Source organism: Nothobranchius furzeri, chromosome 17 (assembly GCF_043380555.1).
Source record: "Nothobranchius furzeri strain GRZ-AD chromosome 17, NfurGRZ-RIMD1, whole genome shotgun sequence".
Classification (NCBI taxonomy): Eukaryota; Metazoa; Chordata; class Actinopteri; order Cyprinodontiformes; family Nothobranchiidae; genus Nothobranchius; species Nothobranchius furzeri.
Window position 1 is genome coordinate 26,575,286 of NC_091757.1, and position 71,926 is coordinate 26,647,211.

The window sequence follows — 71,926 nt, forward strand, 5'->3', positions numbered from 1 at the left end:
CGGCAACACAAAACTATTTACTGATAAAACTATTTAGAACATATTATGAACACTTTATGCAAAATGAAAATAGCGTATTAAAATCCAGACCTTTCCAAGGCCTCCCACACCAACCCGCCCGAGCTTACCGAAATGCTACAGAAACCAACATCTTAGTCAAATAACCTGCCCTCTGGCCCCTCAGGGTTCTGGGAGGTTCTCCTGAACACACTGCTGCACTGAACTCACCACTGCTTGGTTATATCAAACATCATGATCACTCCATTGCAGTTCTTGTACACATCCAGGAACTCTGCATCCAGGGCCACCTCATCAGACTGCAACACAAACACAGAGTCATCAGGAGACTCCTCCACCTCCTAGACCTGAACACAGGATCAGAGGACCAGCACCTCTTGGGGCTCGTTCTCCAGCTTCAGATTTTCCCCACGCCGTTTCCCTTTCCCTGAAACAACAACAGGAGCGCCTGTCAGACCAGCTTTCTGTCACTGGTTCACCGCAGCTAAAGCTAGCACCACACACACACACACACACACACACACACGCACGCACGCACACACGCACGCGCACACACACACACACCACCGTCAGCAGGGGGTGGGGACATCTACAACCTACAGGTGAGCTCACCTCCACCTTCAGGAAGAGGGTGTTTCTGGCCTGAGATGAGCGTGAGAAACACAACATGAACACTGAGGACGGATGACAAACACACACACACATTCCTGCAGCAGGACAGCAAAACACCTGGTATGACAGGAGGAACACCCCCGACATGAAGATCAACACTCACCTTTGTCCACCACGTCCCACACCTCCACCTTCACCACGTCATCGGTAGCTGAGACGAAGACAGATGACGTTAGAGTCCGTCACAAGCTGTTAGGACACTACTGGATCTAAACAGAACACAGCTGTCCTCCTGGCGAGGGACACTAACACACTAGTCAGCTAGTCTAGAGATCAGTCAGCTCAAGCTACCGAGTCCATCATTACCTTGATATGGAGCCACTGGAACGAACAACAGCAGTTTTTTAATATTCGGTGAATCAAAGATCTTACTGAGCTGGAAACAATCAGGCCTGGATGGTCTTACTTTTATAATTCCAATGAATACTCGTGACTTGGATCTCCTGGGTGGGAATGTACTCCTCCACAAACTTCTTCCCCTGCAGTCGATGCCACAGAGTGCTTTTACCGGTGTTTCGGTCTCCACGGATGACTATTTTCACTGTAGAAGTAAAAACCATCACAGCTGTCACAGAAGTTCAGAGGACTCGTATTGGACTTGGACCAGAGGTGTGTCTTACTGTTATACTGGACCCCTTTGGCAAAGCGCCTCTGCAGACTCTGATTCATGGACTGCAGTCCTGCAGGTATGGTCTTCTCCCTGAGCTGTCCTGGCTCAGATCCAACCAGCTTCTTCAGAGCCGAGAACATGGTGAAGCTTCAGAGAGGTAAGATCCAGACACTAGCTGATGCTCCACACGTAGACAGGAAAAGCAGAAAAAGCAGCAGGGGGTCCTGATGGACCAGAACTTTAGGACTCCATGCTTGAGAGCAAAGGTTCTGTCAAGGAGACCAAAGTGGACCGAGCTGAAACCTAACTCAATGCTCCTTCCTGCCCGTCAGAGGTGAGAAGAACTTTCATGTTAAGAGCACCACCTGGAAAAGACAAACAAGAGTTAGCTCGATCTGGTTGGTCAGACTCACATGAAGATGAACAGAATTATAAAGAAATCCTCTGGTTTGTTTTGAAAAGTTCTGCAGCATCCCCTAAACCAAACAAGAGGGGGATCCGATCTTTAAACACCAGGAACCATGTGTCCGAATGGTCTGAAAGTCCTGGCATCACCTTTGTTCACCTAAAACTCATCACTAACCAACGGACCGTGGAAACGTTCCCACCTTCAGGTCTGACACGCCGCTCTGCAGCCACGGCTCCACTGGAGACACGCATGCTGGAAAACTGGTGAGGATGTGGAAATGTTCCCACCATGACACAAGATGAGGTTTCATGAGAGGATATTAAACATGAAGCCTGAACCTGGACCCAGAGGATGTTCTGGACCAAGATGACGAGGACTCATTAGCTGAAGAGCCGTGAGAACCCACAGATAAATATCACAGTGGTTCCTAACACCAGGGACAAATCAGAGGGAGCTGGCGGAACCACCGGGGCGGTCCCAGCTGATCATCATGTGACGAGCCTTCCTGCTCTGAGGAAAGGAATTCTTGATGGAACCTTAAAGTATGATTTACAGCTAGAGGTGAAGAGAAAGACTTCCTGGTTTTCCAACATTCCACAAGACTAGGGCTGCACAATATTAGGAAAACCTGTGATATTCCAGAACAGTGATTAATATTGAGATGACGATATTACTTGCGATAAATAAAAACTCAACTCAGGAACAAAAATAATCAAAAACAAAGAAATAAAAAAAAATCGTAAAAATGACAAAAAATGTGAGGAAAGGGGAAAAGAAAATGAACAGGAAAAGGGAATCAGTGGATCCCGGGAAAAGCAGAATCAGCAGAAAGAGCAGAACAAAGCTAACGCAGGTGTTTGCTAACCATGAAAAGTGATGTCCGCCTCGGGGGCGGGCATCTAACCTATGAGAACCCACCTAATTGGCCAAACGGGTGAAGAGCTCGATTTGACTTGTTAAAAAAACATCATGCTTCCGTTTGAAGGACAGAACGCATCAAGTGTAGCAAACATTTGAGCTGACCATTCATTACGATATTTATCTGTTCTTTATGATATGCATATTGAGCATGCTGATATCACGATAACGATATATTTACGATATATTGTGCAGCCCTACACATGACCATTACTCCCGCTCAATGCCGCGGCCTCACCGTGGTCCTCGCACCTCTCTGTTAGTTTACTGTAACTGTGTGTATGGGCTCGTCCATGCAAGTGGACGGAAAACGACAAGGCAAGCAGAATATCCAGTTCAAAGAATAAATAGATAAATGACAATTTAAAAGTGAAAATGAAAATATAAACTAAACAACCAGGGAAACAGAAATATAATATTATTTATAACATAATAAATAGAAGAGAAATACAGTAAATATATTTTAATCATTTTGCAGTGGCCTCTAGTATAAATTAATGTCTTGTGAGTTGATCTCTGTGGGGTACGGAAAATTTCTGGCACTCCTGTTTCAGGAAGTAAAAGTTAGCCAGTAGGGGTGTTTCTTAGGCCTAGTCCACACGTAGCCGTTTTTTTTTTTAAAAAGCGAATAGCTGCCCCTCCAAAAACTTGCATCCACACCACCTCGTTTAAAAACAAACTCTGTCCACACGTACCCGGATAAATACGTTGTTAAGGACATGCCAGACCTGTAGGCAGCAGTATTTCCCCCGTTCTTAACCTCGTCCTTCGTCTGTGGTCTTCCGCAAGGGGCAGTAATTCCGCTTGCAAAAACAAACAAGCAGAAAGCGCTTGGACAATTGATGGATCGGGTAGTGACAGAGCGCAGCTCTGAGGGCTTCCATGATGTCGGGTAGTGTAAACACAGGTCGCACACGTGATGTCAGCATTTTTCTGTCGCGCAAAGTGACGTTGCGGACCTTAAAACTCCGGTTTTGTCTGTCCACACGCAGACCCCCAAAACGGAGAAAACACAGATCTTCACTTTGGCCGGAGTTTTTAAAAAGATCTGTTTTCGTGTGAAAAAACTCCGTTTTCGTGTGGATGACAGGCCAAAACGTAGAAATCTACGTTTTGTAAGATCCCCGGCTACGTGTGGACAGGGCCTTAATGTCAAAGAACCTCGCCTTGATGTCTTGGCCCCGCCCCGGTTGCCTAGGAGATACGTCATCAGGACCCACCAAGACGTGTTCCAATGTTCATGTTCTACCAAAGTGTGTGTTCTATGTTTATTAGCTGTTTAGCTAGCTGAGCAAGAATACATGGGAGGTGTCTTGTAGCCTAGCCTTGGTCAAAAATTTCCCAGAATACACCACAGTATTTTCAAAAGGATGGTGGATCAGAAGCCGGCAGCTACTTCAGAGGCAAATTTAAAGTTTAAATGTAGGTTATATTTATATTGAAACTAATACGTATAAAATATAACGTTATCTCCCGTGTCACGTGACGTTACGTGATCACTGTGGAAGCTGTGGTCATGTGATGCAAGTCTGTTCCATTTAACCGTTTTCTTTGACCAAAGGTCAGTGTCCTCGTAAGCAAGGTGCCTTGCGAGGCCAGACGCCTTGAAACACCTCAGGATCTGAAGTCTTATTTCCTGATATCTAAACATCTCGTCTCTGATTGGCTAACAGCAATGTGACTCTACCACTGACTCTGCTCTGCAAAGCTGATGTTTTATCTCCACAAATAACACAAGCCTGAAGGAGTTCTGCTGTGTGGTGGAGCTGCTAATGCTAATGTTAGCTTCTACTAACCAAGACGTGCTCACCTCTCTACTGGACACTAAACAAACAACAGCATTCCCTGTCTCGAACCAAGATGGGTGGGTCCATGTATGCAAATTTTCAGTGTGACATACATCAGAGTGAAGGAGTGGTCACTTCAGTTGTTAAAGGATTGTTGGCTAGCAGAACCTACGTTCATTCCTGATGTCAGAAAGCCTCTCCTACCCCGTAGACCTCTTCTCCAACTGCAGTTAGCGCACTCCCCCTCAATGCTTGCACTGCTTCTACACCATCACCTCTGACACAGCCTGACTAGTGACTCCCTCTTACGGGGGTTTTCCAACAGCACTACTCAGCGTAACTTGGATGGGTGTGGTTTGGTTTAACAGTTGTTTCCAACAGCGCAGTTCTGTATTCCCTCCCCCCTACGATTTTCCTGTACCTGCTTCGTTGTGGTTCCTAGCATTCTGACCTGGCCTCAAAATCAGACGTTCAGCAACTGTCAGCCATTGACTGGCTAGTGGGTGGAGCCACTGGTTGCTCTAGAGCAGGGGTCTCCAATATGTCGCTCGCGAGCTACTGACGCACTTGAAAGTTGCTCGCCTGGAAACATAGTAGCCATCGAGCCATCCCGCCTGACTTCAAAATGATGGCCTAATTAATCAGGGACGGCTTTTAAATTTGATGGAAAGTTGTCCCCGTCTCTGTCTTGCACTCGGCCATCAGACAGAGAGGCAGAGAGGAAGGATAAACCTCTAAACTTATTTTTATTTTGTCAACAAAAATGCAGCATGAATCATTTTACCTGCAGTTATTCACTTGTGAGGCAAAACTTCACTTTCATGAGCAAAAAACCCCAAAAAGTGATTCAATGAATCAGAAAAGGGCCTGTATTTAATAAAGCACCTTCTAGAGTCCTGGAACCCCTCAAGGTGCTTTACAACACAATCAAGTCATTCACCCATTCACACACACATTAACACAATGGTGAGGATGAGCTATGATGTCGCCATCGCTGCCCTGGGGCGTACTGACAGAAAAGCAGGAAGAATGTTATTTCTGTTTTTACTTCAGTTCAAACTACTTAGTTTTGTGTTTTCATCACATTTCGCTCGTATTTTATTTAAAATAACTTCCCCTTTATTCATTTTATGAGAATTTTTGTGTTGCATTGGAAAATAATCATAACAATGACTTCAAAGGTTTGGTATTAAATATCATTTAAATTACATTTAACGTTTTGAAATGGCATTCTGTAGTTATTGGAAGTATTTGTTCATTGATGAAAAAAAGCTGAACGCTATAAAAACTAGAGGCGCTGAAAAAAAATCGATTCAAGTCTGAATCGGGATTCTTATTTATAAAGATTCAGAATCGATTCACAAAGGTTCAGAATCGATTCCAAGAACTCAAATATTTGGCGCGTTACAGGTCTGAGATGCACTTTTTTGATCTTTGTTAGGAGAGTCAGTACTCTGTTTACTTTTGTGGTCCCATAAATTGAGATGATTTATGTTTGAATCTGCTGATAAGAGGGCACTTGAATGTAATTTTTTCCTTACTCAGAAATTTGAGACATTCTCATATTTATTTTCTAAGTTGATAAATGAGTACTCAGGATTACTCATGTAACTTGTTTCTACACATACTTGAAAAGTATTTGACCATATTACTTTCAAAGCTACCGTTAGGTAACTACAGATTTGTTAAATTTTACAAGGTCAGCAAAAATAAATGTTGCCTTTTGGTCAAAAGATTGTTTCTGTTTACAGTTTTAGAATCACTTTATTTTACCTTGTAAATTTGCATTTTTGGAGCATGACCAGTTTAAAGTCAAATAAAAATGTCCCATAGCTTTAACTAACTTGTACAACAAAGTAGTTCATCCTGGAGCTGATACTTTGTTAATACTGATTGTGAATCGATTTAAATTGAGAATCAATTCTGAATCGAATCGGCACCCCAAGAATCGGAATCGAATCAAATCGTGAGTTGCTCTGAGATTCACATCCCTAATAAAAACTGACATTGCTGCTTAGTGCAGGGGCCAGGGTCAGGTTAGCTGTACAGTGATGTTACTGATCCATTCTAAAATAAATGTGTCATCATTCACACAGTAGATTTGTATTTGATCATCTGAAAGTATCTGACTAGTTAAAAAACAAAGTATGTTTTGTTTAGTTTGAGTTCCTAAACAAGAATGTTGTTATTTTCCTTTTACTCCTTTTTACAACACTGATGCATTAAAATGCAGAGAAATAAACTTGTGAATACAGTACATGTTTATAGTAAGCATAGTATCTTTTAACACAGCAAGTGTGTTTTTGTGTGGCATACAGATCACCCCGCACAATTTTTCAGTCGGGTAGAGATCGCAAATGCCCTCACCAACTACACTGACGTGAGTTATGTTAACCCAGAGTGTACAGAGTTATTTTTTGGCAAGAAGTGCTGATGGAAAACCCCATAAGTAGTTGATTTGCTTTGTCAGTAACTGCATTGTTACATCTTCCTTTGTAATTTGCGTTCGCCCACAGCATCTGGCAAATTCATAAACATAATGGCACTTTCACATCTGGCCCGGTTGGGTCGGTCCGCCCCCGTACGACCAGGTTTTGTTCACACCGCCTTGTCAGGAGCATGGACGTCCCTGAACACGTGGATGGGGCAAAAGGCGTGCGGAGAATTCCGTGTTGTACTACTTCGGGAGACTGATATGAAGCACACAGCTTCCTCCTGACTCACTCAGACTGCTGTCCTCATGCTGCTGCAGCTGGAGCAGGTCTGAGCTGGAGTCAGAGAAGATGTTCACTCCACTGAATCCAGAACCATAATGAATCGTGCATGCGGGAAGGTGTGGATGGCTGATTCTATCCGCCAATCAGAGGCTCACTCTACAGGTAGGTATGAACTTTAGCCAGCAAATCAGTGAGTAGTGTTGTGTCGGTTTGCACAAAGTTGGCCGTCGGGCAGCAGCTCCGACAGAACGGTCGGCTAAGCACAGAACACATACAGACTACCCAGATGTGATCTCGTTTAACCTAGAGGGCCTAGGCTGGGCCGATCCAGATGTGAAATTTCCACAAGAGTCTATTGTGATCAGGGGTGTGCTGTTCCAGCAGCAACGTCCAGAGGACGGTCTGTTCAACACACTGTTAAACTCTACCTCAGCTACAAATGTCTACAGCTGAAGTTCTATAATGTTTTACTTCATTCTTGTGCTTATAGACACCATTTCCTCGTCATACAGAGAGGAGAAGCACACCTGTAGGACACGATAGCATCTGTCACCTCGTGTAAACACAGGTGTGTCCAAGGGAGGAGTCTGCTATTCCCTCCTGAACATAAATCCTACTGCTCCTGCTTCCTACACCATGGACAGCAAGTCCACTGATGGGACAGGTGTCCTCATCGGAGTGACATATTACATCTATGTTCCCAGTGTCACCAGATGTTTGAAAACAGAAACCTGTGGAAATCTCAAATGATTGTCTGAGGAGGAGGAGAAGGAGGAGATGTAGTTGCAGAGGGCGACAAGAAGGAGGGATTGGAGGAGGAAAGAGACGGAGAGAGGGAGGAGACAGAAGGAGGCGGTGGAAAAGGAGGTCAGCTGACTCCTCAGCGTATCACTTTAATAATATATACAGTAAAACCGTTGTTAGAGCATATTAATGAATCAACCCTTAAGCAGACATAGTTAATTATTGAGCACCGGAGGCCAGGGACGAACTGCAGCTCCGTTAAATCACCGAATTGTTTTGTGTTGTTTTGTTACTGTTGCTGTAATAACGTGGTTCCGGTAGCATTAGCTGCCAATGCTACCTGATCCGTTATGTTTTAATGTGTCGGCACACATAGCTGCTGATGACAAAGTGCGTTTAGTTCGGTAAAAGCTTTAACGGCTGATGAAGCAGCCGGATCTCCCGTTACCAAGCCAGTGTAACCGGAACAGGTAGCGTTACCCGGCTCAGTCAAATAGCGTCCAGCCGCTGTTAGCTTAGCAGCGCTAACAGAACCTCCACACGGCGGGTGGTCAGAACGACTTCCGCGGATCCACCGTAACGTACTCACGGTTAGCTAACGGGTAGACTAGCAGCAGATGCGACATCATCTTCTCAGAACATCTGTCCCACATCCATCCCCACCGACACGCAGCAGACACATTCCTTTGCAACGGCAGCAGCGGGTACGCGACGTGACGCGAAGCGCTACGTCACTACGTACGACTTCTGTCCAATCCTCCAAAATAAAACTCCATTTATCAGATAATTGAAACAGCCGAGTCAGGTTGTTGGTTCTTCAGTGTTACCTGATTTTAACATTAGTGGTAAATCGCAGAGGTGTGACCAAGTCACTGCTTTGCAAGTCACAAGTAAGTCACAAGTCTTTCCAGTAAAGTCTCGAGTCAAGTCCAAGTCAAAGACAAGCAAGTCCAAGTCGAGTCCAAAGTCAATGATGTGGAAGTCCAAGTACTTGACTTTGAATTTTCAAGTCATCTGTCCAACTTTTATTTAATGACAATGATAATAAATAAATTCCAGAATTAAAGCTACTTAAAGCGTCATTTATTTACTCAAACAAGCACAAAGTGCAACTGAAACTCATCATAAACAAAGTGCTGCTGCGTTTAGCAGAACAAGATCAAACCCAGCACAAAGAATGATTTATGATTTTTGTCCATGTCATGCCACTTTTGTGCTAAAATATCAAATATGCTTAAGTCATCATCAAATAAACAGCTGCAAGTCAATTCAAGTTGCAAGTCACTGGTGTCCAAGTCCGAGTCAAGTCGTAAGTCTTTATAGATTTTATCAAGTCAAGTCAAAAGTCATTAAAATAATGACTCGAGTCTGACTCGAGTCCAAGTCACGTGTCTCGAGTCCACACCTCTGTTAAATCGTTACAATATCATTAAGCACAAACTAATAATAACAATCCATCCCATTCATTTACAGCCAAACTTCCTTTTTCACTCTTTAAGTGAACATTAAGGATAGTTTTTATTCGTCAGCCCTACCCCCACTTGGTAATTCTGACCACAGTCTTGTATTATTGAGGTCCAGGTATACACCCGTTGTACAGTAACAGCCGGTTACATTTAGGACGATGCGCATGTGGACGGAGGAGGCGTGTGAAACCCTGAGGGGATGCTTCGAATGTACAGACTGGTCTGTTTTTACTGAAGGATGTGACTGTGATGATGTTGATGACATTGCAGACAAAGTGACTTGCTATGTTAATTTCTGTACTGATTTGTTGCTGCCATGTAAACAAGTTAAGGCTTTTGCTAATAATAAACCGTTGCGGCTACCAGCCTGGCCATTGGGATGCAGGAGCCAGGATCACCCAGGTCTAGTGATCAGCCTGACACCGCCCCTCCTCCTCCTCTCTTCCAGGCTGCTGAGGAGCACAGCTGAGCCGAATCCTGCTGATGACCCACACCTGGATAAAAACGCTGTGCCTTCAGCAGTTGAGGAGGCAGCAGTGCAGGGGTTCGGCTGGCCTCCAGGCCTCAGTTTGGTTTCAACGCCTTTGATTTAGAAGAGTTTTAACTCTGTGTGATCCACATGTATCTTTAGTTAATGTCAACTTGGTTGACTCAGTTTTAAGGTTAACTCGGTTTAAGTTTAGACTTATCAACTTTGTTGTGGTTTTAAACACCTTCAGTTTTGGTAAAACTTTGAAGAAAGTTTTAACCAGGTGTTTTATATAGTTGATAATTTGTCTTTTAATTGTTAACCTTATAGTGACATTTTTGTTTTGCATTATTTTAATAATGCTCGCCATCTGTTTGCACTTGTTTTACAACCTTTTATCACAATTAAACCCATTTTAAATCCACTGTCGCAATTCTTATGTTACCCCCTCCTTCACATTTTAACACCTCCTGTCGGGGACGACGGGACGTAATATAAACCATGGGTGACCAGAGAAGTTAAGGCAGCAATTAACAGAAGAAGCTTGCTTTTTATATTTGGGACCCAATGCAAATTAAGGTGGCACAAAGGGAGCTTTAGGCCCTGTCCACACGTAGCCGGGGATCTGCCAAAACGTAGATATTTTTCTACGTTTTGGCCTGTCATCCACATGAAAACGGAGTTTTTTCACACGAAAACGGAGTTTTTTTAAAAACTCCGGCCAAAGTGAAGATCTGCGTTTTCTCCGTTTTGGGTGTCTGCGTGTGGACAGACAAAACCGGAGTTTTAAGGTCCGCAACGTCACTTTCCGCGACAAAAAAATGCTGACATCACGTGTGCGACCTGTGTTTACACTAGCCGACATCATGGATGCCCTCAGAGCTGCGCTCGCTTTATCAATTGTCCAAGCGCTTTTTGCTTGTTTGTTTTTGCAAGCGGAATTACTGCTCCTTGCGGAAGACCACAGATGAAGGACGAGGTTAAGTACGGGGAAGTACTGCCGCCTACAGGTCTGGCATGTCCTAAACAATGTATTTATCCGGGTACACGTGGACAGAGTTTTGTTTTAAAACGAGGTGGTGTGGATGCAAGTTTTTGGAGGGGCGGATATTCGTTTAAAAAAAAACCCGGCTACGTGTGGACTAGGCCTAAAACACTGATCCGACGAAGTAAACAGCAACATAAAGATAAGATTGAAACCTCTATTGATGGTTCTTCTTATTCTAAGTGTCTTTGGGACAGGATGAAAGCCATGACTGGCTATGGGGGTAAGACAGGTTTACACAGCACCAGGATGGATGTGAATGAGATGAACCAGTTTTTTGCCAGATATCATGATGGTGATTTTACATATGAACACAACAAACTTAAATCGGTACTTGCCTCTGATCAGGTTGAGAATGCATGCCCAGAGATTAGCTTTAATGTTGAAGACGTCCAGCAGCAGTTTAGTCAGCTAAAGCCTATCAAGGCAGCAGGCCCTGATGGTGTCCATCCACGCACCCTTAAAGTTTGTGCAGAGCAGCTTGCAGCTGTCTTCCACTACATTTTCATGTTGTCCTTGTCTGCTGCTAAAATACCTGTAATGTGGAAAACCTCTTGTCTTGTGCCGATCCCTAAGAAAACAGGCGTCAGCTGTACGTTGTCCAATCTTAGACCTATTGCGCTGACATCACACTTAATGAAACGTTTTGAGAGCATCGTCCTTAAATGCCTAAGAGAACAGGTTGTTTCCTTCCAAGACCGCCTTCAGTTTGCATATAGGAAGGGTGTGAGTGTGGATGATGCCCTTCTGTATCTGCTGGACATTATTTATAAACACCTTGAAAAAGCCAGCAGTTCAGTGCGACTCATGTTCTTTGATTTTTCTAGTGCTTTTAATACCATTCAGCCCCATATTCTAGGAAATAAGTTATTGGACTTTAAGCTGCACAATTCCACCACTGCCTGGATTTTAGACTATCTCTTAACAGGCCTCAGTTTGTGAGAGCTGGGGGTAAGTGCTCGGACTTGATTTTTACAAACTCTGGTGCACCACAGGGGACAGTTTTATCTCCTTTTTTATTTACACTGTACACAGCTGACTATAGGCACAGTTCACCATCTTGTCACGTACAGAAGTTCTCTGATGACACGGCCCTACTGGGCCTGATCTCCCGGGGTGACGACCTGGTTTTTAGGGAGGAAGTTGACTCCTTTGTTAGATGGTGTGATGTAAATTTTCTTCAACTCAATGTTGGCAAAACACCAGAACTAGTTATTGATTTTAGAAAGAAAAAACAAACATTCTCTCCAGTGGTCATCAAAGGCCAACCCGTAGAAACTGTGGGGACATAAATATCTTGGGGTGTACCTCGACGATAAGTTAAACTGGAAAAGGAACAGTGATGCTGTTGTTAAAAAGGCCCAGTCCAGATTTTTTTTTCTTAGGAAGCTAAGATCCTTTGATATAAGTAGGAGGCTCTTGAATGTGTTTTATCGGGAGATTATGGCCAGTGTGTTGTTTTATGCTGTGTTGTGTTGGGGCAGGAGCCTCACTGCCGAGGACAAAAACAGCATCAACAATATCTGGCTCAGTGGTTGGGCAAAGCCTGGACTCATCTGACATGGTCATCAACAAAAGGATGAAGAGTAAACTTAAGACAGTTATGTCTCTGGAGGATCGCCCCCTTCATCAGGTTTTTAAGGATCTCAGGAGCTCTTTTAGTGGGTGAATGTTAATGCCCCGGTGTTCCACTGAACGTTTTAGGAACTCTTTTATTCCTGCTGCAGTGCGTTTTTACAACATGCATTTTCTATGATTGTATATTTGATGTTTCCATCATAGTTGTGGCTTATAGCAGTGTCCAGTGAATGTTTTGTTGCGTGTATGTGCATGTTGTTGTTTTTTTTTTACTTTGTTTTTTTCTTGTCCAAGGCAATTCAATTTCCCCCTTGGGGATTAATAAAGACAGCCTTGAACCTTGAAAAGCGTGTTTTGTTCTCACAAATGTATTAGACCTGGTTCCAGATCAAAACTCGTACCTACTGTCAGTGTGAGAACCTGCTGACCAACCCGGTTTGGTGTCACTGTGGCCTTATTGCCAGAGTCATACCTCCATTAAAACCAACCGTCGGTACGACTGATGATCTACATATATAACATACACCAGTTTTATTTTACAAAAAAGAGCAATGAGAATTATTAGTCAAAGTAACAGAGCTCCAACCAGACCATAATTTGCTGAATAATAGTATTAAAAGTTGGCGATTTACATGATTACAGTATTCTAAAATTAATAAAGCTCATGTGACATGCTTACAGTGAAGTATCCTAACGGCATTTGAAAAAAGACCAAGTTCATTTAATTTAAAAGGTTGTGAGACATTTATACAACCAGGAATCAGAAGTGTTGGAGCGATGTGTTTCTGTGTATGGAGTCAATTTATGAAACAATCTGGAGGCAGAAATAAAAAAAGCAAAATCAGTTGCTTAATTGGTCATTTGTTTGTTTCTTTTTTTTGCACTGTAATGAATTGTATGTTACAAAAGCACTAAATGAATTATCTATTTCTAAATCATTGGCGTGTTGGTCGGCAGCTGTCTTTAGTAACATTTTATTAGTTAAACAAATTTGATGTATTATTGTGTGAGAGGGGAGAAAATGATGTCTAGGATTTTCTTCCATCTGTTCCTTTTCATTCAAGTAAATTATGTTTGTTTGTTCATAAAAATAAAATGAAATAAATATGAATTAAAAATACTTTGTACTTATATGCCCTCCACATGAACCTCAATGTCATTCAAATTCAACTCAAAAATACTTTATTAATCCCAGAGGGAAATTGATTGCTGTAGTAGCTCAGAATAATAATAATAATCAAGTCATCATTGAGTTATTGTATATTACAATGGCTGTTGGCAGGAAGGATCTCCAGTAGCGGTCAGTGTTGCAGCGAAACTGAAGAAGCCTCTGACTGAAGACACTCTTCCGTTGTCGGACAGTCTTGTGAAGAGAATGCTCAGGGTTGTCCATAATTTTCTTGATTCTCTGGAGAATCCTTCTTTGCATGATCTCCTCCAGTAGTCTAATTAGGACTCTAATTAACCCATCTATCTATCTATCTATCTATCTATCTATCTATCTATCTATCTATCTATCTATCTATCTATCTATCTATCTATCTATCTATCTATCTATCTATCTATCTATCTATCTATCTATCTATCTATCTATCTATCTATCTATCTATCTATCTATCTATCATCTGTCTGTCTGTCTGTCTGTCTGTCTGTCTGTCTGTCTGTCTGTCTGCCTGCCTGTCTGTCTGTCTGCCTGCCTGCCTATCTATCTATCTATCTATCTATCTATCTATCTATCTATCTATCTATCTATCTATCTATCTATCTATCTATCTATCTATCTATCTATCTATCTATCTATCTATCTATCTATCTATCCAGTGGCGGTTCTACATCGAATTACTCCCCGGGCGAGGCCCCCTTTGAGCGCCCCCCCCAACCGCCCCGCCCCCCTCCCCCCCCCACCACCACCACCACACCACCCCACCTGCATGAACGCACGCATGTTTTCTACAAACAGGCATGTTTTATTAGAACGACTATTGAACATTCATTTTTCTAAGTTGCACATATTTACATTAATTACTATGAAGTTGTCAGAATGTAAAGCAATATACATTATATACTGTATCAAAATATATAGAATCAAATATACAAAAACAAACAATAACTAAATATTAAGAATATATGAACATAATAGATAATAAATATTCTAAATAGCAAAAATATTTCACACATAACAAACTAAAGATAATCACTACAGCATTGCACTTAGAACAGAAAACACAACTCAGACCCTCCACTCTGAGTTTGGAGTATCTGGATGTTCCCTGGGGATGGGTTCACTGGGGATGTCTGGCACTGGGGGGCTGTTCCCCCCCTCTGGAGGTGCTTGGGTTTCCTCGGGGGGTGTACTGCTGGCAGTTGTGAGTGGGGCCCCTTGGAGGTCTTGGCGGCGGCCATGGGTTACTGCCTGGCGGCTGCATTGCCCCTGGGTGGGTCTGGGTGGGGGCCTGGGGGCTCGGGGTGTTGGGGTGGCCGGCCCCGTGTGGGGATCTGGGCTGGGCCTTGGGGGTCGGGTCCCTACATGTACGCTGCCGGGAAGAAGGCAGGAATACGCAGAAGTACCTGGCCCGGGTTCGGGGGCGTAGGGCAGGCCCTGGCTCCTCTGTTGTCCCATCACAGGGGAGGGGGAGGTCCAGGAGGGGGAGGACCCAACCTTACCTGGATGTCTTATGTCTTATATATTCTGGAAGTTGTGCAAATGCAGGGATGGGCATAGATATTCTGCTGGGGTGGGGCTGGGTCGGCTCCCTCGGGCTCTGTGGGGCTCTGTGATGCTGCTGCTTTGGGCCCTGGCAGGATGGGCTGGGGTCTCCATGCCCTGGGCGGCGGTATGACAACGGAGGTGCCTATTGGGGTCAGTGGGGGAGCTGGCTCCCTGGAGGGCTAAGCCCTACCAGCCATTCCTCCCCATCCCCGTTTATTTCTCTCCTCCTGCTCCCTCACATCATCACACAAACATGCACATAGGACCTTGGGGGGTGGACAAGTCGAGGAGTGCGGGTATGGACCCCATTTCCGCATCCCTGTGGCTTCCTGCCCCCCAATTTTATTTGCACCTTATGCACTTCCACCGACGACATTCCACGCAAACATACACTTAGGGCCTTGGGAGTGAGCACATTCAACGGCACTTGGCAGGGGGAGTTCTCAGCCTCCTCCCGAGTGCCGGTGCCCACTTCGAATTTTAAACTGCATTTAGACACCAAGGGCTGTGGGTGCAAGTAGGGTGGTGCAGTGGCATCAGCTGGCATAGGCCAGAAAATGCCCGCACTGCCCGCTCACCACAGCAATAGAATACACCTCATTAACACACAACACTATGTTGGAGCAGGTGGAGGGAGACCAGGGGGTCTTAGCACACCTCTGTTGTTGCTTGGCTGCCTGGGGCTGGAGACTAGGAGGGAGATCTGGCCGTCTGGTTGGGGTCTGGGGTGGTGGGTTGCTGTGCTCGGCGGTGGGCGGGGGAGCCTGCTCATCAGCACCCCAGCAGAAAGGGTCAAACTCTGGTAACCGGTGGTGGTTGTACCCCATGTGCAGCATTACCGGGACCAGAGTGAATAGGGTGTGTATGGGGAGCATGAATGGGTGTCCGGCGTGTATTTTTGTAAGTCTTTGGTTGTATGTGCATGTGTGAGCATGAGGGAGGGAGTGTGTGACTGTGTTTGTGTATGACTGTATATGTCAGGTGGGGCCTTTGACTCCTCCCTTCTCCTGGGACCTCCTTTGATGATATAGATCTTCGTCTCCCCTCCCCCCTGTCACACCTGGTGGGGGTGTGATGCCTTGGTCTGCCTGAGTGTTCGTGGCTCCCGGGTCAGGGAGTTTAAGATTTTTGGCATCTGCCTGATCAATCCCGGTGGCGGCCTGGGGGGGTCTGGGTCCCTGGGCTCTGCTGGGTCCCCGGCGGGGGTGGTCGCCCCTGGGTCCCGGGTCGCTGGGTCCCGGACTCGGACGGCTAGGGGGTGGGAGGCTGCGGGCAGGCCTGAGGACTTGCCGCTGATATCTCCCGGGGCTCTGCCGGCTGCTGGTTGTGGCCCCCCGGGGCGATCCTCTGTGCCTCTCGAGGGGGGCGGGGGCCTTTCTGGTTGCGGGCTCCTTGGGGTTCCTGTGTTCTGGGGCAGCGCCTGGATCTCTGGGACTTGGAGCTCCCCCCCGTCTCCTACGCGTCTTTGGGGGGCAGATCTGTGGTCCCTCACACTCTCTATTGGACGCTCCTATAGATAAACCTTACATAAACAAGCGCGTGTACACACACAGGTGCTCACATGGTGCTCTCATAAGTATGGGCTTGGGCACGTTCAACACATGTCTTAAGACTATGGTGGGCACTCAATGCACTGTGGTATATTATCGTGTGACTGTTTAGTTAAACAATGATTGATTATATATTTCTTCATCAAGTTGACGCAGTGATAGCTTGATTTTGTTATATTGGTGTTGTGTCCCATTTTTTTGTTATGTTTTGCTTTTTTCTCGTCTCATTTTGCAGGTCTAGAAGCAGACTCTTGTTCATTATTGTTTATTTTTGTTGAATCCCCCCCCCACCTAACCCCCTCTCTCCCCACCTTTTCTCTTTTCCTTTCTCTTTCACCTCTGTCTCCGTGTCTGGTCGAAATTACAAAGCATTCAAAAACAATAACAATAAAGTTTTAAATATCAGGTGCGACATTAAAAGCAGACTCTTTGATGCTCCACCTGAGACATTAAAAGCAGATGCTCTGATGCTCCACCTGAGAGTAAAACTGTAAGGCTTGTTACCAGCATTCAGACATCAATTCTGCTTGCTTCACAGCCAGACAGGACACGTTAATAAAAAAAAAAAAAAAAAAAAAAAAAAGAACAGAAAACACAAACTAAAATTAAAACCTAACCTTGATGCAACGTCATCAATAATGTCATCACATGAAATCTGCTCCCCTACTGAGTGATTGATACTAATCAGAGCCAGGTTAGTGAGCCGCCCCTGAAACATAGGTGACCTCAGGTATGACTTGATCAAGTTTTGAAAAGCTCCTCTCAGCTTGAGCCACAGTGACTGGCAGAGCAGTCCAAAAGTTGGGGTAGATCTCCAATAGATCTTTATCATGATCCATAATATTTTAGAATTGCCTCTGAAATTGTAATTTAAACTGACATAAAAAACTGTAGACTACCAAAAATGCCAACTTTTACAGAAAAAATCAGGTAAAAAATAATCAGTGCAGCCATCTGCAATAAATAAACAGGATAGTTAGTCATGACTTGGGAGTTTTCTTCTGCTTGTAGAGTTGTTTTATTTATTATTATGTGAACATGATCAACATGTGTTTGTTGTTGTTCAGGCAGGCCACAGGCTGCAGCGAGCATTAAACAAATCCTAGTTTGAATCAGTAAAAAACGATTCAAGGACTTTTTTCGAACCATTTGAATATTCGTTTCAATATTTCAGCCCTATTAGCTCTGTTAGCAATTAGTGGACCGAATTTAACTGTTAAAATCCCAGTTAACTGGTTCAAAAAATTGAAAACATGCATCATGAGAGCTACATACCTTTATCTTTCTCCTCTTTTTTCTTTTTTTCACCCCTGAATGGGGCACCTGGTGGTTTTAGCCTTTTTATGTTCATCTCTTCTGTTTGGCTCCTGACTCAGTAAGTTTCCTTTAGTCAGGACTAAACTATTTGACCTTGATGGGGGGTGACCACAAAATCGTTTTGTTTTTCCTTTGTATTCGGCCATTTCCACAATTCAGAGAAACCTGAAAGAATGATAGGCCTGTGTTTATGATATTATGAATGAAAAATGGAAGACGTTAAGATGTGATTGACTTTAGCCATGTTAATACAGTTGATTCAGCCCCTGCACGCTCATTTCATTTGGGAAAGACGCAGAGGTGAATTCCCCCGCCGCACCCCTCCCCTTCCTCTTCTTCATACACACACGGAGCACGTGAACGTTCTCAGTCAGCAGGAGCGCCTGCAGCTGCAGGGGGCGCCAACTCGCTGTTTCCAATCCAGACACTGTCATATGACAGATAATAGAAAACCTCGGTGCGGCGCAGATTTCCTTTTTTTTTTTTTTTACTCCGCGCTTGTGCGCCCCTTTTGTGTCATGAAAAAATGCCGCCCCGGGCAACTGCCCTGTCTGCCCGTGCCTAAAACCGCTACTGTATCTATCTATCCATCCATCCATCCATCCATCCATCCATCCATCCATCCATCCATCCATCCATCCATCCATCCATCCATCCATCCATCCATCCATCCATCCATCCATCCATCCATCCATCCATCCATCCTATCACCGGGGCTAGGCCCCGGATCTTCATTTCTATCTTCGCCCCTGATTATTTTGAATTACCAGCGTGCAGTCTTTTATTTTGAAGGATTGTATTCCTAAGAAGAGCGAAGCCTGCTTCTAGTGGCACGAGGACGCACTCTACACTGACGCTTTCTCGTGCTCGAACCTCAGGTATCCCTGCCGTCTCACGCACACGCCTAGTGTGTCTGTGAGCTGTAGGCTGGTGTCGTTCTGGGCCTCGGTGTAATAACAACCCGGAACGATGGTTCGCAGCGGCAGCTTCATAGCGGCTGTCTCTGAACCACTCCCGTTGTAGTGAACACATCCCGCTGACCCCGGTAGATCCTGTGTTCGGGGGCAGCCATGGCTGCACCAGAACCGTCCCCGCCGTCTTCCCAGGAGGGAAATAAACCGGGCTTCCCAAAGAAAATTCTGGCCAACAATCTCGAAGACAAGCATTTGTGCAACTCGTGTCAGAAAATCCTGCGACGGCCCCTACAAGCCCAGTGCGGTCACCGCTTTTGTTCGTTTTGTTTCATCAAAACTGTCAGGTGAGTGTTGCAACAGTTCCAGAGCTAGCTACCACCAGACTCGTTAAACATATTTCTCATTTTACCGCCGCCCCGCATATTCGCACATCTAACACAGTCTGCAGATAAAACGCAGTCGTGATGGGTGTAGGAAGAGGAAGGTCTGCCATTCGGCTGATGCACCAACACAGTTCAGCAACCCTAGAAGCCGACAGCAGCGGCGAAGGGCTGGCTCAGCTGTTGTTCTCACGTTCCCGTTAAGCATTGATGAGGCTGACTGGAGGTTGGAGCTAACGCTGTGTAAATGCCGAAAACGTGACCCTAGTAAGGCCACTTGTTAAAACATTTCAGGTGGATGTTTACGCCGAACACGTTAGAGGGTTGGAATCTGTCAGTCTTTTACCACATTTATCTTGTTACTGCAAAACAAGAAGATAGTAATGAATTATACGTTTTCAGAACGGAGTTTCGGGTGTTCTAAATCATGTGACATGTATACAATTGAAAAATTCTCACTTTGCAATGACTGATGTTTTTTGTTTGAGATCACCTTAAAAGAGGTCATGTAATCCCCCCAGAGAGGTCAGGGTCTACCCCGCATGGATAACACATGGATAACTTCAAATTAGGGCTCGGCAATAAATCGAAAATGTATCGGTAACATAATTTCTGACTTTTATCGAGATCATTTTTCTCATGTCAGGAAACTTGATGATAAAAAAATGAAGAGATGTGTGTAGGTCGGCAACACTCTTGTCTGTGTACCACCTGTAAAAATGTCACTCAACTTAATACATGTGACAGCACCATCTAGTGGACAATAGGGCTGCTCGATTATGGCAAAAATAATAATCACGATTATTGTGACTGAAATTGAGATCTCGATTATTTAAGACAATTTTTCAATTTATGTTGATTTTATTTGTTTTTATTCAGCCATAAAATTGCTCAGGGCATAATCAGGACAAAAATAAATAAGAAACAAGATGATCACTAAAATAACTCCTGATTCCCAGTATAAAAAGACCAATATACTTATAGCTCATAGTCTATGACCCAAGGGCTATAGACCTTGGTTTAACTCATTTAAGTCTAACCAGTACAGACCCAAATACCAATATCTTGCAAATACTGACAGCAAAAATTATACAGTGGCATTTATAACAAATTAATGCAAATAAATTGATGTTCACAAAATGTTGCGTAACATTTATTGAGTCTGTCAAGGTGCTGTAGGAGAGTACACTAGCACCACGTCCTCAGAGAGATTAGTTATCAGCGTGAGGAACTTATTTCTATCTATTTCTACCATATTTATAAACTATGTATTTACAAGTCCATCAGTTAATGTAATAATTGTCCCAACCACAGCTGCACCCCCCCACCCCCCAACCCGGTCTCACAGCAATCAGGGGCAAGCTGCACGTGTGTTTAGCGCACCACACACGCACATTTAGCCGTTTTTAGCGGCTCAGGAGCCTGCAGGTACGGTGTGTGTCACTCACTCTGGTTAATCCAACAGGGAGCTGGCTCCGAGAGCCGTTTCTTTAGCGACTGACACATTACTACATCATTCTCTTTCCTAATGTCCTGAAGAACGGTCCGGAGCGCAGGCGGAGTGTTTAGCTAACCTGCAGGAAATGTCAATGACAGTTATCCAGAAAGTAGCTAAGGGTTACCAGAGTTGTTTCTGAGGTGTTCGCTAGGTACTTTTAGGATTTAAAAAGTCAAGAAGGGGGTCTGAAAAGCGGTTGGAAATAGCGTCAAAGTCGCTAAGTTGGCAACACTGTGGGAGGAGCGCTTCATTTGCAGCTCTGGGCAGCGCAAGTGGGAGGAGCAAGTAATCGGCTTGTTTTGTTTGTATAGTCATTCAAACTCAGATCGTAATTGTGATTAAAATTCGATTAATTGAGCAGCCCTAGTGGACAACTTTTGTTTCTGCGCCTACCTGTAGTTATCGTCCATTTATCGTTATCGAGGTGAATTCCTCAATATATCGTGATGTTGATTTTAGGCCGTATCGCCCAGCCTTACTTCAAATGAACTATTACATTGAGAACATTGCCCTTCAGATCAGGTCCTTCATCACCACAGCAGACGCCCATAGTTCTACAAATTAAACCCATCTCTGCACCTCAGGGGACCCAGTTGTAATACTTTGTTTGAGCTGGGGTGAGCTCGGCCTGGACTGGGTAGTGACAGCCTGTCCCCGCACGGCCAGGTTTTGTTTATACACCCATCTCAGGAATGCAAATGTCTCCAAGCATGTGGGCAGGGCATAAAAGGCATGGAGAGGTTCGTAGTGTCCTTATTAGTTACTAAAGGTTAGTAAAGGAAAGGCAGGCATGAGCAGTGTTTTGCTTTTAGAGACTCTGACATGAAACACACAGCTTCCTACTGTCTCACTGAGCAGCGGTGCTGCCGTGTGCTCCTCACCCCTCCTAGAGCGCTCACAGCAGATGGTCAGTCCTTGTGCTGCAACTCCAGTCAGAACTGCAGTAAAAGATGTTTAGACCACTGCATTCAGGTTGACAATGAATCCCGCGTGCGGGAAGCCGCCACCGGCTAATTCTACCTGCCAATCAGAGGCTCCCACTAGTAGGTAGGAGTGAACTTCAACTGGCGAATCAGTCCATAGTGGGTGTGTTGGGTCGGCTCAGGACCAAGCTGAGTGCCAGGGAGCAGGTAAAAAAATATGGTTGGCTTAGCTTAGACAATGCACAGATAACGCAAATATGAACACAATTACCCGACCCAGCACAGACCGAGCTGACCCAGATGTAAATGTGCAGTTAGTAGGGCTGGGGGTAAACGATTATTTTAAAACGATTATTCTGACGATTATTTTATCGAATAATCTTCTAAGGACAATTTAGACGGTTGATCTAACGATTATTTTTCAATTGCACAATTAATAAAAACCAGAAAATCTCACATAAATTCCTCCAAAAAATTGATAAATTGTTACTGTAAGAGAATAAACACTACAGGCCTTCCATTTTGTATAACACTGCTTTTATTGTGTTGCGGTTGGTTATGTTCTGGTGACGTGTAGACCTTGGGAGTGCAGTCTGCTGCCTGAGAGGTGGTTGGAGACGGAGTGTCTTCATGCTGCTTTGTTTTGGTTACTTATGTGTGTGAGGCGAGTGGCTCGTGTGCAAAAAGGAAGGGACAATAACAAGGTATTTAAAAGTTAAAATGATGATCAGGGTTATTTACAACAACAAAAAAACATAAATCTTTCCGTCCACAGGTTGGGAATAATAAAACTAATTCTGCCCGTGGAGAATTAAAACAAAAGTACAAATAACCTGGGACATCCCACTGGGCAAAGATTACTGGGTTCTGGACCAAAATAAGTATCTCCAAAGGTCTAAACTCTAAACTGGGCGGTTAAACCAAACTCAAGGTGATATTTTAAACTCAACTGAAAACCCACAACACTATAAATGTAATAAAAGGGAGATCTACACCACAAAAACGATGAACTCTGAACCAAAACGTAACAGCTTATCCAAACGCAAGAAGCTGTTAGCGAAAATGCTAACAGTAGTTTTACCAACGTTAAGTTCAAGTTACCAAGTTTAAATAAACTGAAAATACCCAGCAAACAGAGCAGCATGGAAGAGAGGCTGCTACCACATAAACAGCTCTCCTAATGTCTGAAAGAAGCTCCTTTATGAAGGGAGAAACGCTCCCGGTGATTTTCTACATCTGCGGTAGAGACAAAGCAGTGCATTTGACCCCGGAAGTTGTTGTCCATTGCCGGGAGACGAAGGCGGGTAAAACAGGAAAGGAATCTAGTAGCGGACGGACATTGTTCCGGTTCTTCGGTATCTGGCAGAGATGTTAGTGAAGGCGGAGAAGAGGGCGAACTAGAGGAAAAACAGGCAGATTCCTCCTCTATTTACAAACTCCTGGGGATGGAACAAGTGGGCGTGGTGCGTCGACTACCGGATCTGACGTCGACAAAGTTTTTAGAATCAAGCCGTTGACGTCATCGACGCTTCGCTACAGCTTTAGCAGTTAGTCTAGAAAGCACATGAACTGGACAATGTAATAAGACTGAAGTTCTAGTCCACTGTTCCATAACCCAGATCAAAGCCACATTGCCTCTCCTGAGTCACACTTCAAAAGTGTTTAAATCAATACGTTGAACTCATGGTCTGCATTGCCAGCAGTAAGTCAGGCTAGTTCCTGGTGAGAGTTGGACTCCACCAAGGCTGCCCTTTGTCACCGATTCTGTTGATAACTTTTATGGACAGGATTTGAAGGCGCAGTCAAGGTGTCGGGGGCATCTGTTTTGGTGGCCTAAAGATTGAGTCTCTGCTTTTTGCAGTGATGCATGCATTATACCGATCAGTCGTCGTGAAGAGAGAGCTGATCTGGAAGGCGAATCTCTCGATTTATCGGCCAATCTACGTTCCTACTCTCACCTATGGTCACGAGCTTTGGGTAGTGATTGAAAGAACAAGATCGCGGATACAAACGGCCGAAATGAGTTTTTCCCGCAGAGTGGCTGGGGTCTTCCTTAGAGATAGGGTGAGAGGGGCTCTGAGTAGACCTGCTGCTCCTCCACATCGAGAGGAGCCAGTCAAGGTGGCTCAGGCATCTGATTAAGATACCTGCTGGATGCCTCCCTTGTGAGGTTTTCTGGGCACGTTCAACTGGGACTTGGGTGAAGTTTATTACCCACAATCCATTGCTGCGGGAGAACAGGCTCAAGTTCCTTTTCTGAACATATGTATTCTCTAATGAAAGTAGTTCATTTTATGATAATTAGTTGATGCTCTAAAGCTTTTAGACAAAGCGGCGTGCTGGCCCGGAGCCAAATGATTCCTACCAAGATGCCTCCATCGATGTTTATCTGATCCCGGGAAAACGTTGGAGGAAAAAAAAATTGTAAGTCGCTTTGGGTAAAAGCGTCTGCTAAGCACATAAACATAGTTTAAACATAAACATAAACAAATCATTTCTGGTCAGGTTCCTGCTTAATTTAAGAACGCTGTAATCCACCCGCTTCTTAAAAAACCGAGTCTTGACCCCTCTCTCCATAGCAGCTCCAGACACATCTCTAAAACTTCCGTTCATCTCCAAGATCTTGGAAAAGGTTGTGGCTAAACAGCTCACAGCTGCTCTTGATCAACATAACATCCATGATAGCTTCCAGTCAGGTTTTCGTAGAGCTCATTGTACTGAAACAGCTCTTCTTAGGGTCTCTGATGACCTTCTGACTCACAGTGATGCAGGGGACTGTTCTGTTCTGGTCCTGATGTACCTGACTGCAGCCTTTGACAATGTTGACCATCACCTGCTACTGGAGAGGCTGAGAGACTGGGTAGGCCTATCAGGAGTGGTTCTCCTCTTATCTTTCTGAGTGCTCTTTTTCTGTGGCCGTCTCCAAGTTTAGGTCCTCCACCACCTCTCTTACCCATGGTGTCCCACAAGGTTTTTTGCTGGGGCCTCTGCTCTTCCTCCTCTATCTGCTTCCTCTTTAGCACATCATGAGCTCCTTCAAAGGAATCTCCAACCATCTTTATGCAGATGACATCCAACTGTACATCTCCTTTAAGCCCCATAAGATGTCTAAAGCCTAGTCCACACGTAGCCGGGTAAAAAAAAAAAAAAAAAAAGAATACCCACCCCTCCAAAAACTTGCATCCACACCACCTCGTTAAAAAAAAAACTCTGTCCACACGTACCCGGATAAATATGTTGTTAAGGACATGCCAGACCTGTAGGCGGCAGTACTTGGAGAAGCCAGGTGCCGGGCAATAGCCGTTCTTAACCTCGTCCTTCGACTGTGGTCTTCCGCAAGGAGCAGTAATTCCGCTTGCAAAAACAAACAAGCAAAAAGCGCTTGGACAGTTGATAAAGCGAGCGCAGCTCTGAGGGCATACATGCTGTCGGCTAGTGTAAACACAGGTCGCACACGTGATGTCAGCATTTTTTTTTTTTTGCGGAAAGTGACATTGCGGACCTTAAAACTCTGGTTTTGTCTGTCCACACGCAGACACCCAAAACGGAGAAAACGCAGATCTTCACTTTGGCCCGAGTTTTTAGAAAGATCAGTTTTCATGTGAAAAAACTTTAGGTTACTGTTGTAACCCCGGTTCTCTGAGTAACATGAGTGAGATATGGGATACGCCCCTCCGCGGATTCCTCAGAAGCACTTATCTCAATACGCCAATCCTGATTGGCCAGTGACCGTGACGTACGCGTCACCTGCTACTATAAGTAGCAAGCGTCCCCACGCACGCACTATTCAAGATAAACACCTCTTCTCGCTTCGCCCAGCAAGAAGGGTTGTCTGGTGAGACATCTCACTCATGTTACTCAGAGAACCGGGGTTACGACAGTAACCTAAAGTTCTCTTTCTTAACATTCGTTTCGATATCTCACTATGGGATATGGAGACTCCCGTATTGCCAGACAGCTTATCCAGCGATCACCAACCTACAGGGATACGTCTTGGCCCGCCAAAGACCCCACACTCAGAATCATGTGAGTCATCGAAGGGACCGAAACATCAATCTTATAGAAGCGTGCAAATGCAAGTGGAGAAGCCCAACTTGCTGCAGCACAAATCTCCTGTATTGACAGCCCCCGAAAAAGGGCCCAAGAAGCAGACAGGCCCCTAGTAGAATGGGCCCTGAGCCCTACAGGTGCCTGAATGCCCTGACAGGAGTAAGCCATAGAAACAGCCTCCACAATCCAGTGGGAAAACCGCTGCTTTGTGACAGGTTTCCCCTTACGAGGCCCACCCCATGACACAAAAAGCTGTTCCTCCCTGCCAAGGTTCTCCATCCGATTCACATACTCCTTGAGCGCGCGAATCGGACACAGCTTGTGCAACCGCTCCTCCTCAGGAGAGGAGAAGGGCGGTGGGTAGAAAGCTGTGAGGATAATAGGAGAAAAGGAGCCCACCACCTTAGGCACAAAGGCAGGGTTGGGCTTCAAGGACACCTTCATGTCACCTGGTGCAAACTGGGTGCAGGATGGGTGCACAGAGAGAGCCTGTAAGTCACTAACTCGCTTTGCAGATACCAAAGCCAGGAGTAGCACCACCTTAAGAGACAGGATCTTAAGGTCCAGGCCGTCCATAGGCTCAAATGGAGGCCCGGAGAGGGCCAACAGCACCAAGGACAGATCCCATGAGGGCACCAGGGGTCGAGACACAGGGAGAAGCCTGTGCACGCCCCTCATGAAGCTACACACCAGGGGGTGTTGACCTGCCAATTTCTTCCCAAAACCCAAGTGACGGGCGGAAAGGGCCGCTAGGTACACTTTAATGGTGGAGAAAGCCTTCTTCCCATCCAACAAGTCTTGCAGGAAAGACAGAATGACGTTCACAGGGCATTGGAAGGGTAAGATCTCCCTGCCCTGACACCAGGCTTCAAACACCCTCCATTTACAGTCATAGGGACCTAGTGGAGGGGGCCCTAGCATTCTGAATGGTTCGAATGACGGCCTGGGGCAGCTCTGCTGACCCTAGCCCGCACCCCTCAGGGGCCAGGCCCACAGGGCCAGCCGTTCTGGATGAGGGTGGAAGATTGAGCCTCCCGCTTGGGACACCAGGTACCTGCGAAGCGGCAGATTCCATGGTTGGCCCTCCAGGAGCTGGAAAATGTCCGCCACCCAATGCATGGCCGGCCAGTATGGGGCCACCAGAATGAGAGTGTGGCGCTGGGTTCGTACCCTCAGCAAGGTGGGTGGTATCAGGGCCACTGAGGGAAAAGCGTAAAGCAGTCCCCGTGGCCAGTGGTACGCCAGCGCGTCCACGCCTAGTGGAGCGTCTCGGTCATGCAGGGAGAAAAACAGTGGACACTGAGCATTCTCCTTGGAGGCAAAAAGATCCACCACGGCTGTGCCGAACCGGATCCAAATCTGTTCCACCACTGCTGGATGCAGGCTCCAATCCCCGTACAGGGGTGTCCCTCTGGACAACAGATCCGCCCCCGATTCAGAACACCCAGGACGTGGGTGGCTCTGATTGAGAGGAGATGCCTGCTGCACCATAGGATCAGTCTGCGTGCCAGCGTGAGTAACCGCATGGAGCGCAGCCCCCCCCCCTGGCGGCTTATATAAGCCACAGTCGTGGTGTTGTCTGTTCTCACTAGGACATGATGGCCGGAGAGAAAATGCAGGAAGCGCCTCAGGGCCAGAAAGACCGCGAGGAGTTCCAGATAATTTATGTATGTCCCCCAGAGCTCTCTGCTCCACACACCCCTGACAGAGCGACCCTCCAGCAGTCCCCCCCCCCCCCCCCCCCCCGAACCTGACAGGCTCGCATCTGTCGTGACCACTTTCCTCACGAGAACCAACCCCAAAGGCACCCCCTGTGCCAAGAGGGAGGGGTGACGCCAACAGCGGAGCGCCGCGACGCACGCTGCAGAGACCGTCACCCTGCGCGCTCTGTGGCGCACTGGAGAGAGACCCAGAGAAGCCACCCAGCCTTGAAAATCTCTCATGTGTAGACGGCCGAGTGGTACCACTGAAATAGCCGACGCCATGAGACCCAAAAGCCTGAGGCATAACGCAAACCGCACCGAACTGTGTAGGCGGAAGCGCGCCAGGCAGAACGAGAGCGCATTCACGCGCGGGGCCGAGAGACGGGCCGTGAACGCCCCTGAGTCCAGATTCAGACCTAGAAAGGTTATTTTCTGGGAGGGGAGTAAAGCGCTTTTCTGCCAGTTTATTCTGAAACCCAGACCACACAAGTGATGGATCACAACCAGCGTGTTTGACGCTGCCTCCTCTCTGGACCGTGCCAGCAGGAGCCAGTCGTCTAAATACGTGGCCAGCCGAATGCCCCTCCCTCTCAGAGGGGCGATCGCCGCCTCCGTACACCTGACAAACACCCTCGGGCTCAGCGAGAGGCCGAAAGGGAGCACGGTATATTCGTAACACACTCCCTGAAAATCAAACCTCAGAAATTTCCTGTGTGGAGGGTACACGGGAATATGAAAGTATGCGTCCCTCAGGTCGATTGAGGTGAACCAGTCGTTCTGGTGAATCAGACGCAAAAGGGATGAGAGCGTGAGCATTTTGATTCTGTACTTTCTGAGGCATCGGTTCAGGGCCCTCAGATCCCGGATCGGGCGAATCCCGGTCCCTCCCTGTTTCTGGACCAGGATGTACCTGGAGTAGAAACCGCTCGGAGACCGATCGGGAAGCACAATGCATATCGCTCCCTTCTCCAGCAGGGAGGAGATTTCTCCCTGAAGGATGTGAGCTGACGTCCCCTGGGCGTGGGAGAACACTACGCCGGAGAATCGAGGAGGAACTGAGGCGAATTGGAACCTGTAACCTCTCGAAATAGTTCTTATCACCCAATGTGAAGCAGAAACCGCTGTCCATTCCTCCATGTGAGTGGAGAGCGGTGACACAGCCGTGACACACGGAGCAGCAGCTCCCTCCAGAGGTTGTGGGGCAGCGGTGCTCGTGGCAACCACTGCGCATGCGCGGGGGCTTTGTGCTTTGGCGGCCCTGGCGTACGGGGACGACCCGTGGCTGGCTGGAAAGTCCGCCAGGGGCCGCCCCCGCCTGGAACCGCTCATGGGTAACATTTTTATTGATTTTTGCTGCGCCCTTGACATTTTGTCTGGATGCGGCAGCGAACGTTTTAATGCTCCTTGAGCGTGACATGTTTGTAAAAAACAATGTGAGTGCTTGTGACGTGTGTTTTGAGCCGGCATAGCCGGCTGCACGTCCTGGCCCCACCCTGGACCGCTCGGGGACTCTGCCGGAGGGGTTCCGTGAGGGGGGGGGGGGGGGGAGAAAGCACCATGGCAACGTCGAACAGGAGGAGCTGGCGAACGGGGAACTGCCAGCTGCAGCGTCGGGAGGGAAAGAACTCCGTCAGGCTGCCCTCTTCTTCTTCCTCACCTGCTGACCGCCGGGTCGGGTGGGTTGTCCCGACGGCGGAGCGGCTTGGTTGCCGGACCTCTGAGGCCAAACTGGTCGAGGCGCTGAGCCCAAAGGAGCTGGCTGGACTGCCGGAGGCTTCGGGTGCTTTGGGATCCGGAACTGAGGCTGGGCTCTGGCAGCTGCCTGAGGAAGAGTCGGCCGAGCCGGCAGAGCCGTTGAAGGCTTACGGGGAAGGCAGAGTTGAAGGGCTTCATCCTCCTTCTTCTTGGCCTCACACCGTTGCTGCATTGATGCCAGGGCAGAGCCGAAAGTGCCTTCAGGCACGATTGGCATGTCCAAAATGTCCTCCTTCTCTCTATCAGAGAGGTTGGTGAGGTTCAGCCACCGTGCACGTTCCTGAAGCACCATCATGCCCATAGCTTTAGCCGTAGCCTGGACCGCGCAGCGCTGCACACGCAGGCAGATGTCGGTCAGTACGGTGATTTCCTCCCACACCTCCGGGTCCGGCTTCATATTCTTGTCCTCACAGAGCTCGGCTTGGTACGCTGAGAGCATGGAGGAGACATTCAAAGCTCGGACCAAGATGGCGGCAGCCTTGTACGCCCTCTCGTTCAGCGCCGACTGGAAGCGGTCCGCCTTTGCAGGGAGAGCGGGAGGCCTGGAGGAAGTTGCCGAGAGTCGTGGGTGCAGGTGGGCTGCAACCAGCGGTTCCATCGGCGGCATGCGAAGCATGCCAGCCCTCTCCATCCCCTCAAAGTCCAGCGAGGAGGCTCCTTGGACAGGTGACCTGGAGCTGAAAGGGTGTTTGTCCCAGGAGGACCTCACTTCTTGGAGAAGCTCCGGGAAGGCGGGAAGGAGGGGCTTTGCCGCCCTTGTGGCCTGAGGCAGCTTCTTACCCTTGTAGCGGGATCTGACAGCCTCAGTGACCACGGTGGGCCAAGGGATGTTGAGCCTGGTCGCAGCGCGTCGGCAGACTGACTGCATGTCCAGGTGGGCGGCCGGAGAAGCCGCTCCATCCCTGGGAGAGGACGGAAAGCTAGGCATGGAGGCCTGAGCGATGGGGAGAAAAACGTCGTCATCCTCGTCCTCCTCTGAAATGAGGAGTTCCGAGGTGTCCTCATCGTCTCCGTACTCCAACTCCAACACGTCCTCGACGGGGTGGCTCGGACCGGCCGGTTCGAGCTGTGAGCCCCAGCTGAGTTCGGCACATGGTTCCGGCTCCGGGAGGGCATGTTCGCTGGCGTCCCCAGGCGGTGGCCCAGGGGCCGGCAGGCAAGGGTCCTTCCCCGACAGGCTAGCTTGGCGCGCTAGCCGCCGGCGAAGGCTCTTCAGGGTGAAGCAAGCACAGCTCTCACATGACCCGGGGACTTCTACTGCCAGCTGGGCGTGTTCCAGCCCGAGGCAGCTCGAGCAGACCTTGTGCGGGTCTTTGCTCGAGATTTTGTTCCCACAGGTACAGAGGCGAGCTCCTGCGCCATCGACTCCTCTGGTGGGAGGAGCGGCTTCCATGTTGGCTAACTGGTGTGTTAGCAGAGAACGAACAGGTGCACTGGAGTGTGAAGCTGCTCGTTATGCCCTGAGCCTATGGTGAAGGTCAGGACAGAAGGACGGTAGGTTAACGTTCGGCGACAGAGAGAATATTAGCTGTCTCCGTCTGTGAACAGTTGAGCTAACTTACCTCAGAGATAAGCGACCACCGAAGCGAGAAGAGGTGATTGAATAGTGCGTGCGTGGGGACGCTTGCTACTTATAGTAGCAGGTGACGCGTACGTCACGGTCACTGGCCAATCAGGATTGGCGTATTGAGATAAGTGCTTCTGAGGAATCCGTGGAGGGGCGTATCCCATAGTGAGACATCGAAACGAATGTTAAGAAAGAGAACTCCATTTTCATGTGGATGACAGGCCAAAACTTAGAAAATTATCTATGTTTTGGCAGATCCCCAGCTACGTGTGGACAGGGCCTAAGCAGCAGCTGTTACACACCTGCTTAGACTCTATCAAAATCTGGATGGCTGGGAACTTTCTAGAGATGAATGAAGATAAGACTGAGATCCTCATCTGTGCCCCAGACAAGCTGGTTCCCAAAGTCAGAGACACTCTTGGCCGGCTTTCTTCTCACACCAAACCTTCTGTCAGGAATCTTGGCGTGACCTTTGACCCAGCTCTCACCCTGGATTCTCATGTCAGTTCTCTTGTTCGCTCTTCCTTCTTCCATCTCAGGAACATTGCTAAGCTGAGTCCCATTCTGTCTCGCTCTGAACTTGAGACAGTTCTCCACACCTTCATCTCCTCACGCTTAGACTACTGTAACTCTCTTTTCACGTGTCTGAGCAGAACCTCCCTGAACCGTCTACAGGTGGTTCAGAATGCCTGTGCTCGGCTTCTGACCAAGTCCTCCAAACACACCCACATCACCCCACTTCTCCTCCAGCTTCACTGGCTGCCAGTCAACTTCAGGGTTCATTTCAAGATCCTGGTTCTAGTCTTTAGGGCCTTACATGGACAAGCACCATCTTACATTGGTGATCTTCTTAGTCCCTACACCCCCAGCAGGTCCCTGAGGTCCAGTGATCAAAGCCTACTGGTTGTGCAGCACCAGGCTAAAGACCAAAGATGACAGATCATTTGCTGCTGTGGCCCCCAGACTCTGGAACTCTCTCCCCCTGAGCCTGAGATCAGTGGACTCAGTGGTCTCCTTCAAAAAGCAGCTGAAGACTCACTTGTTCAAGCTGGCTTTTGTATGACCTTCTTTACCACTCTCTCTTTATTCTGCTCTCCCCACCTATTCCATCTTCCTCAGAATCCACTGATTTCCCTCTTTCCTATTCACTCTCTCTCTTTCTTTACATTTTTAATCACAATTGCCTCTTTTTGCTCATTTTAAATATATTTTTAACCATTTTCTAAATTCTTTTTTATATTTTTACATTTTTTGTTTTTGTGAATCGCCTCGTGATTTTTATCTTGAGAGGCGCTATAGAAAAGATTTCTTCTTCTTCTTCTTCTTCTTCTTCTTCTTCTAATCCTGCTGGACTTGACTGCAGCATTTGATACAGTTGACCATCACCTGCTACTTGATAGGCTTAGACACTGCGTAGGACCATCAGGAACTGCACTGGAGTGGTGTTCCGCTCATCTTTCTGTGTTCCTTCTCAGTAGCTATCTCCAAGTTTAGGTCCTCCTTCACCTCCTTTGCCTTTGGTGTCCCATAAGGTCCTGAGCTCATTTAAAGGAATCTCCTACCATCTTTATTCAGATGACATCCAACAGTCCCACAAGGTTCCATGTTGGGACCTGCGCTCTTTAATTTGTATATTAATGATATTTGTGATGTGTCCAAAATATTACAGTTAATTTTGTTTGCTGATGACACAAATATATTTTGTTCTGGGAATGACTTACAAATGATTTTGGAAAATATGGATTGTGAGATTACTAAACTTAAGAAGTGGTTTATGGACAATAAATTATTTATAGATTGAAATAAAACAAAATTCATGATTTTTGGTAACAGGAAGACAGATGATTCTGTTACTTTGACCATAGATGGTACTTCAGTTGAAAGAGTAAATGAAGTAAGATTTTTAGGGGTCATCTTGCATCATAAACTTAATTGGAAACCCCTTATAAAATATATAAAACAAAAACTGTGTAAAAAGTATTGGACTTTTAAATAAAGTAAAAAGTATTTTGGAGTCATCAACACTTCATATATTATATTATTCATTTATTGTTCCATACTTGACTTATTGTATAGAGGTTTGGGGCAACACTAATTCTTTTGTTTTTATTACAGAAGAAAGCCATGACAATTATATCTAAAGTAGATGCTAGAGAACATACCAAAAGACTTTTTATTGAATCAAAAATTATGAAATTCAGGGATTCGGTTCATTTGAAAACTTTACTAATTATGTTCAGGGCAAAAAAGAGGTTACTGCCAGTGAAGTTAGAGAAGTTTTTTGTTTGGATTCCAAATGATGGAAAAAAATAGAAAGAAGCCTGAGTTTAAAAGAGTTTTTGCACGAACAACATTAAAGCAAACGTGTATTTAATTATATGGAGTAAAATATGGAATAATCTGGATTATGACCTGAAAAAATGTTTAACTACCGATCAATTTAAGAGACTATGAAGAAAAAATCATAGAATCCTATGATTGATAAGTAAATATTGAATAAGTATATTGATAAGTTTTATTGTGATTTTGTTTACAAAGATAAGGAAGTTCGATACTTGGTTTGTGTTTAAGGCCATTCTGTAAATTATATTGTATGAAGTAGAAAGGGGTAGGTCATACAAGACTTCTTCTTCCTCCCCCTTTTTTCACTTAGGAGACTGTTGATGATTGTATTTTGCATGAATGATGAATGAAACTGCTGAGTGAGAAAATAAATTAACAATTAACTGTACATCTCCTTTAAGCCCCATGAGATGTCTAAGCTGCAGCTGTTACACACCTGCTTAGACTCTATCAAAACCTGGATGGCTGGGAGCTTTCTTCAGCTGAATGAAGATAAGACTGAGATCCTCATCTGTGCCCCAGACAAGCTGGTTCCCAAAGTCAGAGACTCTCTTGGTCAGTTTTCTTCTCACACCAAACCTTCTGTCAGGAATCTTGGTGTGACCTTTGACCCAGTTCTCACCCTGGATTCTCATGTCAGTTCTCTTGTTCGCTCTTCCTTCTTCCATCTCAGGAACATTGCTAAGCTGAGTCCCATTCTGTCTCGCTCTGAACTTGAGACAGTTCTCCACTCCTTCATCTCCTCACGCTTAGACTACTGTAACTCTCTTTTCACGTGTCTGAGCAGAACCTCCCTGAACCGTCTACAGGTGGTTCAGAATGCCTGTGCTTTATTTCAAGATTTTTGTTCTGGTCTTTAGGGCCTTACATGGACAAGCACTATCTTACATTAGTGATCTTCTCAGTCCCTAAACCTCTAGCAGGTCCCTGAGGTCCTCCCTTGGGGAGGGGGGCTGGGATGGGAATATGGGATCTATGGGGCCATTTTAATCTGTGAAGCACTTTGAGTTGCATTTTTTGTATGAAAAGTGCAATATAAATAAAGTTGATTTGATTTGATTCAGTAACCAAAGCCTACTGGTTGTGCAGCACCAGGCTAAAGGTCAAAGGTGACAGATCATTTGCTGCTGTGGCCACCAGACTTTGGACCTCTCTCCCCCTGAGACTCCACCTGGCTCAGCAACTCACATAGGGTTGGGGATTGTTTGAATTTGAACAATTCCACTTCAGATTCCAATTCCTTTTTTAAATTCCTGTTCCTATTGATTCCCTATTCCGATTCTTTCAAGAGGCTGAATCTAAAAACATTACATGTTTTAAACGAGCCAGTCACCTAACCACAGGTCCTACTTGTGAAAATATCCTGGACTTCAACATGAATTTTAAATCTAAGAACAATAACATCACCATCATTTAGACAAAATATGTTTTCAAGAAAGAAAGAACGTAAAAGACTTGCAGCACAACCAGCGTGTTTATTTCTGACCACAGCCAAAGTACGGGAACTGAAGAAGCCTCTAGGATGAGGGGCTAAATGTCTCCAACATAACCAGAAAATCCAGCTTCTTGCAACTAAAACTCTCAGATAGACCATGTCCGGGATGACTGCGAATCTACACCAGTGTGCTGCAGAAACCATTCCGTTAAACAAGAAACTGAAACCTAAAAGCTCACTTTACACTGCCCAGAGTTTATTCTTCAAAACTTGTACTAAATCCAATGTGTTGATGCATTTTAATGAGCTTCCTCCATGCTGTGTTGTCATTGCCAGACGCAAAGTTTACATCACTTCATCTCTCTCACAGAGCAAAAGTTCTGCGGACACGCTTGTTTACCGTTTTGCAGCTGCACCCCGGTGTAAGGGTGGGAGGGGTGTTGTCGATCACAGTGCCGCTCTCTCGGTCCCCCAGACGACACCTCCTTTTGGTGCATTTTCCCAGCAGGAAGTGTGGGTGTACCCACCCAGTTTGTGATTTACCCTTTAAGATGATGCTATTGAATCCAAAGCTAGGAATAAAGCGTAATCCTCAATATTAACCGTCATCCTGATACTATTACAATCAATCAATCAATCAATCCGTTTCCCTCTTCCTTAGCTCTGGACCACAAAAATGCAGTGCATGCATCGAAGAAGACCTGTTTGAGGAACCCACTTCCATCCTTAAGCTAGGTGGTGTAAGTATATTTTTATCATTTCCTTCTTCTTCACTGCCTGGTGTCACCATCCTTTTGACTTAGATGGAGGTCGACTGCTCTCTAGTGGCGGGTAATGAGATCGCCTCATTTCCTACCCAGAACATCAACTTTTGATGGATTTTAAGTGTTTATTTAATTAAAAAGGAATCTTAGAATCAACACGGTGTCACAATGTACAAATAAACGGCTGGGCTCGCCAAACATGTAGAGAAGATATTCTTACATTTAATTAGAAACCATAGAATGTGAAATATCACCTTAATGGATCTTTGAATAAATTTAACCAGAAGATCGGATCTTTTTATTGCAGGGATTGAGCAACACTTCGTATCAACTCCAAGAAAGAGAGAGAGTCAGGTTTAAAATGTTAAAAGATTTATTTCTAAACAAATTAAACAAGACTAACGTTAAACACTATGTGATGATGAACTAAGGTGGAGTAAGACTGAGGATGATGTGTGTGTGAAATATGTTCAGAACCAGCAAATCCGGAGATGTCAGGAGATGCTGCTGCCCCATTTACCTCCTCCTCCCACCTATCTGTCTCTAGAAGTCAGGTGAAGAGGCAGCAGGCGCGTTGCAAGCTTTTCAAAAGTGTGGGGGATGTTGCCTGTGGATGTCATCAGTTGTAAATTGAAACTCAATCCAGTAACGGGTCTGCTTCACAGTAACAAAATCCTTCCAAAAACATGCTTAATATTCACCAGTGAATAAACCGCACACATGCAGAACGGGAAGAACTAATCTTCCAAACAACAGAACCCAAGTTTTCTCCATCAACAACATCCAATTCAACAATAAGCTGTTAAATCAAAGGACGTAAAAAGACACTAAATACGCATTTAGAGAAAAACACAGTAGCAACAATCCAATATCCTATCCACAGAATCCACCGTTTAAATTAAAGCCCAGGCTCTCCTCTTTCCAACAATATTTATGCACTCTACGTGCAAAATTCACAGAGCCAGCAGCTAACGAACCACAGCTCGTTTCATGACGTGAAAAGCGTAAATTCAGTCTCACCTTTGTTGATTCATGGTCATGATCCATGTTATAGTAAAAACAATCCAATCCCTTTGTGTAATCCATCTTCACAACATCACACAAAGCTGATTCATGGCTGTTTTAGCTTGCATCCATCCGACGCCAAATCCCGAAAAACTAGCCTGAAAAAAGTCAAAAGCAAGCGATTCTATTGGCTCAGAGGTTTCCTAACTAACCTGAACGGCTTCAATAATCCAACGGCGGGGTCCGGAGAAACTCTCCTGAATAAACTGTAGTTCCAGCCCAGTCCACCAGCGCACAGGTGTACTCGGGTAGAGGCGGGGCGGTTTCGACAAACTTTATTTGTCACTGAATGTTAACAAAGCTGATTTTAAAGTTGGACAACAAAAACTATTCCGTAGAAGAAGCGTTCAACTATTCCTTTTACAAGTGGCACACTGTGGCATTTGAGACCTCGCCTTAAGCGTGCATATATTACAAACCTCTGAAAATTGTTGTTCTTCACTTTATCAAACTCAGACTTTGTACAGCTAATTTCAAGATGTAAAATTATGAATTCAGTTAAATTTAAAACTACTGATGCATTTTTCCAAAGAGGTATTCACCCTGACTTCAAACATTTCAGGCAAAATACTCAAAAGAAAAACAATCAACTTTTTTACAATGTTCCTTGTCCATTTACACTTCATCAGCAACACATATTCTAATATTCACACATCTGAACAAATCCCACAAGAATTCCCTTTATAATGAGACCAAAAGTAATGAAAAAGACATTGTGGTTACAGGAATATAGCCATTAAAGTGTGGACATGCTATTTGTTTTTATTTTAACAATGCCATCAAATGGTTTGTTACATTTACACACGAAACATTACCTCAATTCATTTAAAAGAACCAAATGTGCTCTTTCTGCTTTCCTTGCAAGAGACCAACTGTTCACCTATCTTGTGTCTCACACAGCTTTGTTGCCTTTGAGTAAAGAGCCTGAAAACTCTTGTGTTCTCTCTCTCTCTCTCTCTCTCTCTCTCTCTCTCTCTCTCTCTCTCTCTCTCTCTCTCTCTCTCTCTCTCTCTCTCTCTCTCTCTCTCTCTCTCTCTCTCTCTCTCTCTCTCTCACACACACACACACACACACACACACACACACACACACACACACACACACACACACACACACACACACAACTGGTCAAATGTTTTTAGAACAACCCAATTTTTCCCAATTTTTATTGGAATTTATGCAGTTTAAAGAGCAAGTCACCCCCTACCAGATTCTTACTCAACTCCCACTTGTCCTCTGATGCAGTTGTGGTTTTGAGTCTGCCAGACCACTACCTGTCAGAGTTTGCCCCAGTTTTTGAGAGCCTTTTAATGGTTAAGGAAACTCTACTCACAGACACCTTGACTTTGCAATTTCTCTGTAGGAAAGACCTACATTTTTAAGTGTTATAATGGTCTATCTCTCTTCCATAGTTAATTGCCTTGTTCTCGCCATTTTTGTAGCAACACACTATTATCTGCTGTACCATATTATTTAACTGATGCTCACGAGGAAATGGTACCACAGTATGTTCCATCACTGCTTTTATGCAGACAGAGGGGGTTGTAGTAATCCAGAAAAGTTGGAACACCTGTGGGAATTAGTAGCACCAGCTTTCAAGGCTTGATCAACCTCCATTGCTGTAGAACAGCTGTGTTCCCTGAAAAAGTTGTTTTTGTCGTCGTCGTTGTCGTCTTCCTCCGCTTATCCGGGTCCGGGTCGCGGGGGCAGCATCCCAATTAGGGAGCTCCAGGCCGTCCTCTCCCCGGCCTTGTCCACCAGCTCCTCCGGCAGGACCCCAAGGCGTTCCCTGACCAGATTGGAGATGTAACCTCTCCAACGTGTCCTGGGTCGACCCGGGGGCCTTCTGCCGGCAGGACATGCCCGAAACACCTCCCCGGGGAGGCGTCCAGGAGGCATCCTGACCAGATGCCCAAACCACCTCAGCAGCGGTTCTACTCCGAGTCCCTCCCGAATGTCCGAGCTCCTCACCCTATCTCTAAGGCTGAGCCCGGCCACCCTACGGAGGAAACTCATTTCGGCCGCTTGTATCCGCGATCTCGTTCTTTCGGTCATTACCCAAAGCTCATGACCATAGATGAGGATTGGGACGTAGATCGACCGGTAAATCGAGAGCCTGGCTTTCTGGCTCAGCTCCCTCTTCCCCACGACAGATCGGCTCAGCGTCCGCATCACTGCAGACGCCGAACCAATCCGCCTGTCGATCTCCCGATCCCTCCTACCCTCACTCGTGAACAAGACCCCGAGATACTTAAACTCCTCCACTTGAGGTAGGACCTCTCCCCCGACCCGGAGGTGGCAAGCCACCCTTTTCCGGTCGAGAACCATGGTCTCAGATTTGGAGGTGCTGATCCTCATCCCAGCCGCTTCACATTCGGCCGCGAACCTACCCAGCAAGAGCTGAAGGTCAGAGCTGGATGAAGCTAGGAGGACCACATCATCCGCAAAAAGCAGAGACGAGATTCTCCTGCCACCAAACTCGACACACTCCACACCACGGCTGCGTCTAGAAATTCTGTCCATAAAAGTGATGAACAGAACCGGTGACAAAGGGCAGCCCTGGCGGAGTCCAACCCTCACTGGGAACAGGTCCGACTTACTACCGGCTATGCGGACCAAACTCACGCTCCTCTGGTAAAGGGACTGAATGGCCCTTAACAGAAAGCCACCCACCCCATACTCCTGGAGCGTCCCCCACAGGGTGCCCCTGGGGACACGGTCATAAGCCTTCTCCAAATCCACAAAGCACATGTGGATTGGTTGGGCAAACTCCCATGCCCCCTCCATCACCCTTGCAAGGGTATAGAGCTGGTCCACAGTTCCACGGCCAGGACGAAAACCACATTGCTCCTCCTCTATCTGAGATTCAACTATCGATCGGACCCTCCTCTCCAGTACCTTGGAGTAGACCTTTCCAGGGAGGCTGAGGAGTGTGATCCCCCTATAGTTGGAACACACCCTCAGGTCACCCTTCTTAAAGATGGGGACCACCACCCCAGTCTGCCACTCCCTAGGAACTGCCCCCGATGACCACGCAATGTTGTAGAGACGTGTCAACCATGACAGCCCTACAACATCCATAGCCTTGAGATACCCAGGACGAACCTCATCCGCCCCCGGGGCTCCGCCGCTGTGTAGTTGTTTGACTACCTCAGCAACTTCTGCCCCCGAGATCGGACAGTCCATCCCCAGGCCTCCCAGCTCTGGTTCCTCCTCGGAATGCGCATTGGTGGGATTGAGGAGCTCCTCAAAGTATTCCTTCCACTGTCCGACTATAGCCTCAGTTGACGTCAGCAGCTCCCCATCCCCACTGTAAACAGTGTGAGCGAGTTGCTGCCTTCCTCTCCTGAGGCGCCGGACAGTTTGCCAGAACCTCTTTGGAGCCGATCGATAGTCTTTCTCCATGGCCTCACCAAACTCCTCCCACGCCCGAGATTTTGCCTCGGCAACTGCCACTGCTGCACCCCGCTTGGCTATCCGGTACCTGTCTGCTGCCTCCGGAGACCCACAGACCAGCCACGCCCTGTAGGCCTCCTTCTTCAGCCTGACGGCTCCCCGAACCTCTGGTGTCCACCAGCGGGTACGGGGGTTGCCACCACGACTGGCACCGGCCACCTTACGACCACAGCTAGCAACAGCCGCCTCGACAATCGCAGAGTGGAACAAGGCCCACTCGGACTCAATGTCCCCCACTGCTCTCGGGACGTGGTCAAAGCTCTGCCGGAGGTGGGAGTTGAAGACCGTCTTGACAGGTTCTTCTGCCAGGCGTTCCCAGCAGACCCTCACTATGCGTTTGGGTCTGCCAGGTCTACGCGGCATGTTCCCTTGCCATCTGATCCAACTCACCACCAGGTGGTGATCAGTTGACAGCTCCGCCCCTCTCTTCACTTGGGTGTCCAAAACATACGGCCGCAGGTCAGATGATACGACTACAAAATCTATCATTGACCTGTGACCTAGGCTGCCCTGGTACCAAGTGTACCGGTGGGCATCCTTATGTTCGAACATGGTGTTCGTTATGGCCAAACTGCGGCTTGCAAAGAAGTCCAATAACAAAACACCGCTGGAGTTCAGATTAGGTGGGCCGTTGCTCCCAATCAAACCCCTCCAGGTCAAGCTGTCATTGCCCACGTGAGCATTGAAGTCCCCCAGCAGGACAATGGAGTCCCCTGATGGAGCACTATCTAGCACTCGTCCCAGGGACTCCAAAAAGGGTGGGTACTCTGAACTGATATTTGGCCCATAAGCACAAACAACAGTCAGGACCCGTTCCCCGACCCGAAGGCGCAAGGAAGCTACCCTCTTGTCCCCCGGGGTAAACCCCAACACACAGGCAGAGAGTCTCGGGGCTAACAAAAAGCCAACCCCAGCCCTCCGCCTCTCACCCGGAGCAACTCCAGCAAAGTAGAGTGTCCAACCCCTCTCCAGGTCTCGGGTTCCAGAGCCAATGCAATGTGTCGAGGTGAGTCCGACTATATCTAGCCGGTACCGCTCAACCTCTGCCATAAGCTCCGGCTCCTTCCCCGCCAGCGAGGTGACGTTCCATGTCCCAAAAACTAGTTTTCTTGTCCGGGGATTGGACCGCCAAGGCTCCCGCCTTGGTCTGCCACCCGATTCGCATTGCACCGGACCCTTCATGTTCCTCCTGCGGGTGGTGGGTCCACAGTTGGACGAGCCCATGTATCCGGTTCGGGCTGGGCCCGGCCGGGCCCCCTGGGCGAAAGCCCGGCCACCAGGCGCTCGCTCACGGGCCCCAACCCCAGGCCTGGCTCCAGGGTGGGACCCCGGTAACCCTCCGGGCCGGGTACTCCGACTCTTCGTTTTAACCGCCATGAAAGATCCTTCGAACCGTTCTTTGTCTCACCCTTCACCTAAGACCAATTTGTCATGGGAGACCCTACCAGGGGCACTAATTGCCCCAGACAACATAGCTCCTAGGATCATTAGGGCACTCAAACTCCTCCACCACGATAAGGTGACGGTTCAAGTTTTTGTATAATTCTGAAATATTCATTATTTTTAAATTTACTATTTAACTATTTAGAATTTTGTGTTTTCATCACATTTAGCTTGTACTTTATTTAAAATATTTTCATATTTATCCATATTAGTAGATTTTTTGTGCTGCATTGTTTGGAGAAACAAATCCTAACAAAGGTTATTTGAGATGTTTTTTTTTAAAATAAATTTTGAACAATAAATGATATTTAAATGGCATTTTTTACTATTTAGAATTATTTGTTTTGTTGCTTTTCATCTGGTATGTAAGAATGTTCATGAACAGTCATTTTGACACGTACAGGAGAGAATATATCACGACATATAATGTTACTACACATGCGTCACAAAATATCGTGATAAAGATATTTGGCCATATTGCCTGTTCCCAACATATGTGCACGTGTACACCTTTAACTCCTGTGTGTATAGGACAGGCTGATTAAAGGGATGTTCCACCCTAAATTGAAATTTTGTCCATTGACATATTTCCAGTTATATAAGTACAGAAAAACAATTTGTAACCAGCCCAGTCATTCTCCTGACCCAGCTGTACTCCTTTAGCTTTAGCTTAGCATAAAACACAGTAAGTGGATGGATCCAACTAGCATTGTGAGTAAAAAAAATCCTTAAATTCACTCAGTAGTGATCCCGATTCTACATTGCAGGCAGTGAAGCAGCAGGCGGAAAACTCTGGAGCAACCAGTGACTCTGCCCCTAGCCAATCAGCAGCCACAGTCACGATGCTGGCCTGACTTTGTCTTGACAGTAACCTCAACGGAGCAGGGACTAAATCTTGGGAAAAGGTAGAGGGAAAATGCCAAACCGTGCCCTTGGAAAAGGTGGTTGGGCTGAGCTGTACTAATCTGAGTTACTCTGAGTAGTGCCCGTGGAAAACTAGCTTAAACTCAGTCAATGAACAAATAGAAAGCAGTAGATCAAACAGTCACTATATCAGAGCTTCCTGACTACCAGGTAATTGATGCAAAGACTAAAAACAGTCATGCTGTTCTGTCTAGGCATTTCCAGACAATGCAGCTCGGAGAGAGGTGGAGGCCCTGGCAGCACTCTGTCCCAATGAGGGATGCACATGGACTGGAACTGTCAAAGACTTTGAGGTAAATAAATGTTATTGTTGTTGTGTGAGGACATTTGCATAACTAAAATATAAATCCTTCATGACCAGTATTTTAGTCTGCACATACTGTAAGTCACTGGCCCTCAAACTGGGATCCCTGGGCCCCCAGGGGTCCACAAGCCATAATGTGGGGCGTTGTGAAACACACGTAGTGGGTCCTGAAGATGCTCTGCTTTTGCATCTTCTGCGGTAGAGCTAATTAGCACAAAGGACAAGCCAACTAGGTTAAAGAGGCGTCTCATCACAAAGCATCCTCAGTTCAAGAACAAAGCAAGATTTTATTCCATTGAAAGAATGAGGGTTACATGCCTCATAAATATGAATTTTGAACCCTCTAATGGGCCATTCCCATCTGTACCGGGTCGGCCCGGGCCGGGTAGCCCCAGTCGGCCCCAGCCTGTCCCGGTTGATTCCACACATCCTTGTCTTAAGTCCATGTGGGCTGATTCTACCCACCAATCAGAGGCTTGCTCTAATGGAAGGTGTGAATTTGCTGTCAGCGGTGGGTGTGTTGGTCCTGGTCGGCCTGAAGCAGACCCCCTCGAGAAGAGGGCTGAGAATGAGCCTTGATTGGCCCGTAGATCTGTCAGGCTTTCCTAATCCTAGAGTTTCACCGTCTATTTTCTATCAGAAGCTGATGCAGGAGATAAGTGTAGGAGACTATTTTCATGTTCAGCCTGCATGAAAAACTCTGAGTGACTGATTATGATCAGAAATACTCATTAAGAAATGTTTTTTTCAGTGAACCACACCTTGAAGCTGCAATACATTTGTCAGCCACTAGATGGTGAAGTTGGATAAAAAATACTCTGGAGTGTAGCTTTAATGCATTTTTAGTGGAAGTTTGTTGGTAACACTTTTCAGTAAAGGCCCCTTTTAATTGTTAGTTGGTGCATTTTTAAGCATTAATAAACAATTGAATAAAGTAATAACAACTGCTTAATCATAGTATGTAATGCATTACTAAGCAGCCCCCAGCACATCGTCCTAAACTTAAGGACATTTAATAATGGTAATGTTACAGTGTTCCCAAAGTTTAAATCATAAATTGTTTGTTTTCCACTTGCAGGCTGACCATGAGGGCAACTGTGACTTCATGATCATTATGTGTCCGTCCTGCAAAGAGCTGATGAGAGCTAATGAACAGGAACGCCACAATGAAAGGGAATGTCCAGAGAGGACGCTAAACTGCAAATACTGCAAAGAACCCTTCTTGTTAAAGAACATCAAGGTCTGTCTTCTTTCCATCTTGATAAAACATCATGTGTATTATATGTGTGATAGTCGCATCACCAGTCATAGCCATCCTCAGAAATGTCGTTTACTGATGTTCTCTGATTCCTTCTTTCTTCAACCCCACCCTGGTTTTTTTTGGTCCTGCTGGGGACCGCCTAGTTTATTCTTTTCCGTCTGTCCATCTGTGGAGGTGCAAAGACACATAACACAATTTTCTGTGGTCACAAGGGCTCTCCAACAGGCTTGCTGGGATGGACAAAGTAGAGCCCAGCTTTCTAATTATCTGTTAAGAGCAGCGGAGACCACAAGCCTGTGATTGGTCAGAACGCTGCTTCCTTTAACTTTGTCAACAGTACCGCCATTCACTCTTAACAAAAATCAAACAAGAGTCAAAGATACCTGCAGAGTCACGGGGCAGGTTGAATGTCTCATGTAAAAATTCAACAATATAAACGTTAATACAACTGTGACTTAAAAAGTACAAAGATGCTTTATTTGCGGACGGAAATCACAAAAAATGTGGGTTTGATGGAGGTGGCTGCATGAGGAGGTGGAGGAGAAAGAGAGACAAATATGTCCGTGTCAAAAAGTCTAAAATACATAAACACAATAGCAAACACACTAGAGACATGTCCGCAATAGTAGCAGGATCAATATGTGTGCTAGGCTTAAGGAGCAAATAAACAGGGAAGGAAGGAACAGTGGTTTTCCCCAAATCTCCTCTTGTAACTGATGAAGAGAACAGAGCGAGCTTCAGCCAAGATGGAGCAGCAGTGCTCTTTTGTATCCAAAGTGTCCTCCCTTTCCGGTCGGCTCATTGGTACCCGGAAGTAAGAAAAAACGAGCAATTTTCTAATCTGCTTTGCTCTATGCCCTGGATCGCACATGTTGTACTTCAGTTTAACGTGCATTTTAATGTTCTTTAAAATGGTTGAAAAATATAAACAAAGGTCAAAAAGTTACTTTGGTTGTCCATCCAGGTTTTCAGATAACTAGCAGGCGTTTAAAAATACTAAATCAAAGGAAGTGGGCAGGCTTCCCAACAAAACCTGCGGTTTTGGAGTCACGTGACTGATTACGTACCTCCAGGAAAACTTAGAGGAAGACGTGCTCGACTACAGTTATTTTTAGTCCCTGAGGTAACACCGATTCAACTAGTTTAACGATGGTTAATGTTTGTGTATGTTGGGGTTGTACAAACTCCTGTTTTTCTGGACTTTGTGTTTGTCGATTTCCACAACAGAAAATGAAAATGAGAAGCCCAGAAATCAAATAAACGAAGAGCTGGGGGTTTTCAAAGGGCCAGCTGCACTAAATGTGCTTTTCGTTGGTGCAGCATGCGGAGTCTACTGTCTGTGAGAACACTTTTAAAAGTAGAAAAATAACTTTAACACATGGGTGTTGATGCTCCAAAAGTCAGCATGTTTATAGGTCATCATCACACTTGGCATGGTCTCCAGTGCACTGTGGAATGCCTTGATAATCCGTGAAGTTGTCCAGGTTTCATCGTCAGTGGTTATGTTTGCTTTGAGGAACTGGCGGGCAACCACAAACTGCTTCATTGATTTCAGTGCTTGATGGAGTCAGAATGGGCTTTACATGTTTGACATCAAGAAAAGTCTCACTGTTTGGGTGCAGAGTGCAGTCATTAGCTCACTGTTGCGTTCACTGAAACATTTGCTTATCTCTTCCCCAACCATATCCAGGGTGCTGCAGTTGAGTGTCACTGACGTAGTACCGATTTCTGGCTAGTTGGCCGTCATTCACAAGGGTAGAAATCTGCTGCCCTGAGTCAGTCCTCTTCACTGTCTCTCGCCACTTGGCCACACTTTCCATGTGTTCCTCACACTTGATGCTTACTCAATCCTGGCAGGGTTTAGTATATCTTAGGCCGTACACACACAGTGAGAACAGAGGGTTACCAATCTGCTCCTCTACCTCTAACTCTGGGTGTTCCTCAAGGTTTGATACTGGGCCCAACCTTATTTAAAATCTGTTAATACCATTGTTCATGCTGTTGACAGTTCTCATATACATTTATATGCGGACAACACCATTTTATATGCATGCAGTTCTTCCTTGAATGCAGCTTTGTCCTCTTTGCAGCACAACTTTAATTGTCTTCAACATGCCTTCTCCAGCCTTCCTCTTCATCTAAACACAAGGAAATTAAAGTTCATGATCTTCCGACCGTATCGCCCAATCAACTTGCCACCCTAGTATTGTTTCCGTGGATGGTTCAGAACTACAACTTATCAGTTCTTATAAGTATCTGGATATCTGGCTTGACATCACTATTTCATTTGACATTCACATTAATTCATTACTTTCTAAAGTGAAGTTAAGAATTGGGTTTCTATACCACATCAGGTAATCCTTTACTCATTCTGCTAAGCAAACCTTGGTCAAAATGAGAATCCTTCCCAACTTAGATTACGGTGACATCACTTAGCTGAATATAAATTATTACAGTGTGACACACACAATAAATTGTGACTCCTCCCCAAAAATTCAGCTGGGAAAACAATCAGTACCTGTCTGACATCCATTGGCGGGGCAAGGAGGTACGGGTGGGGGGCCAATGCCCCTCTAATTGACCCCCAGATGCCGGGGCTGGTGTACACATTGATCAGGATGTCCAAATGAAATGTTTGTGGATCCACATGGTTACACAGTTTAATATATCTGGATTATTTTCTTGACCTGAGTGTAATTCATCTTTCAGCTGGGTATCCATTAATGTTTTTAATCTGAGGCCCCTGGTGAGGACCAAGTCCCGTTTTCTTTTTCCTGGTGCACATAGTCATGGATATGAAAAGGGTTGTTCTGTTTTTTCTGCGTTAGAGGTGATGCTAATACCTAACAATACATTCATCTGGTGCTATAAAAAAGGAGCAAATATTTACATGTTACTTTTATGAAGACTTTGAGACCTTCAGGTATTGAAGTATCGTGGGCCAAACACACTGCTCACTCAGCCAAATGAAGGCACTCGGGTTAGCTTTCAAGGCTTCGGATTTTTGACTTTGCTCCATTGTATTAAAAATGGAAGATGTGTTCAAAACCTTGCCATAGGCTTGTGAGTGCAATAGTACTTTTTAAGGATGTGAGTGAATTTTTGTTCTTATTCTAGGCTCATGATGAAATCTGTCCAAAGTACCCTATGATTTGTGAGGGTTGTGCAAAGAAAAAGATTCCTCGAGAAAAGGTACATATTTAAATTATTTCTCCTAGTTTTGATCTTAATTATTTAGCCTCAAATAACTAAACCTTTTCATCAATGGCTTGTTTTATGTTGTATTTCGCAGTATGTGGACCATATTAAGTTCTGCAGTAAATTTAAAACCCCATGCAGATTTCATGTTGTTGGCTGCAATACGTCTGTAAGTAGTTATTCTTGTTGTTATATGTGCACCAATCTCTTATTTACTGGATTATTAAAATTCTGACAAAATTCAGGAAGTTTGTTTCACACTTGTGCTTTCAACAGACAGGCAGTCCAAAAATGTTTGATTATGATTTCTTTTTTCATTTCAGTAAATTTTGACACATGTAGAAGATCTTTGGATGTTTAAACTGGTACTTCACTGAAAAACCATTTTTAATGATTAGTCCTGATTATAATTAGTCTGAGTTTTTAATGCAGGCTGAACAGTTTCTTGGGCAGCAGTAGCTCAACAAGTTGAGTGGGTTGTCCAGTAATCGGAAGGTTGCAGGTTCGATCCCGGCTTTGGACAGAGAATTCTGCTGTTGTATTCTTGGGCAAGACACTTAACCCACCTTGCCTGCTGGTGGTGGTCGGAGGGACCGGTGGCGTCAGTGCTCGGCAGCCTGGCCTCCGTCAGTGTGCCCCAGAGCAGCTGTGGCTTCAACCAGATCGCCCTAATCAACTTGCCACCCTGGTATTGTTTCCGTGGATGGTAGCTCATCCCCACCAGTGTGTGAATGGATGAATGATATACTGTAGTGTAAAGCTCTTTGGAGTCCTTACTCTGAGAGGTGCTATACAAGTGCGGGTCATTTATCATTTATCATAATTAGTAAGCCTTTTCTCACCCAGAGGGAAACAGTAATTAGCACCAAGAAAAGGTTAACACTCTGTTTGTTAGACTCAATAAAATGTTGTTTAACTAAAACACAATGAGCCTAGAAAATTTATAATAAAATGTATACATTTAGTTCTGTCCTTCCCTACTTTAAAGGTGTGGTTCACTGAAAAGCATTTATTAGTTATTATATATATCATGCAGGCTGCGCAGTGGTTAGAGTTGTTGTCTTGCAGCAAGAAGGTCCTGGGTTCGCTTCCCGGCCTGGGATCTTTCTGCATGGAGTTTGCATGTTCTCCCTGTGCATGCGTGGCTTCCTCCCACAGTCCAAAAACATGACTGTTAGGTTGATTGGTCTGTCTTAATTGTCCTTAGGTGTGAGTGTGTGTGTGTGATTGTTTGTCTTGTGTGTCTTTGTGTTGCCCTGCGATGGACTGGCTCTCTCTCTAGGGTGTACCCTGCCTGATTGCCCGTTGACTGACCCCGCGACCCTGCGTGGACAAGCGGGTTCAGAAAATATCATGCAGGCTGAACATGAAAATAGTCTCCTACACCTATCTCCTGCATTAGCTTCTGATAGATAATAGATGGTGAAACTCTAGGATATGAAAATCCTGACAGCTCTACGACACACTGTCACTTGTCATGGACTCACCCATCTCGACGGGGAAGGCTGTTGTTGGTTTAGCGTCCAGGAAACAACAGAGAATGTCTCAGCTAGTAGAAGCTAACTGTTAGCGTTAGCAACTTCACCACATGGCAGAAGTCCTCCAGTGTGGTGTTCGTGAAGATATAACATTCATATTGTAGAGCTAACGGAGTCAGTGGTAGAGACACGTTGCTGTTATCCAGTCAGAGGAGAGATGCCCAAACATCAGGAAATAAGACTCCAGATCTTGTTGTGTTGAGCTCAGCTCTGATCTGGCTTACTTGAAACAGGTGCAGCTGAGGCAAATGCTGTCAGGACATGCCCGAAGACATTCGTTCCTGCTAGAGACCACTGTGCAAATGTAATGAAAATATGACAAAAGCACCACTTTAATTCTTTCAGAGTATGTTGGTGGTGGTTTAATATCAGCCCTGTAAGGATGTCTTCAGTGGCTGAGTACATATTACTCTCACGTATTGATGTGATGCATGAATCAGGCTGAGCTTATCACATCGACAGTAGAGCTCTGGGTACTCTTATATCAATTCTGCTTTAATTTACTCTAATTTTAATTTCTGTCCAATGTGCTTGTGCTTCTGTTCATCAACTTTTACCAATAATGCAATTTATTTGTGTATGCGTGTGTGTGTGTGTGTGTGTGCATGTCTTCGATTGTGAAGGTTGAGTGGATTTGGAAGTGTTATAGGTGCATTATTTGTGTAGCCTGCAGTCAACATTAGGGTTCATGTTAACAGCTGGTTCTCTTCACTATTGTATCTGAGTTATCGTTGAGGAACATCAAATTAATATTAATGTCTCAGCCAGCTGATAAGATCTATTTTTAGTCTTGCTATTTTAAAAGATGAAAACATTTGAAAGCAGCATCAAAGTTGTTCCTCAGCTATTTTCAAACACTGAATGGTTGAGAAGGGGACCTGATTTCTGTGCTTTTAATCTGCTGCTGCCCGTATCTCTGTTTGTCTCACAGGTTGAGAAAGAGAAGATTCATGACCATGAGTGTCAGTGTTCTTACGAGCACCTTAACCTGCTTCTGCAGTTCATCATGGGCATCAAGGTGAGTCTGGAAAGCCTGCAGCCCCAGAGCTTGGAGGTGGCTAGCAAGAGGTTACAGGAGCTCCACCAGTCCCTCCGAGGCTTGGAGCTGAAAATGAGCAAGCTGGGTGGAGGTGCTGCAGCTTCCATGCAGGGTGCGATCACCCCGACCCTGTTGACCTCTTTCACCCCCTTGTCCAGCGCTGTGGCTATCACGCTGGAGCTGCAGCTTCAGAATGAGAAGAAAAAGGTGGCTGAACTGAGCCAGCGCTGCCAGGAGCTGGAGCTCAAAGTGAGCACTTTTGAAAACATCATCTGTGTCCTGAATCGAGAAATGGAACGTTCCAGCACTACCATGGAGGCTTACAACCGCCAGCATCGACTAGACCAGGACAAGATTGAAATCCTCAACAACAAGGTGACATACACCTCGTTACCTCCAGAACCACCTGACACTGGTTAGGGTAAAGGGTTTTGTATCTTGGGGTTTTGTAAACGGTCGTAAACATGCTGCAGGTTTGTCATTAGCATAATCAATGTGAATATTAGTCACCAGTTTTGAGGAGATGTTCAAAGTCTATTGTGACAACAGAGAGAATCTCAGAGAAGTTTATTTAGGAAATTAATGCATTAGTGCCTATAAACTAACACTAAGACCTTATTTGTACCTTTCAGCTCAAAACAGACACTCAAGAGTCAAAATCACCACACACTAGCTGTTTCCATAGGAACGAGTCCCTAAATTAGCAGCTACACCACCACCTCTCCTGTCAGATTTAACGTTTAGAATTTGGTGGTGGTGATGCTATGAAAACTGTTGCATTTAACCACATTTCAGATAAAAGCATAAAATCAAGATTATGAGCAGAGATAAAATCATTTACTAAAATGACTTGTTGCTAGTGATGCACCGATAGAATGAAAATTATTAAAGCTGAATTTACGTTATCATGTACACACACACACACACACACACACACACACACACACACACAGACACATTTACGGTTCTGAGATGATTTCATTCACTGTTCACATGACTAAACCAGGGTTTTTCCCGGCTCAGATCGAGGCAGAGGTGGTACCATCCTGACCGTGTGCCAGCACACACATACTCTGTGCATCCAACCGCCTCACTTTTTTAAAGGCAAAATATTATAAAAGGCTCAATAATATGCATTAGATTGGTGTTTAGTTCCCTTTTCCCCATCTGATATTTATAGTTAAAATTGTTTTTAAATATTTGACCTACATTTCAGTAACATTTTAGGTTTGTGTTAATAGCACTCATCTTAGTCAAAATAACACATAAATATATGCAGTAAACCATAATGCATTTCATTAACATGCATTTGTATTGGAAATGGTAATAACATTTAATTTCTGCTGCTAACAATGTAATGGTGGCATGTCTATTATCTACGGGTTGGCAATAATCCAGCTTAAATTATGTTCCAAGATGGAAGCGTTTGTGAATTAGAATTATATACTAAAACAGCTTGCTGTACTTCCAGTATCTGCAGCGGTTCTGATCCGTAGCGCTGCAGGATGCAGAATAAACAGGATGGTGGGGACTTTTCATCCGCTTGTAGAGTTTAGTCTTTCTTAGTTTAACGAGCATCATCATATATTTTTCTGTGCGCCACTTGATCGTGAGACTGCTACCCATTAGCTTTAGCATTAGCCAATCTGCATGTAGCTGCACTTTTGATCTCAAACTTTGGACCGGTTCTGCCTTTGCTGGTTCCTTTATTTTCCTCCACTGCATCCAGATGACCACACTGTGCGCCAGTAAAAAGCATTTTTCTTACACGTAAATTACTTTTGTTCAGTAAAGTTCTGGGGAAAATAGTAATTCAAACATGTTGCACCAGTGCTATGTTTAAAAATAGACACGCACAGTTTTTTTTTGTCGCACTGTACAGTCCTGCTCTGATTTGGTAAAGCCTGGGGGGAAATCAGGACGTCAATAGCACCAACCATAGATATCTATCAACGAGCGAGAAAAGCTATTTTTGATCTTTGTCTGCAGCGGTTTAGTGCTTTGTGGTGCACCGCTGCTGATACAGCACCCGTGTAGTGGTGCAACGCTGCAACTGCAGTTAAAATAACATCCATATAGCTGGGGGCAGAGTGAAATCAGGCTGAGGCGGCACAAAATACATGGAGGCGGCCGTCACGCAAATTCGAATGCAGGAAAAACCCTGACTAAATTACACATCACCCCCTCACCCTCTGAAACAGGCAAACAAATGGAGGCAAGATGGAAAGAATATCGGTTGTTAATATTGGCCCGGTTTTATTTATCAAACAGATACCGATAGGTTAAAAAATGGCTAACATCGGCCGATATCGAGATTGATGCCGATATATTGTCCATCCCTAAATGTTGCTAAGCGATCTATTCAATTCAATTCATATTTATTTATATAGCGCCAAATCACGACAAAAGTCGTCTCGATGCACTTCACACAGTAAACATTCCAATACAGGTCAGTTCATTAAGTCAATCAGTAAAAAGATTCCTGTATAAGGAACCCAGCAGATTGCATCGAGTCACTGACTAGTGTCAGAGTCTTTACATCAATCTCCATAGTAGAAGAAGAAGAAGAAGAAAATATCATTTCTATAGCGCCTCTCAAGATAAAAATCACGAGGCGCTTCACAAAAACAAAAACAAAAAATATAAAAATTGTAAAAATATAAAAAAGCATTTAGAAAATGTTTAAAATATATTTAGAATGAGCAAGAATAAACAATCGCGATTTAAAAGAAAAAATGTTAAGAAAGAGAGAGAGTGAACAGGAAAGAGGGAAATCAGTGGATCCTGAGGAAGGTGGCCGTTTCGATTTGAACTGTTGCATGCCGGGAAAAGTGACGTCAACTCCCGGAGCTCTATAGGTCGGGAGAGCAGAATAGAGAGAGAGTGGTGAAGAAGGTCATACAAAAAAAGCAAGCATGTAGCGACTGTGGAGAGGAAAACTCCCTTTTAACAGGAAGAAACCTCCAGAAGATCCTGGCTCAGTATAAGCAGCCATCCTCCACGACTTACTGGGAATGGAGAAGACAGAGCACACACACACACACACACACACACGCACACGCACACGCACACACACACACACACGCACGCACACGCACACGCACACCATACCAAGTAGATCTAACCTCTAATGAAGCTAATCTCATAGAACTGTTTAGAGGAGTCTGCACTGAACGGGCCTGAGAAGGATCAGGGTTCCCGTTGACACTAGAAATGAACGAAAGAGCGCCGTCTGAAGAATGTGAGGAAGGTTCACTCATAAGTTTAGCTCCTGGAGGGACCATTCCCTCATGGCCAGAGAGGAAACATTTAGGTTTCTTCAGTCTGATGCAGCTCTTTAGTGTGTTCACAAGAGTGTTGAGTTTTGCTATCTTGTTGTTTTGGACCTTCTTGAACTTTGTCCTTGACATAGCTGATGAAAACATGTCCTGATTCGGCGCCTCGTGTCTTTTGATGGCCTTGGCGGCCTTAAAGTCTTTTATAAATGAAATTAAATTGTTTTATTATTATTATTATTATTATTATTATTATTATTATTACTTTTATTTTTATTATATTATTATTATTATTATTTTATCTGTTAACCATGTTCCACAAGGAGGTCTGTCAGCTCAAAGTTTTCATCAACATGTTGGTTTCATATCTCTGCCAGCACATCCTGTAATTACAAGTTTTCCTATTCTAATCATGTTCTATCTGCTCATCAAGTCAGTCTGGAGCTCATGTCTTAGTTCATCTAACTCAGAATCAGACGTTAAATGTATTCCTTTGGCAACCTACTGCAGGTGCGTCAGCTGGAACGCACGGTAAGCCTAAGGGACCTATCCATCGTGGAGATGGAGGGCAAGATGAGAGAGATGTCTGCATCCACATATGATGGCATCTTCATCTGGAAGATCTCAGACTTCACCAAGAAAAGGCAGGATGCGGTGGCCGGCCGTGCTCCAGCTATGTTTTCTCCTGGTAAGCATTTTTTATGGTTATTGTCCGACTGGTGATCGTTGCTTTGAAATAACTTTTTGAACGGTGTTGTTTAGCATTCTATACCAGTAAATATGGCTACAAGATGTGCCTGCGGATCTACCTGAATGGTGACGGGACCGGACGGGGAACCCACCTGTCCCTGTTTTTTGTGGTGATGAGAGGGCATAGCGACGCACTTCTCAAGTGGCCTTTTAATCAGAAGGTAAACGCTCCTTACTTTATTATGGACCAGTGCTGTATCATATCAGTGTGTAATGTCATCTAATTCATGTGAGGTCTAGATAAACTGAATGGCATAAATGCATCCAAGTTGTATATTAGTCTCATTATAGAATGCCAATTAGTTAAACTGTCACTAAATAAAATCTGCATGGTGGCAAAGTTGGTAGTCCTGTTGCCTCGTGACAAAATGGTTGCAGGTTTGAATTTAAGCTGCAGCCTTTCTGCTTGGGGTGTGCGTGCTTAGTGACTGTTGGAGACAGGAAACAGCTCCTGAATTGGACCTGATATGAGTAATCAGAGCTCTACTGCTGATTCGATAACTGAATCAAATGATAATGAGCAAGAAATCAAACTCCATGGAGGCCGGCTGTCAGGAGGGCCATCATGACCTTCCTGCCACTGATCAAGATGATGATCGCTTATCAGATATTTAACACAAGTTTGGAGGAGTGAGATATAACGTCGACGTCAAAATCTGCTCTGGTCGCACAAATGATTTTGCCACTAGTGAAACTCTGGGCTGTGGTCGGCCATTTCCAGTGTCCTGACACATGTACAGGACTGTGATGGTTGACAAAAGGTATAACCATGGACGTAATTTTCACTTTAGAAGTGGGGGGGGGGGGGGGGGGACATGGGAGGGGGGTATCTTTACAGCATGTTCTAATGGGAAACAGGCTTAAACACAAGCGGTTGTTTTCCGCTTGGTCCTAGAGCTCAACCAATGTCACTTTAATATAGCGTAATGTTGTTTTTGGATGGTAAAAAGTGCAGGGGTCAAAACTTGACTTTGGAAAAGTGGGGGGGACATGTCCCCCCTGTCCCCCCCCAAAATTACGTCCATGGGTATAACTCAGTCGTTTTTGAGGGTTTTTAACACTAAATCAGTGTTTGTGAAAACCTTTGAGCCACGCCTGCCAAACTGGCAGACGTGGGAATGTCTCACGCAGGACATTTTTGAACCACAAAGGACAATGTCCTCGCAGGCTTCTGATTTGTTTAACAGTGGTTATTGCTGTGACCTCTGACCTTTACATATTATACATATTTTTACTGTGACAATAAACTGTTGACATAATTTGAAAAAAGAACCATCAATGTGATTTTCTGAAAAATTCAGAAAATGAGGATTAGACAGTCCCACTGCTTAGAAAATAAACCTACAGAAGTAATCAGGAAATTATTAGAGATCATCGTATATTTAATGTAAATTATTATGAAACACCAGAAACATCAGAATACATGTGAAAATATTTTTAAATGTTGTAATGGTTCATAAGGTGTTATTGTGAGTGGTCGTGTCCGACGATTTAAAGTTTTTTGTCGGAAAATATGAAAACATGTCAACAATTGACATTGGATGTGCTACTACTAGTTTACCCGTTTAATTATAGACTCACTAAGATAAATACAATAAAGTTTATCTCTCACCACATAGAATATTTACTAAGACATCACATTGTCACCATAGAAACACTACTTGGTATATATGTTGTGTGTGTGTGTGTGTGTGTGTGTGTGTGTGTGCGTGCGTGCGTGCATGTGTGTGTGTGTGTCTGCTCTGTCTTCTCCATCCCCAGTGAGTCGTGGAGGATGGCTGCTTATACTGAGCCAGGATCCTCTGGAGGTTTTCTTCCTGTTAAAAGGGAGTTTTCCTCTCCACTGTCGCTTTATGCTTGCTTAGTATGAGGATTGCTGTAAAGACTCTCACACTAGTCAGTGACTTGATGCAATTTGCTGGATTCATTATATAGGAAACATTATTTCTGATTGGCTTAATGAACTGACCTGTAATGGAATGTTTACTATGTGAAGTGCCTTGAGGCGACTCTTGTCGTGATTTGGCGCTTTATAAATAAACTTAAATTGAATTGAATTAATGTCTGACTGTCAGACAGGTTTTTGCAAACACTGCTATATTAGCTCTTCTGTGAGATGATGATGATGATGCTGATGTTCAGCATGGACAAAGCTGTTCTGATCTGTGTATTCAGAACAAAAATTTAAATCATCTCCAGTTTTCTTCTCCTATCCTGTGTGTGCAGGTGACTCTCATGCTGCTGGACCAGAACAATAGGGAGCACATAATTGATGCCTTTCGGCCCGATGTGTCATCCTCATCCTTCCAAAGGCCTGTCAGCGATATGAATATAGCCAGTGGCTGCCCCCTCTTCTGCCCGCTCTCTAAACTGGACTCTAAAAACTCCTACATACGTGATGATACCATCTTCGTCAAGACTATAGTGGACCCCACTGGGCTTTAGACAGAATTTGAGGGCAGAAATCTGATTTTTGTTTTTATGAACTAAATTGAATAAAATGTCATTTAGATCATTTGTTACCAAAAAGCCTCCTGGATGTCTTCTTTTAGTTTTGAGACCAGTTGTTTAGAAAGATACTTCAGGCTGCAGGTTGCGGTATTAATTAGATTTCATGTTGTTTCTGATCACAAATGATCCAATAACATTTTATCTTGTAATTCAGTTTTCACACCAGCCAGAGGAACCTTAAAAACAACTTTGAGATTTTTAACAGTGATCTGCTTTTTTGTGTGAAACTAACGCAGGAACGGGGCCTCGTGACGTTGCAGCTTTTCATCTTTGTGAGAGACACAAAATGCTGTGTACTGGTTATGTAAACTCTTGTGTGCAAAGAAAAGTGCACCCCCAGCCGTACATCAACATCTTCACTAGCTTTTTTACTAGCTAGCTATCATTAGACTGTGAGACACAAGCTAATGTTTGCTAGCAAGAAAATTATGAATGGTAATGTATAAAAATCCTTTACACACAGGCCTTGAATACCTGCAAAGTTATTTAGCTTGGAAAAGTATTCTAAGAGGACGAAAATGAGCCATTGTACATCATTCTAATATTTTAAATAACTAAATTAGGAGCGATCCTGCAGAGAGGGTTTTCCTTTAGTTAGTGGCATGCTTTGTGCCCACTGGTAACTATTGTTGCCACTCACAGAAATCAGCCTATTAAGAAAAAAATATTTATCTTTGGTATAATTTTTGGATGGAGGGTTACTCTAGAGACTTGAATGAGTAAATTATTACAAATATGTTTTGGTGCAGTTCATCAGAAATGTCTAAAAATGACCTGTTTCAAGGATGATTTGCAGTCGCCATGTCTTTAGCGGGAAGGAGCAGGAAGCAGATAGGAAGCACTTGGAAACAATTTTTTTTAAAACAAAACTTTTGTCTAAGTTGTTTACTAGCAAATAAGTGGAAAATGTTGGATTAGTAACACTGTAATTTTTTACTGAGAGTCAAAAATAACTGTGATACACTTTGGCAACAATAGTTGCCAGTGGGGCAAAACGGGAGGACAGCTAAACTGTAAACTTTACTCAAAACATATGTTCAGGTGATAAACGGAGCCCGAAGCAAACTGACCCGGCCACTGCACTGACACAAGGACGTCACTTGTTTAACTAACATAAGGGAAACACAAAGGAACATCAGTAGTAGCTGAACACAACCTGGAGTAACAACCTAAACCCCTCCTTCAGAAGCATATGGTATGATGAGCTGGATAGACATTGGGGAGTCCTATGGACTTGACCATGCCTTTTGCTTCACCAGGAAGAGAACAGCACATCCGTTCGGTCTGTGTTTCTTTGGTTATCAGAGGCCAGGTCACAGGCATAGCAGGCCCAGCAGAGAGGCCCAAACTACCATTTCCCTAGCAACCTCCACCAGCTCCATCCCAAGGCCTTCCCTCTAGCCAGCATGGAGGTGTATTCCCTCCAGTGTGTCCTGGGTTGACCTTGGGGCCTCCTGCTGTCAGTACATGCCCGAAATACCTCACTTGGGATGGGCTGTTGAAGCTCCTCACCCCTAGCCTGGCAAGCCAGACTAAATAAATGTATTATTTTTATTTTATTCAAACTTTGCAAAGCAAGAATTTGGTCTAGTTCACTAGGCTACCTCACCCCATCTCTAAGGAAAAACTTGGTCATCCCGTGAAAGAAACTAATTTCAGCTGCTTGTGTTTGTGATGTTGTTCTTTGGGGCAGAACCCAAAGCCCATGACCACGAGAGCTTTGTGTTCTAGCTTGACCTCGTCTTTACCACAGCAGTCCAGTTCTGCGTTCGCATCACTGGAAACCAGCCTCACCCTCTTTCTACATGGACTGACTGGCCCTTCACAGGGGGCCACCCACCTCATACTCTCTGAGTGCCCCCTCAAAGGGGGACATGGTCATAAGCCTTCTCCATATCCACAAAACACAAGTGGACCCGTTGGGTGAAGGGTGGAGCTGGTCCCCAGGTCCATGGCCAGGATAACCAATCTACTCAACCCTACTCCCAAGTTTCTTGGAGAAGACCTTTCCATGAAGACTGGAGGGTGCGATATCCACATAGTTGGAAATCACTTTCTGTTCTCCTTTCTTAAAAATAGGGACCACCACCCCAGTGTGCCACTCCATAGGCCCTTTCCCCCGATATCCAATGCAATGTTGCAGAGACATGTCAGTTAAAACAGCCCTACAACGTCTGTTGCTTTGAGATAACTTGGATGGACTTCAAGAACCCCCAGTGCTCAACCGCTGTGTAGATGTTTAACCACCTCAGTAGCTTCTGCTTCAGAAACGGTTCAACTCATCTCTAGGTCCCCCAGTGCTGGTTCCTCACTGGAATCTGTGTCAGTAGGGTTGAGGAACTCCTTAAATATTCCTTCTACCACCGGACCATATCCCCACTTTACATCAGCAACTGTCCTTCACTGTTGTAAACTGTGTAGTTGAGTTTTTACTGTCTACCCTGAGATGCCCAATTGTTTGCCAGAACTTCTTTGGAGCCAACTGCTCCTCATAGCATACACACAGTCTCAGAGAGCTGGAGCAATAACTCGGAGTAGATGTTTATTCCACAGTATCCAGAATGATAATGAATCGTGCATGAGGGAAAGCCCTGCTGGCTGATTCTACTCACCAATCGGAGGCTCCTCCTAATGGTAGACGTGGATTTGAGCCAGCCAGTCAGTAAGCAGTGGGTGGGGGTCACGTCACCTCCAGCAGGCCCGCCTGGGAGGCAGTCTGAAGAACGTTTGGCTGAACACGAAGAACAAACAGGCTGCCCAGATGTGAACACAACATACGCTACCATGTCTGAACTGGGCCCACCCAGGTGTGGTTGTGCCACATTTCCTCCACTGCTCTTGGGAAGTGGTCAAAGCTTTGCTGGAGGTGAGAGTTGGAGACCATTTTGTCAGGTTCTCTTGCCTGCATCCCCAGTGAACCATATCTATTCGTTTGGGCCTATTGGTTCGTTGTGGCTTTCTCCCCTGCTGTCTAATCCAACTCACTTCAACATTCTCACATACCAGAGAAATTGCAGCAGAACAGAGACTTCTAAAATGTGTAGAAGAACATTTAAAGAACATTATTGTGCAAAACATAATTTAGAAAAAAAATTCTAAACCTTTTATATAGTTTTAATGAATGTTGTCATTCTTTTACCAAAAACAATGCAACACAAATATAACATGAATAAAGATAAGTATATTTTAAATAAATTGCATCATATAAGTAAAGTGAAAATTTATAAATTGTTTGAGCTGAAATGAAAAATGTAAAAACAGGAAAAACATTTCTTCCTGCTTCCCTGATGACTGATTCATTTGAATGGTTTTCCTTTGCTCAGTAAGTATTGTTCAGTAGAGAATGACTGCTTAAAAGTTTGCTTTTCTGTGTGTCTTATCTCTCTCCCTTTTTTTGAGCAGCGCTCAGACCCATTGCTCAGTGGAAACCGAGAACCGGAGAGAGAGAGAGCAGCTTTTTGAGAAATGTGAGAAACATTTAGGAAAGATTGGAACGCTCAAAGGTCTGTCCCATCCAACCAGTGACCAGATATGGAACAGTAAACACTAGCTAGTGCCTCAGCTAAACCATAGGTTAGTATTAAACAGGATAAAACGGGTTGGTTTTGTTGTTGGGCTGCACTTAGAACAGTTTTCAGATATCGGCTCCATTTTTCCCCTCTGACGGGCCTACGGTGGGATTGCAACTATTATTTTTAGTTTTGATAAATCTGGCGGATCACGGGTAGCTCAGCTCTGGTGAGCAAATCTCGAGTAAACTGAAACCTGGCAAGGGTAAGCTACGTTTAATTTTATGGGGTTTTTCTGCAGAAGGTTTTAAGCGCTGCTGTGGCCCAGAGGTTAGGTCCTTTTCTCATAATTGGTATGTAGGATTGATCTATCGGTTTATTGAATTAACACCTGTTAATACACTGCAGTGCATATTGTAATTAAATATATAAAAAAACACTTTATGCCTCTGGTAGGGTCACCCATGGCAAGCAGGTCGTAGGTGAGGGATCAGACAAAGAGCAGCCCACAGACTACTAATGATGAATAATACAAAATGAAACAGTGTTCCCTCGTCCAGACGTGGGTCAGTGGGGCCGTCCTCTGGAGCCAGGCCTAAAGATGCGGCACATCCACGAGCGCCTGGTAGTTGGGCTTTCACCCATGGAACCCAGTCAGGCGCAGCTCAAAGAGGAAACATGGGTTTCCTTCCCATGGGCTAACCACTTGTGGAAGGGGCCCAAAGGGGTCAGGTGGTAGCAGACGGCAGGGACCTTGGCGGTCTGATCCTCAGCTACAGAAGCTGGCTCTTGGTAGGTAGAATGTCACCTCTCTGGTGGGGAAGGTGTGTGAGGTTGAGAGGTTCCAGCTAATATAGTCGGACTCACCTCGATGCACGGCTCTGGCTCCTTGAGAGGAGCTGGACACTACCACTCTGGAGTTGCCCCCACTGAGAGGCTCTGAGAAGGGGTGGGCATACTAGTTGTCCCCCATCTTGGTGTCTGCACTTGGGGGTTTACCCCGATGATTGTCTTGGACACTCGGGTGAAAAGAGGGACGGAGCTTTCAACTGACCAGTACCTGGTGGAGGAGGATGCCCAAATGAAACGTGTAACCCTAAAGCCTTGTCCATTCCCAGCATGCGGAACGGAAGCTTTCCGGTTTCCGTACGGATTCCACACAGTCGGAGTATTCACACCGGTTGCAGTGCAGTGCAGCTCCGGATGCCACGTATGGATTGTCATGAAGTAAAAAATACACCTGAGCCTGACAGGAAGTGAGATGTGTTTCAACAAGACAAATCCAGTTTATTTCAAAATAAAACTCGTGTTGCCAGTTTTAGTTTTACTTTTAATGATGGGGATATCAGTTCACAGGGTATGATGTTTCGTGTTATTGTCAAATTTCTAATGATTTGGGGCTCTTGTGGGAGGAGATACCCGGAGACGTTCAACACCGCAGTGATGCAGGCTTAAATTCTGAACAGAAACAGATGATCAAGCAGGTCCAGCTGCTCACTGTCATCGTGTGAAATCTGCATTCTCTTTTTGCTTTTCCTTACCTGTGACACAGAGTTACAACTGTTTCATATTGCCTAACTGTACGGTTTGATCATCTTGGTTTCTGCCACTGAACTTTGATTTCCATGGATCAAGTGTTTCCATGTTAGTATTATCACCATAAAAAGCTGCTTAATTTAAACCAGATGGCTCATGGTGGCCGCTGCTGATGCCTAACTCAATCAATCAATCAATCAATCAATCAATCAATCAATCAAACTTTGTTTGGCACTTTTCATGTACAAAAAATACAGCTCAAAGTGCTTTACAGGTTAAAATCCCCTCATATAACCCATAATCCCATCATTTCCCCAAAAATATAAAAATAATAATGACTGTTTTACCCCCCCCCCCCCCCCCCCCAAAAAAAAATCCCACAACCCATTTCCTAAGGTACACACACACACACACACGAACAACAAATACACACCAAACTTTAAAAAAAATTAATAAACTAAATATCATAATTTCTCGACCGGGAAAGGGTGGCTTGCCAACTCCGGGTCAGGAGAGAGGTCCTACCTCAAGTGGAGGAGTTTAAGTATCTCGGGGTCTTGTTCACGAGTGAGGGTAGGAGGGATCGGGAGATCGACAGGCGGATTGGTTCAGCATCTGCAGTGATGCGGACGCTGAGCCGATCTGTCGTGGTGAAGAGGGAGCTGAGCCAGAAAGCCAGGCTCTCGATTTACCGGTCGATCTACGTCCCAATCCTCACCTATGGTCATGAGCTTTGGGTAATGACCGAAAGAACGAGATTGCGGATACAAGCGGCCGAAATGAGTTTCCTCCGTAGGGTGGCCGGGCTCAGCCTTAGAGATAGGGTGAGGAGCTCGGACATTCGTGAGGGACTCGGAGTAGAACCGCTGCTCCTCCGGATCGAAAGGAGTCAGTTGAGGTGGTTTGGGCATCTGGTCAGGATGCCTCCAGGAGGCCTCCCTGGGGAGGTTTTTCGGGCATGTCCTGCCGGCAGGAGGCCCCCGGGTCGACCCAGGACACGTTGGAGAGTTTACATCTCCAATCTGGTCCGGGAACGCCTTGGGGTCCTGCCGGAGGAGCTGGTGGAGGTGGCGGGGGAGAGGACGGTCTGGAGCTCCCTAGTTGTGATGCTGCCCCCACGACCCGGACCCGGATAAGCGGAGGAAGACGACGACGATCATAAGTAAACACTAGGCTGAGATCAGATGGGTTAGGTAACGAATAACACACCATCAGGTGAGCCATCTGCCTCGGTAGTCGATCGACGGAGGCAGCAAAGGCACCAGCCCAGAGCTCCCAGGGGGTTAGTGTGAAACCCCCACCACCGACTAAGCACTTTCCGAGGTGCGCATAGGCCACCACAGTCGACCACCACCCCCGAGGCAGAGGGCCCCACAGAGGAAAACACTGGCACGAGCAAACATGTAACATAAAAATTAACAAGAGCTAATATGGATGGTAAAATAACTAAAAAAGTGACTAAAAGATAGTCAAACACTAAGACATAAATGTCTAATTAAACTAAAATATAAATAATAAAATAAAAATAAAACAAGCTGTGCAGCTAAAAACATATATCTATTAAAAGCTATGGTAAAAAGGTGGGTCTTAAGCCTGCTCTTAAATCATGAACATTCTCCCTGAGGTCCTCTGGCAGCCTGTTCCAGAGACGAGGGCCATAAAATTGGAAGGACACCTTGCCATGGGTATGTGTCCTGACTTTTGGAATCACAAGGAGACGGCTGCCAGAGGAGCGCAGAGGCCGCCAGGGTTTGTAAGGTAAAAGCAGTTCCGAAAGATAAGAAGGCCCAAGACCATTAAGACACTATAAAAACCTTTAACCCTCTGATGCATGAATTATGAGATCTTCAACCATGATTTTTTAAACAATTTTTGCATTCATCTTTAGGTGTGAATGAAACTAATTTCAACAAATATCTTTTGCAACATTTTGTTAATTTACAAATAATTTATTACATGTCCACCTCAGTGGACAGTGTGCATTCTGAACATGAAATATGTTGGCGTGACTTACTGAAGTCCAAATAGAGGGGCTCACATGCAAAAAAGTCTTCAACAGCTGTGCTTAATAGCAAAAATAAAGAAATAACAATTTTGAGTACCTGTCCACTGTAGTGACCATTATGCATCAAAGGGTTAAGAGAACCTTAAAATCAATCCTGAAACATACTTGGAGCCAATGCAGCGATTCTAAAACTGGTGAAATGTGCTCCCGCCTCCTCGTCTTCGTCAGGACACGTGCTGCTGAGTTTTGTAAAAGTTGTAAGCCTGAGATGCTCTTTTTGGGAAGACCAGAAAGCAGGGCATTACAGTAGTCTATTCTACTGGTGATAAAAGCACGCATCAGCGTCTCCGTATTGGCCCGAGAGAGAATGGGGCGGACTCTGGCAATATTCTTTAAATGATAAAAACCTATTTTAGTAATGTTTATGTGTGGGATAAAAGTCAGCTCAGAGTCTAAAGTCACACCCAGGTTCTTCACTTGTTCAGAAGGATTAAAAGACACTGATTGTATTTTTGGTAAACATGCTGGGTGCAGGCTTCTCTGACTAATGCTGTTAAGTCTGTCTACCAAGATCAAGTTTGGTATAGTTTGTGAAGGATAAAAGTAACATCAGTGCTCCTTCTTTCAGCTATTTTTAAATCTTTTTTTGTTATAATCAAGTCCATTTTTTTTACTCGAATTCAAGTGTAATGAAGTCAATAAGAGGGTAAATTGGACTAAATAAAATGCTTAAGAGCTATTCATGTCGCGTGCACATCCCATTTGTCGGTCCCGTTAAAACCCAGTTCCGTTAGAACTTATGAGACTGTGCATCTTTCAGGGTTCGGTGGGGATGTCGGTGAGTTTTATCGTACTAGACCCTGGTATGGACTCCCTAAGTTTAGAATCAGTCTTCTATTTTAAGGTGAAATGATATGCAAGACTTGTCCCTTTGTAATAGCCCACTTCTTTTTAATCAATCCCGTTATCTATTGGTTTAGATACTAGGGACAAAGCCCGGCGGGAGGCCAGCCTGCTGGCAATTATTTGGGTTATTTGGATTTATTGCGCCCCTGTCAGCTTATGTGGGTGGTTGGTAACTATAAAATGATTCTTGTTAGTTGATCAGACTAACATAGATTTATCAATTTATCTAATTAATCCAACCTCCCAGTGCTGAAAGAGACTTTTTCACACTTGCAATCAGAGCCAAAAATTAACCTCTAATGTTTTGGTTTTATCATCCTTAAGACACCTCGTTTTTCGCGGGAGAGGAAGGAGACAAGCTCCTTTTATCTTAAGGTTTCTTTATATTAATCTGTCACAAACCGTAAAGTAAGTCCTGATAATTCAGGAACCTATGATTAATGTGCTTACCTCTGCTCTATGGCCAGGGCTCCCACCTTTAAGCTTTAAAAAGAACCTGAAAGAATCAGGAATGTGAATCTCTTTCCAAAAAGTTTATTACAAGATTAAAAAATACAAAAATGAGTAGATATAAGTTTAACCACTTCCCCCAAGGAGAAATTAGTCCTAATGATTAATTAAGAAATAAGGAGTTGATTTACACCAACTCTGTCTTCGAGCTACGGCTCCTTCTGTCTCTGTCGACTGCCCCAAAACTCTCTCTTCTGCTTCTCTCCAAAAACTGACCTGTCGTCCTCCGTCCCCCGTCCAGAGGACGGATGACCTCTCCAAATCTGCTCTGTCTCTCTCTGTCGTCTGCCCCAACTGTTGTGTCCCAGCTCTGCTCAGAGCTGCTCTTTTATACCCTCCCTGGGCCAGCTTAGACGAGGTAAAAGTCACATATATCATTATCTCATGACAGTAAGGTCATGGGGTCATTTACCAGATACACACTTTTTAGCTCAACACAAGACATTTGATATCATTTTCACTACATGCAGCATTCTTCAGTTTCCCTCCAACATTCCTGACGAGGGCTTCTTGATCCGATGAGCTGTTTTTCACTCTGTTCCAGTCCTTCTTTTCCCGCTCCTGCCAGAGGTTGGGTCAGCCTCCTGACCTTTTGCCCAGTTCTGTCCTCTTGTCCCTGCGACCCTTCTGTGACCCTCATCTTGGATGCTTGTTGTGCAGTCAGGCTCCTGTCTTCTGGCTGATTTTACTCGCATAAGCCAGTTCAGTGTGTTTCAGTGTGGGTCCAATCTTATCTCTGTGGCCCACCTTTTGACCCCATTTCTTGCCACTGTCTTTGGCATGTGGGGACTGGCAACATTCATTTTTATTGTCATTACTTGTGACCCATAGCTGTGATAATCTATTAATTATAGAATATCACCTGCTTGGTCTTTAAGATGATTAGGCAGAAGATTCTAAGATTCTTTGTTTATTCAGGGACTTCGTTTAGGATTTAAGAACCAGTCAGGTTTGCAAACAAATAATAATTTATTTTACAAACAATTTAAGACTTGACCAATGGTGTTAGCTCTTATTTACTGTGAGTGGATGCGAACTAAGAGATGGGTGTCTGGAACTAGGTGTGAATATAATATTTCAGAGTCGGTACCATGAGAAAGCGGAATCCTGGACGGAGGAAATTTGGTTTGCAAGTAAGCTACAAGCTGTTATTTATCAAACTGCATACAGACGCTATCTGCGTGTCTACGTTACCCATAGAGGCACCCTCTTGACGGATCCGAAAGTCAGAGGGGGTCGGATGACCGCTGGGACCGGAGGGCTGTAGAGTACCGAGTTACCGTCCTTTCAGTCCTAGAGATGTGTCTCGGGTCACGCCAGATGGATGGAAGCCATGTGTCTTGGACTCTTAAGGAGTCTAAACAAATCAGCTGAGGGCAGGAAGGCTTATTATGATCAGAAGGCCTCACATTCTGAACTCAACGTGGGTGATGAGGCCTGGTTCTACATCTTTGCTCCTCATTCCGGTCACACAAAAAAAAACCTCTGATAAACTGGCTAAGAAACTTTTGCCAAAGTGGTCAGGTCCATACCTGATAACTGAAAAACTCTCTCCTGTCATGTGATCAAGATCGTCTCGTCTCGTCGTCTCGTCTTCCTCCGCTTATCCGGGTCCGGGTCGCGGGGGCAGCATCCCAACTAGGGAGCTCCAGGCCGTCCTCTCCCCGGCCTTGTCCACCAGCTCCTCCGGCAGGACCCCAAGGCGTTCCTGGACCAGATTGGAGATGTAACCTCTCCAACGTGTCCTGGGTCGACCCGGGGGCCTTCTGCCGGCAGGACGTGCCCGAAACACCTCCCCGGGGAGGCGTCCAGGAGGCATCCTGACCAGATGCCCAAACCACCTCAACTGGCTCCTTTCGATCCGGAGGAGCAGCGGTTCTACTCCGAGTCCCTCACGAATGTCCGAGCTCCTCACCCTATCTCTAAGGCTGAGCCCGGCCACCCTACGGAGGAAACTCATTTCGGCCGCTTGTATCCGCGATCTCGTTCTTTCGGTCATTACCCAAAGCTCATGACCATAGGTGAGGATTGGGACGTAGATCGACCGGTAAATCGAGAGCCTGGCTTTCTGGCTCAGCTCCCTCTTCCCCACGACAGATCGGCTCAGCGTCCGCATCACTGCAGACGCCGAACCAATCCGCCTGTCGATCTCCCGATCCCTCCTACCCTCACTCGTGAACAAGACCCCGAGATACTTAAACTCCTCCACTTGAGGTAGGACCTCTCCCCCGACCCGGAGGTGGCAAGCCACCCTTTTCCGGTCGAGAACCATGGTCTCAGATTTGGAGGTGCTGATCCTCATCCCAGCCGCTTCACATTCGGCCGCGAACCTACCCAGCAAGAGCTGAAGGTCAGAGCTGGATGAAGCTAGGAGGACCACATCATCCGCAAAAAGCAGAGACGAGATTCTCCTGCCACCAAACTCGACACACTCCACACCACGGCTGCGTCTAGAAATTCTGTCCATAAAAGTGATGAACAGAACCGGTGACAAAGGGCAGCCCTGGCGGAGTCCAACCCTCACTGGGAAAAGGTCCGACTTACTACCGGCTATGCGGACCAAACTCACGCTCCTCTGGTAAAGGGACTGAATGGCCCTTAACAGAAAGCCACCCACCCCATACTCCTGGAGCGTCCCCCACAGGGTGCCCCTGGGGACACGGTCATAAGCCTTCTCCAAATCCACAAAGCACATGTGGATTGGTTGGGCAAACTCCCATGCCCCCTCCATCACCCTTGCAAGGGTATAGAGCTGGTCCACAGTTCCACGGCCAGGACGAAAACCACATTGCTCCTCCTCTATCTGAGATTCAACTATCGATCGGACCCTCCTCTCCAGTACCTTGGAGTAGACCTTTCCAGGGAGGCTGAGGAGTGTGATCCCCCTATAGTTGGAACACACCCTCAGGTCATCCTTCTTAAAGATGGGGACCACCACCCCGGTCTGCCACTCCCTAGGAACTGCCCCCGATGACCACGCAATGTTGTAGAGACGTGTCAACCATGACAGCCCTACAACATCCATAGCCTTGAGATACCCAGGACGAACCTCATCCGCCCCCGGGGCTCCGCCGCTGTGTAGTTGTTTGACTACCTCAGCAACTTCTGCCCCCGAGATCGGACAGTCCATCCCCAGGCCTCCCAGCTCTGGTTCCTCCTCGGAATGCGCATTGGTGGGATTGAGGAGCTCCTCAAAGTATTCCTTCCACCGTCCGACTATAGCCTCAGTTGACGTCAGCAGCTCCCCATCCCCACTGTAAACAGTGTGAGCGAGTTGCTGCCTTCCTCTCCTGAGGCGCCGGACAGTTTGCCAGAACCTCTTTGGAGCCGATCGATAGTCTTTCTCCATGGCCTCACCAAACTCCTCCCACGCCCGAGATTTTGCCTCGGCAACTGCCACTGCTGCACCCCGCTTGGCTATCCGGTACCTGTCGGCTGCCTCCGGAGACCCACAGACCAGCCACGCCCTGTAGGCCTCCTTCTTCAGCCTGACGGCTCCCCGAACCTCTGGTGTCCACCAGCGGGTACGGGGGTTGCCACCACGACTGGCACCGGCCACCTTACGACCACAGCTAGCAACAGCCGCCTCGACAATCGCAGAGTGGAACAAGGCCCACTCGGACTCAATGTCTCCCACTGCTCTCGGGACGTGGTCAAAGCTCTGCCGGAGGTGGGAGTTGAAGACCGTCTTGACAGGTTCTTCTGCCAGGCGTTCCCAGCAGACCCTCACTATGCGTTTGGGTCTGCCAGGTCTACGCGGCATGTTCCCTTGCCATCTGATCCAACTCACCACCAGGTGGTGATCAGTTGACAGCTCCGCCCCTCTCTTCACTCGGGTGTCCAAAACATACGGCCGCAGGTCAGATGATACGACTACAAAATCTATCATCGACCTGTGACCTAGGCTGCCCTGGTACCAAGTGTACCGGTGGGCATCCTTATGTTCGAACATGGTGTTCGTTATGGCCAAACTGCGGCTTGCACAGAAGTCCAATAACAAAACACCGCTCGAGTTCTGATCAGGTGGGCCGTTCCTCCCAATCACACCCCTCCAGGTCAAGCTGTCATTGCCCACGTGAGCATTGAAGTCCCCCAGCAGGACAATGGAGTCCCCTGATGGAGCACTATCTAGCACTCGTCCCAGGGACTCCAAAAAGGGTGGGTACTCTGAACTGATATTTGGCCCATAAGCACAAACAACAGTCAGGACCCATTCCCCGACCCGAAGGCGCAAGGAAGCTACCCTCTTGTCCCCCGGGGTAAACCCCAACAAACAGGCAGAGAGTCTCTGGGCTAACAAAAAGCCAACCCCAGCCCTCCGCCTCTCACCCGGAGCAACTCCAGCAAAGTAGAGTGTCCAACCCCTCTCCAGGTCTCGGGTTCCAGAGCCAATGCAATGTGTCGAGGTGAGTCCGACTATATCTAGCCGGTACCGCTCAACCTCTGCCACAAGCTCCGGCTCCTTCCCCGCCAGCGAGGTGACATTCCATGTCCCAAAAACTAGTTTTCTTGTCCGGGGATTGGACCGCCAAGGCTCCCGCCTTGGTCTGCCACCCGATTCACATTGCACCGGACCCTTCATGTTCCTCCTGCGGGTGGTGGGTCCACAGTTGGACGAGCCCATGTATCCGGTTCGGGCTGGGCCCGGCCGGGCCCCATGGGCGAAAGCTCGGCCACCAGGCGCTCGCTCACGGGCCCCAACCCCAGGCCTGGCTCCAGGGTGGGACCCCGGTAACCCTCCGGGCCGGGTACTCCGACTCTTCGTTTTAACCGCCATGAAAGATCCTTCGAACCGTTCTTTGTCTCACCCTTCACCTAAGACCAATTTGTCATGGGAGACCCTACCAGGGGCACTAAGTGCCCCAGACAACATAGCTCCTAGGATCATTAGGGCACTCAAACTCCTCCACCACAATAAGGTGACGGTTCAAGGAGGAGGTGATCAAGATCACCAAAGGAAACAAAGACCCCATCTATAAGTGGGTCCACAGGAACCAAATCAAACTGCACATGGGTTCCAATGATCTGCACGATATTACAACCCGAGACTCTGATGACCTCACATCGAACCAAAAGGGGAGTGAATAACTGTCACCTGTCCCATATTTTCTGTTTCAGGTAACACAAGTCTGTTTGTGTTTGTGTGTATGCATGGTTGTATTTCCTGTCTATACATGACGTGTAGACTTGGAGTGACTTGGAATGGTCAAGCTGTGGGTTCCTGGAGTCCTGTATAAGTTAAGTCTTAACGGTAAAAGGGACTATTCCACAAACTGTTATTTTTATCCAAATTCCATTTTTATTTTTATCTACTAATCTATAATTCCTTATGGGTACATTCACATAAAGGTTTGATTACTATCAACACTGATTTACATTTTTAGTGTTTTTTATTCTTTCAGTTGCTGGTAGTTCTGCTATTATTAATTCTTTTAGAAAGATGTTCACAGATACATTTCTGCATAATTTTATTGCAGCCTGATGCCTTTCGCTGCTGTGGATCGGGGCGCATCACCTGTTTTGTCCTCGGTGACGCATAACTGATGTGGCCGGCGAGCACTCCGCTGTTTTTGTGGTCGGTAGATCTTTTAGAACTGTAGTTCAAAGGCAACTCATGAGGTGAATATATATGAAGGCAGGTAGCAGTTTTTCTTTAGGACTGAGAGGAGATGCAGGAAGATAATAAACAGACAGGACAGAAAAATTGTCAAATAAAAACAAGTTAGTTTTTGTACCTGGTGGTTGCAACAAACAGACACCACTGAAGGTAATCAGAAGTGAGGAATAGAAAATGAAATAATTATTTTAATGTTTAGAGCAGCAGGAAAGGCTGCAGGCGCATCAGTGAGATTGCGGCCGCTGCTCAGGGGGAGGGGGGAGAGGGCTGAAGCAGGCAGTAAAGATGCAAAAACTACCGTTGTTAAAGAGCAAGTCACCCCCTACCAGATTCTTACTCAACTCCCACTTCCTGTTTGAAAAATACAACAAATGCTGTTGCCTAGCAGACCGAGAGGGTGGAGCCGCTAACAAATACACACACTCATGACATTGTGACATCATAATGTACCATCTAACATCATAGTGTACCTCTTAGCCAATAGCGATGGCAGATTTAAATTCAAATGCAGTGCTGAGTTTTTACCTGACGACGGTGTAACACTGACAGTTTTAGGCAGAATATTAACATTTTAACTAAGATGCACTTAAATGCCGAATTATTGACTACATGTGTCTGCAGCATGATCAGACATTCATTTATATGGTTTATCATAAAAAAATGTTGATTTGGAGTGACTTGCTCTTTAAAAGAAATGTGTGTTAACTTAGAAAATGTGGGTGCATTTTTAAATACTTGTCAACATTTTTCTCCCACGTTAAGACTGCTGCACAAAAAAAAAAAAAAAAAATGCCGCTTGCATGGGCCCCCTTGTGGCTGCGGGCCCCTGGGTCTGTGCCCAGTTTGCCCATATTATAATCCGGCCTTGATCCTTACGTAGCATTGGCAGTCTGGACACCTTTAAAAACAGCTGAAGACCCATTAATTTAAAGCAGCTTTTACCTAAATCTTATGTTTTCTTATTTTTAACTCAAATTTGTAATCATCTTTTATTTGTTTTATGATATTTTATAATTTTATGACTTAATTTTTCTGATTTAAATAGATTTCTGTGTTAAGATCATTATGATTTTATGACTTTATGATTTGTTTTGTTTTCATTTTGATCTATGTGAAGCACTTTGTGATTCTCTGTGATGAGTGCTATTTAAAGAAAATTTACTTATTTACAATATTTTTTAAATCACTTTTAAAATATTTGTTTTCGTTCTTGTGAAGCACCTCCTGATTTTTATATATAATATAATTTCTTCTTCTTTTTCTTTTTCTTCTTCTTCTTCTTCTTCTTCTTCTTCTTCTTCTTCTTCTTCTTCTTCTGTAAGCGGTTAAACAAAGAGTATAAACATAAAGTTAAATACAATGTAAATGTGTTAAATGATTATTTTTTTCATGTTGCATTTTTATTTGAGTGAATAGGAATCTGTGTAGTCATTTAGCAAGCACGATTTTTCTGGGGTTGATTGGAAGTACCTTTCTTCTCCACAGGGGGGCTCTCTCTCGTTGCATTTAACCACAGCAAGAAACATGCTACTGAAACCCCCCATGGTGATTCTCCTGTAATCATGAAAAAGTGTATATATTTGCAAACTGTACATTGTTACGACATTTTATAGGAAATCCTTCATTTTCTGTTGGTTTTAGAAGCTTTTTTATTTTTATGAGTTATTAGGTCTAACTTTGTCTGCTTCAGCTGTGTACTAGATAACGGTTAAAATATGGGTTGTTTATTTAGAGGGA

The 71,926-nt window shown here is 45.5% G+C and overlaps 2 protein-coding genes across 4 annotated transcripts in view; one reads left to right on the top strand and one right to left on the bottom strand.

Moving 5' to 3' along the window:
* The window catches only part of rabl6b (RAB, member RAS oncogene family-like 6b), a 14,647-nt gene extending 12,990 nt beyond the window's left edge, over positions 1-1,657 (bottom strand). Inside the window, exons 1-6 of one of the 2 annotated variants that reach the window (XM_015971845.3) lie at positions 1,311-1,657; positions 1,097-1,231; positions 794-841; positions 631-660; positions 393-445; positions 229-317 (exon numbers count right to left, since the gene is read on the bottom strand). In XM_015971845.3, coding sequence (XP_015827331.3) covers positions 229-317; positions 393-445; positions 631-660; positions 794-841; positions 1,097-1,231; positions 1,311-1,440 — 485 coding nt within the window. In that variant the 5' untranslated portion in view covers positions 1,441-1,657. The remainder of the gene's footprint in view (positions 1-228; positions 318-392; positions 446-630; positions 661-793; positions 842-1,096; positions 1,232-1,310) is intronic. The other variant, XM_015971848.3, reaches the window with a different exon arrangement.
* A 17,214-nt stretch (positions 1,658-18,871) lies between these two features.
* Positions 18,872-56,124, top strand: LOC107395645 (TNF receptor-associated factor 2). Of its 2 annotated transcripts, XM_054731192.2 has the most exons (10): positions 18,872-19,268; positions 35,240-35,318; positions 42,425-42,523; positions 43,613-43,774; positions 46,913-46,987; positions 47,088-47,162; positions 49,463-49,945; positions 53,356-53,533; positions 53,608-53,756; positions 55,822-56,124. In XM_054731192.2, the coding sequence occupies exons 1-10, from the start codon at positions 19,081-19,083 to the stop codon at positions 56,038-56,040; spliced, it is 1,707 nt and encodes a 568-aa protein (XP_054587167.1). In that variant the 5' UTR covers positions 18,872-19,080; the 3' UTR covers positions 56,041-56,124. The 2 variants fall into 2 exon arrangements, with proteins under 2 accessions (XP_054587167.1, XP_054587168.1); XM_054731193.2 differs by lacking the exon at positions 47,088-47,162.
* Positions 56,125-71,926: the final 15,802 nt, after the last annotated feature.

Bases quoted from the DNA above. Each gene is read 5' to 3' on its own strand.
- LOC107395645 (XM_054731192.2), top strand. From the start codon at position 19,081: ATGGCTGCACCAGAACCGTCCCCGCCGTCTTCCCAGGAGGGAAATAAA. The intron at 49,946-53,355 runs GTGACATACACC...AACCTACTGCAG, and splicing joins TTGAAATCCTCAACAACAAG to GTGCGTCAGCTGGAACGCAC. The intron at 53,757-55,821 runs GTAAACGCTCCT...CTGTGTGTGCAG, and splicing joins AGTGGCCTTTTAATCAGAAG to GTGACTCTCATGCTGCTGGA.